At 39.4% G+C, this 72089-nt stretch overlaps 2 protein-coding genes across 2 annotated transcripts; one reads left to right on the top strand and one right to left on the bottom strand.

Moving 5' to 3' along the window:
* Nucleotides 1-20648: 20648 nt before the first annotated feature.
* Nucleotides 20649-23936, bottom strand: LOC127074735 (CSC1-like protein At4g35870). The gene has a single exon (XM_051016081.1). The coding sequence runs from the start codon at nucleotides 23646-23648 to the stop codon at nucleotides 21234-21236; it is 2415 nt and encodes an 804-aa protein (XP_050872038.1). The 5' UTR covers nucleotides 23649-23936; the 3' UTR covers nucleotides 20649-21233.
* Nucleotides 23937-26336: 2400 nt separating this feature from the next.
* On the top strand, nucleotides 26337-27663 carry LOC127135378 (protein MAIN-LIKE 2-like). Its single transcript, XM_051062106.1, has 2 exons — nucleotides 26337-26493; nucleotides 26595-27663. The coding sequence occupies exons 1-2, from the start codon at nucleotides 26434-26436 to the stop codon at nucleotides 27306-27308; spliced, it is 774 nt and encodes a 257-aa protein (XP_050918063.1). The 5' UTR covers nucleotides 26337-26433; the 3' UTR covers nucleotides 27309-27663.
* Nucleotides 27664-72089: the final 44426 nt, after the last annotated feature.

The raw sequence follows: 72089 nt of genomic DNA on the forward strand, positions 1-72089 counted from the left end.
TCAAGACAATATATGTGACAACTTGTGAACACTCCAAGTTTTACCAAAATTCTTGCCAACACAAGAACCAACAGTAATCATTGATATTTTATTGTGTTGCATGATTGTTTACGTTCAAAGTGGGATTGTATTCATTATTGTGTTGTTGTTAATGCATTGTTATATGTCATGCATCATATATTGTCGTTGTTGTGCAAGAGGCGAGTCACGAGTTCAGAAGTAGAACTAGTGACTTGTCCCATGCTCAGAGGAGCTTAGAACTCAGAGTGGGATCTCGGGGTTTAGAGAGGGAACCCAGTTTGTATGAAGAACCAAATGTTGAGTCAGTATCGTATGCATACAGAGTTGAATTCCGAGTCTGATTCAGAGTGGGGATCGTGACGAACGAGTTGAGTCGATGTTGCATTGCATTACATAATGGTTATGTAAATGAGTTGTTTGTGCATTGTTGAATATGATTATATGGATGTGTGTGATTTTGAATATGATGAATGACATTGTGATTGGTTATTGATCGTGATGTGGGTGAAGCCTGAATATGTGACATTGTAGTGCATGCTTTATACGTGCATGATTTGTGATGTGTGAATCTACTCTGATTAGTTTGTGCATCGATTATTATTTGAATGTATTCTTCCCCCCTTTTCTGTTATTATGCATGTGTTCCCCTGAAGTACAAACAATTAGGTACCTGAGTAGGAGCTTATTGTAGAGGATGGTGTTGTGTCTCTTTAGTTGTTTGTCGATCGATTCTTATAGCTGGAGTCACTCTGATATGAAACACAGGGGAAAACGGTAGTTCTTTTATTTATTTTATGTTGCATGTCTTTTCATTTATCTGATGGGAACCACTTTTCAAACTAATAATGTCGTTGAAGCTTTTTATGCCTAGTATTTTATAAATTTCGTTGCTTATCAAATGAATTAGTTTTTAGTTATGTGGTTCACATATGTTTTCTTGATGTTTGATTAGCATCCTACTTGAAGTATTTATGTATTATACAGGTTTTATTTAATTATTTGTGGAGCCGGGAGGTAGGGTCTTACATCAAACACCACCAAACAGAAGAAGGGAAATTATTTTCAAAAGCAAGAAGAAGGCGACGAGAAGCAGAGGCATAAACCAGAAGAAAGAAGATTACGCAAGGACATGCCTGAAGGTTTGAAGCCGCACTAGAGACCTCACTAGAGGCCTGAAAATCCATGTTTCGACGAGGCATTTTTCCCTTTGATTCCTTCATATTTTCATGCCATTTCCTTCTTTCCTTGTGTATTTGATATTTTCCGGTGTAATCCATTGTATATTTATGTAATATGTGAGGTAAATTTGAGAGGGGTCAGTGTTGTGAGGTTTTGGATTTGACGGGTTGGTGTTGGAATATGGGTTGAAGATGAACATGTTCTTCACGTGTTCATCTTTGTTCTTCAGTGTTCACCCCTTTTGATCCGTTTTCTTTATGAAGTTGTGTAAAGTCGTGTTTGTGAAGAAAAGGGAATAGGGAGAGAGAGAGAGAGAGAGAGAGAGAGAGAGAGAGAGAGAGAGAGAGAGAGAGAGAGAGAGAGAGAGTGAAAAAGAAAAAATGGATCATGTGCCCATTTCTTTTCTCTTTTAACCCCTTGTCTTTCATTTTCACTGGTAACACATGATGCGTTCTATTACCTTAGATTAACATACTAATTACATTGGCATGGGGTCCCATGTCGGTACCCTTCACCATAAGGTCATACGCCATCATTCATGAGCCCTCGGATCTACTGGGTGATAGATCCAACGCCCATATGAGAGTCCAAGCTCTGACTCTCTTAGCTAGTGGGTTGGGCTTGGAGCCTTAGGCCAAATTGCTCCCACGCCCCCTTTTATCCTTTCATCTTACAACTTTTTTTTTATTATTTGTTTTTTTGTTGGATTTGTTTTTTGGTTGGGCCTGACCCATTCTCGTTTTTCCTATGTGTCCTTATCCATATTGTTTGTACCCCATTTTCCTTTTTATAATGTTATCATGTTATTTTTATCAATCATAAGAAATAATTTTAATAAATAAAAAAAAATATTTTCAAAAAAAAAACTCTTGATTGATATCAATATTTTAAAAAGAAATTTCAAAAACCTTTTATCAAATTCAATCCTTTTTCGAAATAACACAAACCTAATTGCTTGATATTTTCAAGTCCTTTTCAAACTTTATCATTTCAAAAACTTTTTCAGAATAATCAGTCAGATGAAAAAGGACTTAGTTGGACGTATTTGTCCCTCTTAGTCTATGAGTATTTGGATGATGGTCGTATTTAGCCTACCGCTCGAGTATTCGACTTTCATTTCAAAATACATTAAATAACTGAATCTAGTTCATTCTTTCATGGAAGAAAAAGATTAGTTGGACTTAATTGTCCTCTTTAGTCTCGAGTATTTGTGTGATGGACGTACTTAGCCTCCTGCACAAATACTCGTCATCCGTTAAAGAAACGTGACTTAATTCTCATCACCAATTTTATAAATAACTTTGACGAAAAAGGATTAGTTGGACATACTTGTCCTTCTTTGTCCTCGAGTATTTGGATGATGGTCGTACTTAGCCTCTCGTTCAAGTACTCGTCATCCTCCCAAAAATAATCTCAATCAATCAAACTCCTTTTCCTCCCTAGCACGATGTCAAACCTTTACAAACGAAAGTTGCTTTGTCCATACCGAGACGATGCAAACAAAACTTTGTTCCTACCATGCACAAGAAGTAAGAACGCTTTCCGCTCAAATGTGATAAAAACATAACTCTATGAGATACCAAGTTATGTTGTCCATTCTGATGCAACGCCAATGTTCACTTCTCCATGTTTTGGATCATAAGTCATGTTTTCCGCTCGAATGCAACTAAATACCTTTCGCTAAAATCAACAAAAAAATAAACATTTACTACTCAGAACTACGTAGCCTTGAACTCCTCATCGCACCAGAGGATACGCAGGAGAGAGATTCAACATATCGTCAAGCACTATAATAAAAAGTCAAGAAATATCTTTTTCCTACCAGAACTACATAACTTTGAATTCCTCATCGTACCTGAGAATACGTAGGAGCAAGACTCGCAATCTTGCCAAGCACCCTAATAAAAAAACTTATTTTTAGTCATTTTCTTTTTCCTTTCAACACTTTTAATAACTAGAAGAAATCAAATAACGTTAAGCTAAAATTTTATTCGCAAATCTAACTAAATGGTTCACGTTGAGTACAATAGATGTGAGTGGTGCTAATACCTTACCCTCGCATAACTAACTCTTGAACCCAAATTTGGTTATGGCAACCATTTTCTTTTTCGTTAAGGGTTTTATCGGTATTTTCCCTTTCCTCTTGGAATAAATAAACTTTGGCGGCGACTCTGTTACCATTTCGAGCATACAAGCGGTCGTGGTATTTTTCGCGCCGCGACACCTAACTATCCAGTTATTGTTTTTTTTGTGATTCCTTTGCAATCCTTCTCTTGATATTTGGTATACTTTGACCTTCATATTTGGCAATCTTTTGCCTATCTTACTCCCACCTCAGCATAATATAAGCTTTGATTTCTTCAATCATTATGACAATTGGATTGGCTCTAGCTGTGACAAAAACTCAGTTGAATGCCTCTAACATACTGTTCACTAAAGTATCACACCTTGGAGTGGTGCTAAACCTAGATTTGCTCTAAAACATTGATGGAATCTTCATCAAGTGTTTGAATGCCTCCTCGTTTACTTCCTTTATTTCAAGCATGGAATTTTCCCATGTATTTACATAACTAGCAATAGTAGTCTTCCACATCAGCTCTTTTAGCTTAATACATTCTTCATGAAGTTGTTGTACAATTGCCTAGAAAATGCACATAGCCAATAGTTAAAGGACTAAAGTAAAACATATTAAATAACCTAGGGGACTAAATCAGTGTTAAACCATAAGGCAATTTTTGGGCACAGAAGTGCAGTTACCTAGCACAAAAAATTTGGTCCACTTCAAGGAGCAATTCACCAAGTGACGATAACAGTCCATGCATTTAACATGAATTACAATTAACTCAAATAATTAAAGTAACTTAAAATTAAGTCAGACAATCAAATTAACTTGAAATAATACAACAAGTGTCATCTTTTGTTTTGATGAATGTGTAAGTCTTGCATAATATTGCACCTTCTAAGTCAATTATCAGTAATTCGAGAAAACAACTTCATGAATCCTTGGTTTTTTATTCTACAACATCAAATGCAATTGGCATCATTTGATCATTTGGGTCCTTTCCAATTGTTTCAAGTATTTGAGCTCCATAATAATCTTTCACAAAGCAGTCATCCAATCCTATAATGGGCCCACACTTGAAAAAAACTATCTCTGCAAGCTTTAAAATATTACACCCTTTGAAAGTGTGGGCTCAATGATCTTTCAGGATGTTCAATGTTGTCCTCCCCACCTTGAAATGCTTGACTTATCACTTTAACAGTTGACCCTGGATTTGACCTTAGCAACTCATGGGCATAATCATGAATTCTTCTATATTTCTCCCTAAAATAACCATCCACAATATCAATAGCCATTGTCTTTTCTCTATATGCAAGTGTTTTTTTGATCCCTACATTCGTTTCTTTTGCTATGTCTTCTCCATTATATCTGTCAATTTTAAATTTGGATTCTCCTTCACATTAGTTTGTATCTTACTACTCAACCACTTGGATGTGAGGAACCTAACCTTGTAATCCCTACTACATGTATGATTATCAATATTTTTTCTTAGCTACCAAGTCTCTTCATTTGGTATTTTTGCATAATAAACCTCCCATGGACAACCTTTCTTGTAAATCATTCTCATCCTCATATTGTCATATTGTCATTTTTAATGAATTTCAGATTACTACCATAATGTATAACATAAGTTCTCATACCATCTTTAAAATTTTGTTTTGTAGCAAACCATGTCCTCACTTCCCACTTGTAATCCTCCATTGTTTTAGGAATCTTGAATGTTTGAAAATCTTCCTTAGCACTACCTTCATCCTCATTGTCATATTCTTAAAGTAAATCATCATTGTTATACTCTTCAATGTCACTTAAATCCTTCATGTTTACATTTGTTTCATCTTCTTCATTCAAACCCTCATGCAAAATACTTCATTCACCACCACATTCACCCAACCTTGATTTTTCAGTTGGTCTTCCAGCTTTCCCTTTCCCTTTCCCTTTTTTCTTACCCATACCCTTTCCTTTCCCTTTCCCATTTTTTCTTACCTCTGTCGTTGCTTTAATCTTCATAGCATCCTCTTCAAAAACCTTATCTTCAACAATAGGTAAGTCTTCAGTCATACCCGCATCATCCTCAGAATCTTCAAAATTAATATTCATTTCACTGTCTTCACTACCCTAATATGGTCCTTCATATTCCTCATTGTTACAGTTCAGTCTCACATTTTCTCCCTGGATATAGTATAGTCCCTCATGAAAATTCTCTTATTCAACTTCACCAACACCTTCCAAATCAGTGGTCTCCTTATCCATCATTATGGACCCCTCATCCAAATTATCATTTTCACCCACAACATCTTCCACCATAGTGGTCCCCTCATTCTCATTAACTACTTCATATTCCTAATTATTACAATTAAATCCCTAATTTTCTACCTAGGTACAGTCTAGTCTCTCATTTAGATTCTCTTGCCCAGCTTCACCAACATCTTCCAAATCAGTGGTCCCCTCATCCAAATTGTCTTTTTCACCCACAACATCTTCCACCATAATGGTCCCATCATTCTAATTGACTTCATCATCCATAACATCTTCCAATATAATGGTGGGGCTCCCATTCAGATTGACTTATTCATTCTCAACCTCTTGACAAGCACGAAATACTCGTCTTGGAGAACTCATGAACCCTAGTTCATAATCTCTGTCTTAAAATATTCTGAGTTTGTGGCCACGGTGACAAGGGAAGGACTATCTTAATTGTTAAGTTTTTTCATAAGCATTGGGGAAGGGACCTAAGAAGGCATGAATAATACCTTCTACTCTACTACATTCAAACTTAGTATATTTGTCAAGTTTTAATCTATTATATTCAAGCCAAGATCATATATCTCTTACATTTGGTAAGTTTCTTATTTTCGTACTTTTTAAATTTCTTTAAAGTTATTGTTAAGAGGTGCAACAGAGTCAAGATGAAAGGGTTTCGGTGTGCTAAAGTTTTGTTTGGGAGATGGAATAGTAACAGAGCGGCACACATGTTGGCTAGGGTTACAAAAATCGTGCATAACCATGCTTGGATCGAAAAAGATTCGAGTCCCATAAAGGCCCATGTTGTAGTTGGTTTTTTGTTTTTCTTAATAAAAAAAACTAGATAATGGGAAAAGGAGTTTGAAATACAAAAAGTTAGTAAGAGAAGTAAAATAAAATAAAATATGAATTTAAGGGGGAGAAAAGGGAGGAACAAAAGAGGGAGAGAAATAGTAAAAAGAGATAAGTAAAAAGAGAAACATGTATTTCTCTTAGAAAAATAAAACCCTAGTCACTCTCTTATTCTCCAAAGAAGCCATTCTTTTTCAAAAATCTAAGAGAAAAACTCAAATTCACCAAGGTGATTACATTAGAGATTATGAAAGGAAGATTTGTCGCCATTGTTGAGAGTTTCATGGAGGAATTTATGCATAACATGGTAGGAGGGGAGACTAGTATATAACATTGGTAGTTTAGAGTTTAGGGTAATGATGTTTTCCTTGAACCCCGAATTCATCCTAATTCATATGAGAATTTCCCTACAAAATTATTATTAATTAACTCTAGGTTATGAATATCTCTCATCATCATTTCATTTCCTCTTCAATTCAGGTTTTAACCTAAGGTGTTAGGCTTCAATTGGGATTAGAACCTAGGATTATTGCATGAGGAGGGTTAAATTTTTGAAACTTGAATGTTTGATTCTATGAATTTCATTCTTGCCATGAATGTACGTGAAATTATACTTGCATGTTCTATTTAAAATTTCTTCAGCTCTATTTTATGTTAGGACATGATTCCATGGGGTTAGGGTTGGAAAAATGATGGGAGTTTGAGTGATTTTTGGTTAAAAAAACAGGGGTGTAACCGGTTACACTCAATTTGTAACTTGTTACCACCTTTTAAACTGGTCAAAATTTGAGGCAAAACTGGTGTGTAATTGATTATGTGTTTTTCGTAAGCGGTTACGCACCCAGAAACCACCATAAAATGAGTTTCATAACTCCTATTGAGACACAGTCAGATGCATTGGAAAATTGGCTTAAAGCTCTACCCAATTCTACCCAATGGTGAATTAAAATGATGCTTGCATGCCATATTTTTGTTACAATATCTGAAAATTCCACAAATATTTAGTGTATGTGATAACACTTATTGAATAATGAATCTTGATTGACTATGTGATACTTGGTAAAATCATTGTGAAGCCCTAATGTGGAAATCGAGTTGAAGCTTTGATAAAACTATTATGAAGCCATAATGTGGTACTCAAACTGAATTTATGGTAAGACCTTGTGAAGACCCTAATGTGGTAATAAAGGCAAATGTGTTTTCAAAAGGGGAAGGAGGTTCATGAGGAATTCATGTATTTTTGATTCATAATGCATCATATTAGAGTAGGAGTAGGTTGTATCTAAATAGAGTGTTATAGCACAAATGTAGCTCACATGTACTCCTAGAGAGTTGAGAGTCTACGAACGTCTAGAGAGAGTGTTGTAGTATAGATGTAACTCACATGTCTTCCTATATTATAGTTTAGCGAGAGTGTTATAGTGGACATAACTCATGTAACACCCTTCTAAAATACCCCAATAATTTAATTAAATATCAAAATATAACATCAGAGTAATTATGCCATTTAAGGGTGTCACACATAATATTCACACCATTCAACAATATAACGGTCATGCTCTTTTATTAATTTAAAACTTAAATAATTGCATAAAACACAGCGGATATAATTTCATCAATCATGTAAAACATTACATGTAAAATGGTTCTCAACCAACAATAAAACATTCAAAACAAGTTAAGACAACCCATCCCGATGTTACATCTATCAGAGCACGACCCACTAGGGAGACTACACTAGACTCCAAGCATTAACTTCTACTCAACTCACTGCTCGTTACCTGAAAAACAGTTGTAAGGGTGAGTTCCTCAATCAATATGATGAGTATTATAAAATATCATGTTATGTTAAGTGACTCAACACACTTCATCACCCTAATCAAAACACACATTCAGGAACAACATATTAATTCAACATCATACTCAATAACAACACAACAATACCAACACAAATACACGTGTAATATTGGAATACATCCATTCATATTACACGCCATACATATATTATGCAATGAGACTCCATGCATGCGGTACCGACTATTTTGTGAACATATAGTTCAACCTCACCGTCCAATCCCGGCACGGCTACCAAGCTCACTAGTCCCACTCATTTGAGACATAGTGACTCACTCACTAATTCCTCACCATGGGAATTAGCTACCACCCCAAATGGGCCATGCTATGCACGCTAATCACCTAGCATGCAAACATCAACAATAATCAAAATGATTTACTCACTAATTCCTCACCATGGGAATTAGCTACCACCCCAAATGGGCCACCATATGCATGCTAATCACCTAGCAATGCAACAACAACAACAACACAAGAATAGACGTATGCTCACACTCTAAGCCATAAAACAGTCTATTCGCAAATGCATACATTCACATCATCATGTATACCATCGCATATCATCAACAAAAGCATATCATATCATGCCACATAATTAATCATAGTATTAGCACACTCTACTAATACCTATACTATTCAAAACAACGGGAATTGATCCCTACTACGTCATACATCAGCTAAGTTACATCACTCAGCCTAAACCACCAAAAACTGCACAACCACAGTGCAGAAAACCACAAGTCTGCCCATACGCGTATCGCCTATGCCCATACGCGTATGGCGCATTTCCTCGCCCATCCCATACGCGTATCGCCCACGCCCATACGCGTATGCTACGCGTACCACATCCTCGTACGCATACCAACAGAGACGCTTTCACGTTCAAAACCTCATCCTTTCCACTCATACGCGTATAGCATACACCATACGCGTACCACTCCAGGGATACGCGTATCACACGCGTATGGCGCGTACCAGCGCCAAAACCCCCATTTTCAAGCCATCCCATACGCGTATTGCCTAGTGCCATACGCGTATGACCAGAATCCAGTTTTCCAGATCTGCTATGGGTTTTCTCTGCTACGAGATCCTTCAGATCCAACCTCTCATAGTCCAATTTTTCATACACGTTCGTTCGTTTTATCAATTACAACTCAGATACATTCAACTTCTCAAATCGCTAACCTTACTACATCTAATTCCTACGAATTTCATCAATTATCATCCAATTTCGTTCATCAATATTTCACAAATTCATCACATATCATTTCAATCAGAGTCAAATTCAGAGGTTCATCACTACCCATTACATGCTATCCCATAAGACCCATCAAACGATGATAAACCCCCCTTACCTGAGTAAATCCGGCAGTCTCTGAGCTCCAAGCTTTCCCTTCCTTCAACCTTCGTTCTTTTGCTTTTTGCCCTTTCTGCCTCTTTTCCCTTTTCACGTGAAAAATAACTTTTTACCAAAAATGGGATTTTTCTAACTTCCAACTTATATATTTTTCCAATAATTATTATCCCAATAATAATAATAAATCCAAAAAAAATAATAATAAAAAAATTTCCAATTATTTAATTAAATTAATAAATAAATTATTAACTCAATTTAAATAATTATTTTATTATTATCGGGGTGTTACAACTCTCCCCCACTAAAAGAGTTTTCGTCCTCGAAAACATACCTCAATCGAATAACTCCGGATAAGACTCCTTCATCTGACTCTCAAGTTCCCAAGTCACATTGCCACCTGCTGGTCCTCCCCAAGCTACCTTCACCAAGGCAATCTCTTTACCCCGCAACTGCTTCAACTCTCGATCCTCGATCCTCATAGGTGATGTTTCAACAGTCAGGTTATCTCTCACCTGTACATCATCTACTTGGACTACATGCGACGGATCATGAATGTACCTCCTCAACTGAGACACATGAAAAACTTCATGCAAATTCGCAAGCGACGGCGGTAAAGCGATACGATAGGCTACCTCTCCTATCCTCTCCAAAATCTGATAAGGACCAATAAATCGAGGTGTCAACTTCTTCGACTTCAAGGCTCGACCAACACCAGTTATCGGAATAACACGAAGAAACACATGATCTCCCTCTTGGAACTCAAGTGACTTCCTCCTCTTATCATGATAACTCTTCTGACGACTCTGAGCAATTCTCATCTTCTCCTGAATCATCTTAATCTTTTCTGTAGTCTGTTGAACAATCTCCGGTCCAACCACAGCACTCTCACCGGACTCATACCAACATAACGGTGTCTGACATCTCCTACCATACAAAGCTTCAAACGGTGCCATACCAATGCTCGAATGAAAACTATTGTTGTAGGTAAACTCAATCAAAGGTAAATAACAATCCCAAGCACCTCCCTTCTCCAAAACACAAGCTCTCAGAAGATCCTCTAATGACTGGATCGTCCTCTCAGTCTGACCATCAGTCTGCGGATGATATGCAGAACTCAATCTCAGCTTAGTTCCCAAAGCCCTCTACAAACCTTCCCAAAACTTCGATGTAAATCTAGGATCTCTGTCCGAAACAATACTAGACGGAATACCATGTAAACTTACAATCTTCTCGATATACAACTCGGCCAATCTTTCTAACGGATAATCCATTCTGATCGGAATGAAATGAGCCGACTTCGTCAATCTATCCACAATCACCCAAATAGCTTCAAAATTTCTACTTGTCCTTGGTAAACCCGAAACAAAATCCATACTGATACTATCCCAATTCCACTCTGGAATAGCCAACGGTTGCATTAGCCCAGACGGCTTCTGATGCTCAATCTTCGACTTCTGACAAGTCAAACAGGAATAAACAAAACTCGCAATTTCTCTTTTCATTCCCGGCCACCAAAATAGCTTTTTCAAATCATGATACATCTTCGTAGCTCCAGGATGAATACTCAAGCCACTACGATGTCCTTCCTCAAGGATACTCTTCTTAAGTTCGGTAACGTCCGGAATACACACCCGATTACCAAATTTCAAAACACCATTCTCATCAACTCTGAATTCGCCACCTTGACCTTGATTCACTAAAGTCAACTTATCAACCAAAAGCATATCGGATTTCTGACCCTCTCTGATCTCATCCAAAATATTACTCGTCAACTTCAACATTCCCAATTTAACACTATTGTGAGTACTCTCACATACCAAACTCAAATCTCTAAACTGCTCAATTAAATCCAACTCTTTAACCATTAACATAGACATATGCAATGATTTCCGACTCAATGCATCAGCTACTACGTTTGCTTTACCCGGATGGTAATTCAACCCAAAATCATAATCCTTCAGAAATTCTAACCATCTCCTCTGTCTCATATTTAGCTCTTTCTGGTCAAACAAATACTTTAAACTTTTATGGTCACTGAAAACCTCAAATCTCGACCCATACAAGTAATGCCTCCATAATTTCAGAACAAATACCACAGCTGCCAACTCTAAATCATGTGTCGGATAGTTCCTTTCATGAACCCTCAGTTGTCTCGAAGCATAAGCTATAACCTGCTTATTCTGCATCAACACACCACCCAAACCCAACAATGAAGCATCACAATAAACCTCAAATAGTTCCGACGGACTCGGTAATATCAGAATAGGAGCAGTAGTTAACCTTCTCTTTAACTCTTGGAAACCTTCTTCACATTTCGAGTCCCAAACAAACGCTTGCCCCTTTCTAGTCAACATCGTCAACGGTAACGCCAACTTAGAAAATCCCTCAATGAACTTCCTATAATAACCAGCCAAACCAAGGAAACTTCGAATCTCAGCAATAGACTTCGGAGCTTCCCACTTAGATACCGCTTCTATCTTAGAAGGATCAACAGCAACACCACCTCCTGAAATCACATGACCAAGAAAACTAACCTCTTCTAACCAAAATTCACACTTAGACAGTTTAGCAAATAACTTCTTTTCTCGGAGAACTTCTAAAACCACTCTCAAATGCTCAGCATGCTCTTCTTCAGATTTCGAATACACTAAAATGTCATCAATAAACACCACAACAAACTGATCTAGATACGGATGGAAAATCCTATTCATATACTCCATAAATACACCAGGCGCATTAGTCACACCAAAAGGCATCACAGAATACTCATAATGTCCATACCTTGTTCTGAAAGCAGTCTTCTGAACATCCTCAGTTTTCACACGTATCTGATGATACCCAGATCTCAAATCTATCTTGCTGAACACACTCGCACCAACCAATTGATCCATCAAATCATCAATCCTCGGCAAAGGATACCGATTCTTGATCGTCACTTTATTCAGTTGCCTGTAGTCCACACACAACCTCATAGTACCTTCTTTCTTCTTAACCAACAACACTGGTGCACCCCACGGTGACACACTCGGACGAATAAATTTCTTATCCAACAGATCTTCCAGCTGACTCTTCAATTCAGCTAACTCAACAGCAGACATACGATATGGAGTCATCGATATCGGTCTAGTACCAGGTACCAAATCAATCGAGAACTCAACTTCACGCTCTGGCGGCAATTCATTCACTTCTTCCGGAAACACATCAGGAAAATCACACACCACAGCTAGATCACCAATCACCAGTTTATCTTTAGCCTCCAGAGTCGCTAACAGCATAAACAACTCTGCCCCATCTGCTACTTCCTCATTCACCTGTCTTACAGATAGAAACAAACTCTTTCCTTCCTCAATCTCAGGAAAAATCACAGTCTTATCAAAACAGTTAATAGAAACTCGGTTAAACACCAACCAGTTCATACCCAGGATAACATCAACCTGTACTAGTGGAAGACACACAAGATCCATTCCAAAGTCTCTACCAAAAATACTCAAAGGACAATTCAAACAAACCGAAGTAGTAGTCACTGAACCCTTTGCAGGAGTATCAATTACCATACTTCCATGCATCTCAGATATCTCTAACTTAAGTTTCACAGCACAATCCAAAGATATAAAAGAATGAGTAGCACCTGTGTCAATAATAGCTACAAGAGGAAAGCCATTAATATAACACGTACCTCGGATCAAACGATCATCTGCAGAAGTCTCAGAACCTGATAAAGCAAAGACCTTGCCTCCTGACTGATTCTCTTTCTTCGGCTTAGGACACTGTGGACTGATATGACCCAACTCTCCACAGTTGAAACAAGTCACAGTCTTCAACCGGCAGTCTGCAGCCAAGTGACCACCTTTTCCACACTTGAAACACTTCTTCTCAGCACTGGTACACTCATGGATACGATGTCCAGCCTGACCACATCTGTAACACTTAGCAGGAGCACTAGAGTCTCCCCCACTAGGTCTCTTCATCCCACTCTGTCTCTGAAAACCTTTGCCAGCTGCATACGGTTTTCCACGATCATTCTGACTCTTACCTTTCCTATCAACCCTTTGCTGATAGCTCTCTGCTCTGGCTTTGGAATCCTGTTCAAAAATCCTGCAACAGTCAACCAAGTCAGAAAACACTCTGATCCGCTGATATCCAATAGCCTGTTTGATCTCGGGACGCAGCCCGTTCTCAAACTTCACACACTTCGAAAATTCTCCAGCAGCCTCACTATAGGGAGTATAATACTTTGACAGCTCTGTGAACTTAGCAGCATACTCAGTAACAGACTTGTTACCCTGCTTCAATTCCAAGAATTCTATCTCTTTCTTTCCTCGGACATCCTCTGGAAAGTACTTCCTCAGGAATCTCTCTCTGAACACAGCCCAAGTGATCTCAGCATTCCCAGCAGATTCCAACTCAGTGCGGGTAGCAACCCACCAATCATCTGCTTCTTCTGACAGCATATGCGTACCGAACCGGACCTTCTGGTTATCGGCACACTCAGTCACTCGGAAGATCCTCTCAATCTCCTTCAACCACTTCTGAGCACCATCTGGATCGTATGCTCCCTTGAACATTGGGGGATTGTTCTTCTGGAACTCACTCAGTTGACGAGCAGCTCCCATTCCCACAACATTCGGATTCCCTCCAAGTACTCCAGCTAGCATACCCAGGGCCTCAGCAATCGCAGCATCATCTCTACCTCTTCCAGCCATCTCTATTCTGAAACCCAAACAACTAAAACAATAAGTACTGATAGGGTTATACAACACCCATCCCGTACAGGGGGACAGAATAATTACGACTCGACTCGACCGACTATGCTCTGATACCACTAATGTAACACCCTTCTAAAATACCCCAATAATTTAATTAAATATCAAAATATAACATCAGAGTAATTATGCCATTTAAGGGTGTCACACATAATATTCACACCATTCAACAATATAACGGTCATGCTCTTTTATTAATTTAAAACTTAAATAATTGCATAAAACACAACGGATATAATTTCATCAATCATGTAAAACATTACATGTAAAATGGTTCTCAACCAACAATAAAACATTCAAAACAAGTTAAGACAACCCATCCCGATGTTACATCTATCAGAGCACGACCCACTAGGGAGACTACACTAGACTCCAAGCATTAACTTCTACTCAACTCACTGCTCGTTACCTGAAAAACAGTTGTAAGGGTGAGTTCCTCAATCAATATGATGAGTATTATAAAATATCATGTTATGTTAAGTGACTCAACACACTTCATCACCCTAATCAAAACACACATTCAGGAACAACATATTAATTCAACATCATACTCAATAACAACACAACAATACCAACACAAATACACGTGTAATATTGGAATACATCCATTCATATTACACGCCATACATATATTATGCAATGAGACTCCATGCATGCGGTACCGACTATTTTGTGAACATATAGTTCAACCTCACCGTCCAATCCCGGCACGGCTACCAAGCTCACTAGTCCCACTCATTTGAGACATAGTGACTCACTCACTAATTCCTCACCATGGGAATTAGCTACCACCCCAAATGGGCCATGCTATGCACGCTAATCACCTAGCATGCAAACATCAACAATAATCAAAATGATTTACTCACTAATTCCTCACCATGGGAATTAGCTACCACCCCAAATGGGCCACCATATGCATGCTAATCACCTAGCAATGCAACAACAACAACAACACAAGAATAGACGTATGCTCACACTCTAAGCCATAAAACAGTCTATTCGCAAATGCATACATTCACATCATCATGTATACCATCGCATATCATCAACAAAAGCATATCATATCATGCCACATAATTAATCATAGTATTAGCACACTCTACTAATACCTATACTATTCAAAACAACGGGAATTGATCCCTACTACGTCATACATCAGCTAAGTTACATCACTCAGCCTAAACCACCAAAAACTGCACAACCACAGTGCAGAAAACCACAAGTCTGCCCATACGCGTATCGCCTATGCCCATACGCGTATGGCGCATTTCCTCGCCCATCCCATACGCGTATCGCCCACGCCCATACGCGTATGCTACGCGTACCACATCCTCGTACGCGTACCAACAGAGACGCTTTCACGTTCAAAACCTCATCCTTTCCACTCATACGCGTATAGCATACACCATACGCGTACCACTCCAGGGATACGCGTATCACACGCGTATGGCGCGTACCAGCGCCAAAACCCCCATTTTCAAGCCATCCCATACGCGTATTGCCTAGTGCCATACGCGTATGACCAGAATCCAGTTTTCCAGATCTGCTATAGGTTTTCTCTGCTACGAGATCCTTCAGATCCAACCTCTCATAGTCCAATTTTTCATACACGTTCGTTCGTTTTATCAATTACAACTCAGATACATTCAACTTCTCAAATCGCTAACCTTACTACATCTAATTCCTACGAATTTCATCAATTATCATCCAATTTCGTTCATCAATATTTCACAAATTCATCACATATCATTTCAATCAGAGTCAAATTCAGAGGTTCATCACTACCCATTACATGCTATCCCATAAGACCCATCAAACGATGATAAACCCCCCTTACCTGAGTAAATCCGGCAGTCTCTGAGCTCCAAGCTTTCCCTTCCTTCAACCTTCGTTCTTTTGCTTTTTGCCCTTTCTGCCTCTTTTCCCTTTTCACGTGAAAAATAACTTTTTACCAAAAATGGGATTTTTCTAACTTCCAACTTATATATTTTTCCAATAATTATTATCCCAATAATAATAATAAATCCAAAAAAAATAATAATAAAAAAATTTCCAATTATTTAATTAAATTAATAAATAAATTATTAACTCAATTTAAATAATTATTTTATTATTATCGGGGTGTTACAACTCACATATACTCCTAGACTATGAGAGTCTATGGACATCTAGAGAGAATGTTGTAATACGTAATGTAGCTCACATGTCCTCCTAAACTATAGAACTCAGGAAGAGTGTTGTGGTACTTAAGGTAACATGTATGTCCTTCCAAAATAAGTCACGAGTTCAATGATTGATACCACATGGGTGTGGAGTAAAGGGTATATGCATTGCATAAGCATTCATTATATATCTCATAATGTCGGGTAACCATGTGCAGTATCATATGATTGTGTCATGTTGTATGATTGTGTCATGTTGTATTACTGAGTAATATTGTATGTTATGATTTATGTTATCCTTTGTTGTTATTATACCGTATAATTGTAGAATGTATTCTCACCCCTTTGTTTATATGATTCAATGATATGAATCATGTGTAGTATATCCCCAGGTTGAGATTGAGGAATAGTCATAATGCAATACTTTTATTGAGGAGGGTGTAGAAGACCATATCATTGGTTTTCTTTCGTGTTTATGTGTGTTGAAGTGTTAAGGCAACTAGTACATTTGGGTTTCGAATAAGGCTCTGATATTGTGGTATCGGGGTCGGGATTTCACTTTTAATTTTTCCTATTTGATTCAATGTTTGAACAAGTAATCATATATGAAATCTGTGATGTTACTTTAGTTGATCTGATGCATTGTTTTATTTTAATAAATAAATATTCCGCAAATCATGCTATAAAAAAATTTGGGTTTTAGGGTGTCACACACAAGTCATCCATCCAAAGTACTAGGATATCACCTCAAAGGTCCTTGTGCAATGGTGGTCACCGTACAACATGAAATATATGTCATCCAGCATGATACAGTCAAGTGCAGTTTGAAACAGTTTGATTGCATGGTTCCCTTTGAGTGGGAAAATGGAGCAAGAATGTGGCAATTCCTCATAGTAGTCTAACATATTCCCAACCGAAGTGACGTGAAAAATGTTGGTGGATTCATGTTTGAAAATGGTTAAGATAAAATATCACTAACGGTGTAGCACATGTATCATGAAATAAATATTAGTAAGGATGAAAAAAATAGAGAATTTTTTCATATCAACTGTTCAGGCTTCCCCATACCTTCAACTAACTTGAAGTAGAGGTACACAAAATAAGACGCCCTCTAGTTGTACTTCTGTCAATGAAGTATTTAATGTAGACAACGTCGACACAGGTCACAATTTGGTCATAAAAATGGTTGTGCCAACCAAAACCATGAAGTATGACCTCAATGCACATATTATATGATATGTAACATGTGCATCATCACCCTCAGCATCCATAGCTACATTTAGGTGCTTAACATGATTTTTCATGAGAAAATAAAATATGGTATGACATCCTCTAGTGTCATATATCTCCTTTTGGGCATCACCCAGATTAGCTCCTATATATGTAACCATCAAATACAGTTCCTCAGGTCTACTGATTCTAGAATGATATAATAATATTTTTGTGACCGAAAGACGTAAGTGGCATGATACATCATCAAGTGTAATGGTCATCTCACCAATCGAAGAATGAAATGATGATTTCTTTGTGTGTCTTCTCTCAATAAACGCGACAGTAAACCATGGTTAATTCAACCATATCCGTTCCGGCATAAATCCTTCAGCCCAGATACTTGCAAGACATCCTAAAATATGGTTCATTAGGTTACGACAACTTTTCTATCTTTCTTCCATAGTTGATACATTTCAACATTTCACGCTACTACAAAAATAAATACATTATCGTCAAACAATTCAATTATTAAAACACAGATGTTTAACATAAACATGTCAATTATTTATGTTACCTTCTTTGTCCCAAACGTGCTTAGCAGCATGGTGTGCATATAGAGAAAGTAGTGAAAGGTTTGAGGGGTCACCTAGAAAACTATCAGGCATGACAACATCAGGTACAAAAGTATGTACTCAAGCGGTGGGGGCTTCATGATGAGTCGCAAATACATGATCGCAGAAAGATGATCCCTATCAGTAAACGACGATTCTCCATATTGCAGGTCGTGAGGGTCTAGCTTTCTCCTTGCATACTGAAGCATGTTTGGCCATTATATCATATCTCAATATTTGTTAGTTGTCTGTCATTCTCCCTACGATCAAATAAGAAAATTTATATCATATTCAAAGAAGCAAAAATAATATATTAACAAACCAAATTTCAAAACAGAACGTAAAACCGAGAAATTTGGGTTTTGTCATCCAAACTAAGAGTATGGATTTTCTACACTAACCCATAACAGAATCAGAAACAAAGCATGCATTGCGAATCCTAAGCTCAAAAGTTTAAAATTTCAAACCAAATCTAATTAGGAAATGCAACATAACTATAACTTGTTTAGGAAATGCATGCATCGCAAATTAGAAAAGTAAGAAAATAAGAAACTTTCCAAATGTAAGAGTTGGATGATCTTTGTTAGAATGTAGTAGATTAGAATTTGACAAATGTGCTAAGTTTGAATGTAGATGAGTATAAGTTACGAGAAAAATTGAAAAATGTTGGTGCACGAGTGGGCAATGGTGAGCTTTGTTTTTGTGTTCAAATTTGATGAAATGAAAGAGAAGGAAGAGATAAATGTCTGAGCGTGAATACTTAAATGAAAGTGTCTGGATTTCAATCTCCATACATTTAATTTGGAGATTTTGAAATACAGACTAATCCTTTAAAGATTTTTGTAGTCTCGAGTTTAGATTTTGGTGTGATATGCTAAGACGCGTCCGAATTTCAATATTCGTAAGTTTTTAATCCGGATTTCAATACACGAACCTATTTTTAACTTAGATTTAAAGTGTCTCGGATAGAATTTATTGTGCATTTGATAAGTCAAAAAATTGAAATCTAAATTCTTTAGATAATTTTTAAATTTTGTCATAAATAAGCTAAAGAGATGTAATGAGTAATGGCTTTTTTATTCAAAGAAAAGTCATAGCAATAAAACCAAATGGACCTGCAAATGGTATTGCCGAAGGAGGCAATCAAGTTCACGTTCATGCTCCTCTTATAGATTATAAAATAAATAAGTGTGAGTAAATATTTAGTAATGCTATTCCTACGCTAAATTAATGATATTCCTAACACTAAATCATACACCAAAATCTTACGTAAAACACTGTTCAAAAATAATATTTATAAAAAATATTTTTATTTTTATAACGCAAATATAAAATTTGTCATTAACTAATTTTATTATTGTATTAACCACAAAATATAGGTTATTAACCTAATATTTTACTTATAATTTATTAACCAAATTTATTATTTTATTAACCAATAAAATACATAGTATTAATCAAATTCTATCATTAAAATATGAAATACAAAATTTGATTAAAAATTATATTATATTTTATATTTTAATGTTAGAATTTGGTTAATACTGTATATTTTATTGATTAATAAAATAATAGATTTGGTTAATAAATTATAAATAAAATATATGATTAATAACCTATATTTTTGTGGTTAATACAATAATAAAATTGATTTATAACAAACTTTATATTTATGTTATAAAAATAATTTAAAAAATAAAAATATTTTTTTATAAATATTTTTTTTATTTATTAAACAAATAAGAATACGGTGAGCCGTATTTGATGTAAAATTTAGGTGTAAACTTGGTGTAGGAATAACAATCCTTAAATATTTATTAAGCAAATTAATTAGAGAATTAGAGATATATACTTGGTAAATTGAGTGGATTTTAAAAGCTGATATAAAATAACTAAAAGCTATTCAATATTTATTTCACAAATAAATTGAAGAATTTGAAATAGAGAACTAAAAAATTTAGTGGATTTTAGAAGCTGGCTGACAAAACTTGTATTCATGATATTTGGGTCTAGTGTAAAAAAAGTGTCCCTAGCACTATTTTTGTATTAAAAACAAGTGTCTAAAAAAGAATGTCACTTTTAATTTATAATGTCACTTTAATTGTTGTTTTTTCCAAAATTATCTTCTAATAACCCTTAAGTTATTATTCTCCATTTACTAATTACAATGAGAATGAAATTGCATCAATAATTAATAGAAGTATATTAGTAAAAACCCCATTCTCTATTTTTACTTATCATACTTTTTACTAAGGGTGAAATAAATCTGTGTAAAATAGTGGTCATTACTCGTTATGGGACAAAAGGAGTATATAGTTTAAGTTTTAACACAGATAAAAAATAAGCATGTTGATAAACGTGTCATCAGACTGACAATAAATATTTGTATACATTTTTTCCCAAATCTATATCGTCTAATAATCATGGTTCTCTAACTAGAAAGCTAAGCTTTTTGATAGTAAAAAAATAGATTGGCATGCACATCAAATTCTTAGCAAGTAGACTGGGAATGATCCAGCTTGTACTCTGAAGCTTGTCTGAAGTAGAAGGAACATGCTCTCACTGTTATTTCTAAGTCCATCTTTCCCCAGAATTTCCCCATAGGGGTGAGCATATATGTATAAAAAGTGGAAACAGTACAATCGCCCCAAATTTGCACAAAGCTGGGAACTTCCAGAAATATCACATGGTACTTTCATTAGCATTGTGGCCAATCTTTGGAATTGGGTGAGAAGTGGAACAGATGGTAGAAATGAAGTGTGTATATCAGATTATGGATATCAGTTAGAAGAACCCTTTTTCTTGGCCCTTGAGTGATCCCTCAAACCCATCCCCCATCACTACTTTTCTGAGTTACATGCTTCTGTATGGGAACAGGTACAACTCTAATTGACAGCAAGAATAATATCAAAGCTTGAATCACCTTTGGGAGGTATCCCAATCAAACCTGGGTTGTGAAAATATCTCGTAATCAATGGGACTATTTACAACGTTATCAACAGTTTGAATGCCCTCCAAAAGTGTTGATTGTAAACTATCACTACGGGAAGGAAGTAATTTATACAAGACTAATAGTCCAAGAGTGAAAATTGCTTGCAGCTTCATAGAGTCCCCTTGCACTGAGAAGAATAGGAGCATGGCGAGTAAGAATAGATCAACACAAAAACGCATGATGCATATTACAGTGTCCATTAACCTCCCATCATTGCCTGCAGGAAATCCCCGAACTCGATAGACAAACAGAAAATTATACTTGTCCACTACATATCTATACCCAAAATAAACAGCACCAACAGGAACAACAAGTGGACTAAATGAACAGTATACCAGAGTCAGTGCAAATATTGTCAAATTAAAGGCATAGTACTGTGCAAAGTCGAATGTTTGTTTTGGATTAGGTGAGCTTCCAGTGATTGGATAGACAGAAAGATCTTGTCCCTCTTCACTATCCCCATTGGAAGTTTCATAAGCATTTGCACTGCCGCGAATTAGTGGTCTCTGAAGTCTATCTCCATCTTGATGTTCTAACGGGTATTCTTCACTTTGTTCTGGAACTAACTGAAGCATGTCATTCTTCCGAAACTTCTGAATGTTTCTTTTGATCCAAGGAATGGGTGCCAAGAGATCATAAGATATCCCCAAGAAAGTGCTTGTGATCAGAAATGCAAGAGACGAAAGGCATGACTTTGACAGGAATGATGCACTCATATATTGCTCAATCCTCTTGCAATCCTCTCCATCCAAATAGCACCGTCCCATTTTCAGGATGGCACTCTCTAATGACGATTCGACCAGACCCCGCAACAGAATGAGATTTACAAGGAAGAAGCAAACCAATTTCATGAGTGCAGCTCTTTGTTCACCAGAAACCGTCAGATGGCGTTCAAATTTTGACAGATAAGAAAGAGCGGATGGAATTATTATATACATGCTGACAAAGATGATAACATTAGGTAGAAATTGAAAAATAAGGCTTCCAAGCCAGCTAGAGCTTTGTACCCAAGCCAGCCACATCTGTGCACTATCCATAGCTTCGGCATTGAAGATCCTTCCAGCACTTTGAACAGCACTGATCAAAGCAAGTGGAGAACTAAAGAACAAGAGCATCAACAACAAACAAGTATTCACAAACACTCTCCGCAATTTCAGCGACAGCTTTGGCGTCCCCAAATTTTTCCAGTAAATGTCACTCGCCAAAGGTGCTCGCTCAACTTTCCATTGGTTTCTCCTCAAACGCAACTCCATGATTGAAAAGAACTTCCCAACCCGCCTCTTCTTTTCATTCTGAAAATCCTGAACAGCCTTATTAGCAGTGTACACATCCTTGAACATAACAAAGGCAACGCCAGCACCCGGCGCACGCCCTTCTTTGTAAGCAGCCAACTCAGTCTCCAGTTCGGCCCTCAGTTCCTGCAATTTCCTCAACCTCTCTTCATCAGTGTAACCAAATCTAGCCAAAATGTCAGCAAAAAAACCTTTCAATAGCTTCCGACAAGAAACCACCCAACTCCACAAACCCAGAGGCACACTACCATCAACACCACCATCCTCTTCGCAATCATCCGGCAACAAGCGAGAATCAATCCTAGCTACCAACCATGAAATCTCATCCCTCACACACAGCAACTCGGTGGCCAAACCATCCAAAGCACACAAATCCATTGGCACAATAACCTTATAAACCTTACCGGGATACCTATATTGAAAATACTCCTGCAACGCAGCCCTATCAGCTCCTATAATTTTAGGTAACCCCTGAACCATTATAGTGAATATAGCACTAGAATTCACAGTGGGATCACTCAAATTACCATAACCATCTCTAAACCTAGTGATTCTCAATCGCTCTTCCGTGGCGGAAATGCCGAAATGAACCAATAAAACTACAACAACAGCGAAAATGAAATGAATCCAAAGCAGAGGCGAACCTTTAGGAATATGGTTGATAGTTGTCTTGGAGAATTGATCGTCCAACACCGAAGTCCCAGCGTGGAGGTTAACCGGAAGCAAAACAACAAGGGCGAGAGATGCAACGGACAAGAGAACGGCACAGCTTCCACCTTCGATGAGAAGAAACTGAGCAGCATCGGCGCCGCAGTGGCGGGCGATTTCACGTCCAGTGGCGTGCCATACGGCAAGAAGCTTGCTACCAATGGCGGCGGGGCCAGGCATACGGCGGTGGTCGCTCCGTAGCTTCACCAAGAGGAAAATCAAGAGACAGAACAAAGCGCCGATCGCCGATATATTAAGAAGGTAGTCGATGTTGCCATACCAAGAGCCGTAAGGATCACCGTCGTCGCCGGAAGACGGCGGTGGAGAAAGCGGATCTCGCATGAAGAAAACTATAAGGTGCGGTGTCGCCGGCGGGGTTGAAAAGTAGGGTTTTATAGAACCGGAATTTAGCGGTTTTTGTTTCTGAGAATTGATACGAATCGATTCAAATTGGGATTGTATTTTCTCGATTGAAGAAATTGAATGAGAATTTGAAAGAGTGTGTTAGGGTTAGCAAGATTTTGGAGGAAAATTGATTCGAAGAGAAGAGAAAGAAACAGAGAAAAAAACCGATCGGGACATGGATGGAATTATTTATTTATTTTTTCTATTCCTTTTTATTATCTTCTGTTTTTATCGTTAACTCCACGGCCAACTTGTGTAAAATAATACGCCAATAAGCTAAAAACAATACCAATATGGTTAAAACTTAATTCTTGCTCTTGATTAAATGTTAAACATGATGATTACTATCGTAGATCTAAAGAAAATCATTTTTTTCCTTAACGGAGGCACATTAAAAAATTAATATGAATTATATGATTAAAATTAAAAAGAAATACTATGCATCAAAAATGAGCAAATTTACCGAGATAACCCACATTTTCGAAGAAATTCCCAAAATAACCCAGTTTTCAAAAAAATTCCCAATATACCCCACTTTTAAAGGGAGGCGCCAATTGGTTTGGCGCCCCCTCTTAAAAATTGCAAGGAGGCGCCAATTGGATTGGCTAGGGCACCTGCCCTAGCCAATCCGATTGGCGCCTATGTGTAATTTTTAAGAGGGGGCGCCAATCCAATTGGCGCCTCCCTTAAAAAAGCCTCAAATGAAAAAACTTCCAACATGAAAGTTGTAGATCTTTTCAAGACAATGAATTTGGATATAAATTTTGTAACATTTGGATTTTTTTTGAGAAAGTTATGGGCAGTTGAAGTTGGACTTCTGAGTTTTTCAACTATTATCAGACCGATAATGTTTTTTATTATTGCATGTGTTTCTTTTAGGAATATGAATTTTTGTCCAACATAACATTTGAACTAGACATCTTAAATATTCCAATGCACTTGGTCCCACCTCAAAATAATTAAAAATGAGTGAGTTAGATCCCTGCGAACTTGACCCAAAATTAGGGTTTCTGTCAAAATGACCTATAATATTTTGAAATTAATGATGAGCTTCCAAGTTTCAAATGGATTTTTGATGAACATGAAAGTTGTTCATATGGCGACTGTTGTTAAAACTTGAATGGAGGCGCCAATTGGATTGGCTAGGGCAGGTGCCCTAGCCTAGGGTAGGTGCCCTAGCCAATCCAATTGGCGCCTATGTGTATGTTTTAAAAGGAGGCGCCAACTCAATTGCCGAGTCCCTCATAAAATGCCTTTTTTGTCTTATAAATAGATGCGTAGTGTGACCTATTGTTCCACAATTCACATAATCATTTGGCTATCATGTTTGGTGTTCGTCGCCGATACGGTAAGGTGATTTATGCGAGAGACAAACCTCAATTGCTTATGCTGTTTTGGAACATCACCACGTTAGATCAACTGAAGAGGGAGCTGGTTCGATGGTTAGACAGGAAAATACCAGAAGGGGAAAAAATCAGAAGTATTGAGAGACTTGACAGTATCTTTGGTTGGGTGCGAATGAAGACTGATAAGGATGCTAGGGAAATGATGTTCGGTCGAGACGATATTAATTTGATTGTTGTAATCAGTTAGAATTATTTATGTTTTCAGATGTTTTGTACTGATGTTGGTTATGAAACTTGTTGTAACAAGAACTTAATGATATATAATGATTGATTGTTACAGAAATACAATGTTACAAAAAGCATAAGATCTAGATACAATGTTACAAATAGCTTAAGATCTAGATATCATGTTACAATAAGCTTAAGATCTAGATGATGCTCCTTGATTGGGACAGTTGTTTTTGTTGTGTCCTGGTTGACGACAGATACTACATAATCTTATCATTTTATCTGTGGAATCCATCTCTGTTCTTATACGTGTGCTGTTTGGCCTTCCTTTCTTCTTTCTACGCATCTCTTCATTGTGCCAAACAATATCTCCTTCATATGGAGGCCAGTAATCCTCCATTGGTAGTACTGAAAAGCTTTTACTATATACATTCATGATGGTGTTGGCCTTGTACACATCAGATAAATGGGTGTAAGCGTCTTGTACACAGTGTGAGTTGATGTGTCAACCAGGCAAGGTATCAAGAAGCTAGTCATCAGCATGCAGGAGACAAGACAGTCACGTGTCGGACACCTAAGATGGTCAGAGATGATGTGTCAATCATGCAAGCCATCAAGAAGCTAGTCATCAGCATGCAGGAGACAAGACAGACACGTGTCGGACACCTAAGATGGTCAGAGATGATGTGTCAATCATGCAAGCCATCCATAAGTGATTTGTTCAGCATGCAGGAGACAACAATGCCACTTGTCAGACATGCAGAAGGTGGCGCCAATTGGTTTGGCGCCTACCTTTAAGGCTTGTACATGGTCGCCAATTTGAATGGTGCCCCCATGGAGTCAGTCCTCGAAACCAAGCATTCAGAACTAGCCTTGCATGCATGTGCCCTATGGTGTCGCCAATTTGAATGGCGCCCCCACTTTAATATTGCACATGGTCGCCAAATGAGGTGGAGACACCATACAAACACAATTTTTCATGCACTCCTCCATTTGCCTATAAATTGATCCACTTCTTCAACAATTCTTCCACACCAACATTCTCACTACTTCATCTACATTTCTCACTACTTCATCTACATTACTTCTTTTACAATTTCATCTTCAACAAAATCTTCCATTTTCATCTACACCAACTCCCCAACAATATGTCTTTACTCACAATGGGCGAAGCACACAGAGGAACAGTTGCAAACATCGCGACATACGTAAGTTTTTTCTTATACTTCTTTTTTATGTTTCATCTCCACCAACCCCATTTTATTTTTAAATACCGACTTAGTCAAGTGTTACATTATTTCTATTATAGGAGGTCTCAAGGTTTCGAACTCGAGTCCACGAATTTGTCCCAATGGACCCGATGATTCAACCTTATGTTGAACTCGCCGGTTTTGGTCACCTTAGCAAAATTATGTCTTGGTCTATAGATAACAAGTTCATTCTAGCCTTATGCGAAAGATGGAGGCCAGAGACACACACATTTTGGTTTCCAACCGGTGAGTGTACCGTGACGTTAGAAGACGTCTACATGCTTTTAGGACTACGAATTGAAGGCAAAGCTGTTAATGGTAAGACCAACTATGCAAATTCAATTTGCATGGAGCTTTTAAACACTGATTTGTTAGATGATAATGCTAGGGGACAAGGTATACTACTTTCACGCCTAAAGTCATATTATAATAGTTTTTATTTAGATGAGCATTCTACCGAAGATGCTCGAATCATCAAAACTAGGTGTTACATTATGTTGTTACTAGGATCCTTTTTATTTCCCGAAGGTAGTGGTTCTAGCATGCATATTATGTACTTACCTTTACTTAGACATATAGATAGAATAGGTAGTTATAGTTGGGGATCCGCATGTCTAGCCTATCTCTATAGTTCTTTGTGCAAAAACTCCCACAAAGATACTTCTACATTTTCTGGATGTGCTGTTTTGCTACAAGCATGGGGATGGTCAAGACTACCGTCTCTAGCACCGGTCAATAGCAACCCCTTCACTTTTCCATATGCAAAAAAGTAAGTTGTTTAAATTGCTATATCTTTACTTCCTTCCTTACAGTTTATTACCCATAACTAATTTATTTTAACTTTTTGGTGTAGATGGTCGGCACGCGGTATGAATTACAGCAGATGTCCGAGACACTGTATTACTCAATATCGCAACCTGTTGGATCACCTTCGACCGGCAGACGTAAGCAAAATAATTTCATTATTTCTTCATATTATGTTGACTTTTTCTACATTCATTTAAATCCTATCGTCTTTAACATTTCAGTTCATTTGGCGTCCATACCTTAATATGGATCATGAGCATCAGATCAACCCTGAAGACGCAGCCGTATGGACAACATGCACACCGATAATACGATTCACAACAGTGGAGCTGCACAACACCGACCGTGTGAAGCTGCAGTTTGGTATGGTCCAGAATATCCCAGATCCCCCAGCTAGCCTAGGAGAATGGCATATGCGTAAAGTGAACGACCAATGGAACTACAACCCTTGGCAAACCTTCGCAAGATCAGAGTGTCGCAAGTGGAAGCACCGTCATGACCATGTCTTAACTGACGCAGTCATGCCAAATGAGGTAAAACCAAGTCGTACTTATATGGCTTGGTATAGATCAGTTGGATTTCAATTCATCGCCGATGATATGTACCTCTACGACCCACGCCAGACAAGTTACACACAAGAAGGATCAACATCTAACCCCCAACAACATTCTCAGCCCGGTTACTCACAACCACCTATCCGACAAACTTTTCGTTCCACAAACACACAAACATACAACCAAAACATGCCATTCACCCAACCCCAAAACCAAGAACATCCCCCATACCACCACCAACAAATGGACCATCAACCTTCGACCGAACATCGCTTCGCACCCACACCATCACCCTACCAAAGTCGCCTTACCCAAAACACTAACCGCCCCATCACCTACCGTAGCCAAGAACCCCAAACATCACAATACCAAAACATCCCACAACCATATCTCTTCCAAACACCCCAACAACCTTTCCAACCTTTCCTAGACCCATCATTGTCACCCATGTCCCCCTTCAACCGTCCCGGTCGCCCATCCATGAGTCAACCACACCCCAACTTCTCTGGCATGGGTCATGAGCTCAGCTACGCCGGTACACCATCATTGAATACTGAAGACTATGCTGAGTTGGCTGAATACCTCAACGGATCTTCTCCTGTAGGAGGTAATGACGCTCCTGGACCATCAGATGAACAAACACCGGTGCAGAATCGTCAACGTGGGTTAGGGCCAAGGGTTAGGGTAGCTAGGGGATGTGGGACCGGAGGTCGGTTAGGTGATCCCGGTCATCATCATTAGGATTCTTTGTGTAAAATCCAAATTTTATTAATATCAATTCGTATTATGTCAAATTTATCTTTGTGTAAACTCCGCATACCTTGCTCCCATGTCATTGCAGCATGCGCTTATACTCGTCAAGACGCTTACACCCATTTATCTGATGTGTACAAGGCCAACACCATCATGAATGTATATAGTAAAAGCTTTTCAGTACTACCAATGGAGGATTACTGGCCTCCATATGAAGGAGATATTGTTTGGCACAATGAAGAGATGCGTAGAAAGAAGAAAGGAAGGCCAAACAGCACACGTATAAGAACAGAGATGGATTCCACAGATAAAATGATAAGATTATGTAGTATCTGTCGTCAACCAGGACACAACAAAAACAACTGTCCCAATCAAGGAGCATCATCTAGATCTTAAGCTTATTGTAACATGATATCTAGATCTTAAGCTATTTGTAACATTGTATCTAGATCTTATGCTTTTTGTAACATTGTATTTCTGTAACAATCAATCATTATATATCATTAAGTTCTTGTTACAATGAGTTTCATAACCAACATCAGTACAAAACATCTGAAAACATAAATAATTCTAACTGATTACAACAATCAAATTAATATCGTCTCGACCGAACATCATTTCCCTAGCATCCTTATCAGTCTTCACTCGCACCCAACCAAAGATACTGTCAAGTCTCTCAATACTTCTGATTTTTTCCCCTTCTGGTATTTTCCTGTCTAACCATCGAACCAGCTCCCTCTTCAGTTGATCTAACGTGGTGATGTTCTAAAACAGCATCAGCAATTGAGGTTTGTCTCTCGCATAAATCACCTTACCGTATCGGCGACGAACACCAAACATGATAGCCAAATGATTATATGAATTGTGGAACAATAGGTCACACTACGCATCTATTTATAAGACAAAAAAGGCATTTTATGAGGGACTCGGCAATTGAGTTGGCGCCTCCTTTTAAAACATACACATAGGCGCCAATTGGATTGGCTAGGGCACCTACCCTAGGCTAGGGCACCTGCCCTAGCCAATCCAATTGGCGCCTCCATTCAAGTTTTAACAACAGTCGCCATATGAACAACTTTCATGTTCATCAAAAATCCATTTGAAACTTGGAAGTTCATCATTAATTTCAAAACATTATAGGTCATTTTGACAGAAACCCTAATTTTGGGTCAAGTTCGCAGGGATCTAACTCACTCATTTTTAATTATTTTGAGGTGGGACCAAGTGCATTGGAATATTTAATATGTCTAGTTCAAATGTTATGTTGGATAAAAATTCATATTCCTAAAAGAAACACATGCAATAATACAAAACATTATCGGTCTGATAACAGTTGAAAAACTCAGAAGTCCAACTTCAACTGCCCATAACTTTCTCAAAACAATTCCAAATGTTGCAAAATTTATATCCAAATTCATTGTCTTGAAAAGATCTACAACTTTCATGTTGGAAGTTTTTTCATTTGAGGCTTTTTTAAGGGAGGCGCCAATTGGATTGGCGCCCCCTCTTAAAAATTACACATAGGCGCCAATTGGATTGGCTAGGGCAGGTGCCCTAGCCAATCCAATTGGCGCCTCCTTGCAATTTTTAAGAGGGGGCGCCAATCCAATTGGCGCCTCCCTTAAAAAGTGGGGTATATTGGGAATTTTTTTGAAAACTGGGTTATTTTGGGAATTTCTTCGAAAATGTGGGTTAATTAGGTAAAAAATCCCCAAAAATGAATTTTAAAAAATCAAATTCTAAGAAAAACTAAGTAATTTTTTATTTTTTAAAGATAGGAGTATTTGATTGGTGCAAAAGAAAATTTTAGAAGTGAAGTTTTTATTTCTCTAGATGAATAAAAATGACGTGTTTAATTTGTTTAAAAAAAATCTAGATATTGATAATTATTTGAGGTTGTATTAATAAAAGTATATATTTGTAATTAGTATAATTTTCGAGCGTCGAGTGTTTATCTAAAATGTTCGTTATTTTCTTTTTCTATGTTCTCTCCTTTTTTATAGCTTTTACGTGGAATTTATTTTTTTGATATTAATCAATGTCATTATGCTTTCATTTTATTATAATCTTTGTAAGAGTTTTGATGACTATTTATTGGTATCACCCGTCCATATTGTTCATCAAGGTTATTTAACTCATTAAATCTTCGTATATTTATTGTAACTATAGATGATGATTATGGATAAGCTATTGATATTGGGCTTGTACCCTGCCATGTTCTCGTATTGATCATGAGACCGGTCAAGTTCTCCATCCACCAGCTTCCTGGATATCTCGTTCTTTTATGTGCAATCCCTTTTAGACCTTTGTGTATGTATCTTTGAGTTTGATCATCACAAATGGATTAATGAAAGTCGATATAAACATATCGCTACACAGTCCCCCAAACACAAAGATTAAGAGTGAAGTGATTTAGTTCATAAGGAAATCGAACATATTAAAGTCGATATAAACATACGGGTACACAATCTCCTAAGCACAAGGTATGTAGTGGCAAAGTGTTTTCGTTATGTCCCTCCTACTGATTTCACTCCTTATTGAATTATTTTGAGTGGTATGCAAACGATTTGTATTCCATTTACACTGATGCAAGTATTGCAACTCTTGGAAACATGCACCTCTAAACACTAGGGTTACCGACCATATTGACCGACGTTCTTAATGAAACATATGACTTGTCAACCACTTATTTTCCTTATTTATAAAGTTTCATCCTTCCTTTATCTCTTACATTATCTTTCACTTTGTCTTCTCCAAAATTTTAGCGAATAACTCTCTTTGTGTTTTTAGACCAAGTGACTTAAAACACTATTAGAAAATTCACTTTAGTAACCGAATGAATGACTAAAAAATATCGGTCATTATAGTCATCAAATTAACCACGGAAGTTTGATACACTGTTAGTAAAATTTTAGATGTCGCTAAATCGATTCAAAATAAAAATATCCACTGAATTAGCGATTATAATTTTATGACCGCGTATTTAATCACACACACACACACACTTATGGTGTCCATCCTTGTCGAACCCAAAACCACCATAAACATGCTCAAATCATGAAAGCTCCAACATCAAACACAAACAAAATTAAACTCTAAGCCAAAATCCCATGTTAAATTCAAGCAAAACGTAATCAATTAGTATATTCAAGCATGAACCTTGGAGAATTCAACATGAAATTAAATAGCAATGAAACAAAATTGGAGTTTGGGACCATGGGGGTTTCACTCCTCAGGTCCCTACGCACATTATGGTGAAGTCAGAATGAGCAAAGGGTAGAAAGAAGTTACCTACGACAGAGCTCCGCCTTCTTCTCCGGTGAGTTGTGTCCAACTTCTGGCGAAGGTAAGTCTTATGTTCTCTTTCTCCTTCTCTCTTTTATATTCTTATACTTTTTCTCTTATATGAGTGATCTTTGGTGAGCTTAAGCCATATGTAAATGAACTTCCAATGAGGGGTTGAGTTTTGATCGACTCAAGTTCTAGTGATGAACTTGAGTGATCTCTTGGAGAGCTTTGAGTGTGAGAGGGCGAATTAAGGTAAAAAAATTGTATTGTGTGTCATCAGAGTACATTAAGAGGAGTATTATATATGGTGAGTTGTGAGTGAATGAAGGTAAAAATGAGAGAGTTGTGAATGGAATTGGAGTGAAATTAAAATCAGTGATCCTTGTGATATTTGAGATACGAGGTTAAGATTGAATTTGATGCAAAAAGTTTATTGCAATTTTGTGTTTGTTTGAGTGATGATTTGTGTTAGTTTATGTATGTGGGATGATTTTACGAGGGATGGAGTATGCTGAATGGATGAATGATGATGTGAATATGAATGACAATTCATGTATATTACCTTGAATTGTTTGCAATTTGATGTTGTCAACTTGTTTTTTATTTTCATCTTAATTAAATTATATGGGATGTGTATGTATGTTTGAATGATGAATTGTTATGATGCCATGGATGACCATTGATGGTGTCATAATGCTTGTTGCACATACTTGTTTACTTTTATTAATTAATTTCTTTGTTTTGGATTCGGCTATAAAAGATATCAATGCATTTAAAGATATGTGTGTATGATCTTATGTTGTTAATGTTGTTAAATTAATGTTGGTGATGCTTGATGTCATCATTCTTGTTGCACATACTTGGCCTTGTAATTTTATTTATTTATTTATTTGTACTTCATGTCATGATATGTGGTATGAGATGTAAGCTACGTGGCTTGTGTGTATGGTTATGTTAGTGTTCATGATGCAGAGCAAAGATACCTATAAGGAGGAAAGAAATTCAAAAAGGGTGATGCCATGAGTTGATACTATTGTGCATGAGATGGATGATGGAAAAATGTGGAGGCCTCCCACAATTTTGGAGACTCTTGCTTTTGGATGTTTTTGTCTTATTTAAAAAATGTAGAAACTCCAAGTAATGTAATAAACTTGTTATTTTTTGTATTTGTTTATTATTATTATTATTTTAAAAGCATGATTCAAAGATGGTGTAAAATTATACATCGTGTTATTTTTGTATTTTGATTTAAAAGATTTGATGCATGCTATAAAAATGTGATATTCTACTTAGTTCTTTTTTTTTATATTTTACTTTATCACTTAAGATAATGCAAGTGTAGGAAAACTAATGGTTTTATACTCAAACTAAAAATGGAAATTATTCAAATAAAAAACTTTGTTTTAATTCTTTGAATTTGCATGAAATGACTCTAATATGTAATGTTCCCAAAGACTTCTACTTGTAAATTCAAGATTAAATTCATGATGAAGTCATATGACCAAAACCTTAAAAATGCATGAAGCCTCTAAGACATGCCTATTTGTTAGCAAAATGTAGGATGACACGTAGAATGCAAATACACTAGGTGAAAATGACATGAAACCTTATACTAAAGTCTTTTCTATTTAATTTTCTCACTCATTTTAATTTATTTTGATACATTTTTTTCACACAAAATCTTTAAAAGTATTGTGCATCACATATATTTTTCTCTTAATTTTTTAAAACCGTTTCTGCATTTATTGTTATTTTTATTTCATTTCTTCTTTTATTTCATTTTCCAATTTTTTTTTGATCATTTCAAATATTTTTGCATCCAACCTTTGAGATCTATTGATGCATAATATTTGAGACTTTGTGTAATTTCTGCAACCATTTTTTAATCATTTTGATCATAGTTTGAGATTTTCTCTTTAATTTCCCTTTTTAATCAATTTTAAATTCATTTTTGGTTGACTTTTGATACACTTGATGCGTTTGACTTGAGTTGTTGACTTAGTTGATCAATGCTTCTTCATTTCAAGTCATCCATAGATGGACTTGAGGTTCCTTGATACTTTGAATTAATGATAGGTTATCCCTCATTGAGCCATATGTTTGGATCCTTTAACTTGCTTGATAGTTGTAGCACCTCAAATTTGCACCTATCATTGTACATACCATATCATATTAGGTCATATCATATCATGGTCCATTGCATAGCATTTGCATTGTCCCCAGTTGCCTCAAGAGCAAGCAAGCAAAGAATTAGGTCAAACTGATCAGGAGATCAGTCAACCAATCAAGCAAGGGTGTTTCTCAAGGAGTAAAGGCCCTAGGTTTTGTCCAACAAGTCCACATGACTTGGAGGTCCATTTGAAGTATTCAAGTCAAGGGTTGGATGTTCAGAAGCCATCAGTTCATGCACAGTCTGGCAAAAACCCTAGAAAGTCAAAGGCAGTCAACAGTCAGTCAAAGCAGTGGATGGTGGCCATTCTTGTGGAATTTGGGCACCATGATCAATAATAAAGAGTCCATACAACTTGGGACATCATTTGAAGTCAAGGTCTCAAGGAATTAGGGTTTGGAATTCATCAGAAGTGCTTCAGTCATCCAAAACCCTAGAAAAGTCAAAGTTGGTCAACTATGGTTGATTTTGTGGTTTTGATGGATGGAAATGGTTTGAGAGAGTTTATTCATGTCCCAATAGGCCTCATATATCATGCTAAACCTCATCATGGAAGAAAATCAAGTCAAACAGAAAATTTCCAGAAATAGAAACTGGACCTGTAATTTTAACTGCCAAAAATGGAAACTTCTTGATCCTCAACTTACATCATGATACAAGCTTCAAATGAATTTTTGCCCAACATGAAAGTTGAAGACCTTGTTCTCCCATTTTCAAAAAGTCCAAGAACACTCAAATCCCATGTGTGGTTGTCAAGATATGATCAATTCAATTTCAAAAATTTGTGAACTTCAAAGAGCCATAACTCATGAACCATAAGGCCAAATTTGGTGGGGTTTTTTCCTACAAACCACATTTTTCCTCCTCTTTCCAAAAATATAAATTTCATCCTCCAAAACCTTGCCAATCAAAATGGCATTTTTTGACCTATTTCATTTAAAAATCAAGTTTGACCAATAGTTGACTTTTTGATTCTTTGATTTTTTTCTCACTTTGGCCAATTGGGATTTGTTTCATATGGTATTTGCAACATGCTCCAAGTCCAAATCCATGCTCATACTACTATCCCACTACCATTTTGGCATAAGGTGCATAACTTGAAATTTTGCAAATGGCTTCATTAAAACAAGGCAATGTTAGCAATCCATCAGCAAACAACAAACAGCAAATTGGAAGGTCTGTTTACAGCCTGTATCAAGCCCAAACCGTGCAAGCATACACCCTCCATTTCCATATGTGTAAATTAGCAAGTTTTGCATTTAGCTCCATTTGAACTAACCAAGATTAGCATGCCTTAAACCAATGTTAAACAGACTACATAAGCTCATTTTGCTGCTCATTCAGAACCCTAGCTGCAGCCATACACGACCAAAAATTCTCTTTTCTCTCTGAATTTGCATTTTGCCAAAAGTGAATTTTCTGCTCAAACATTCAAAAACCCTCGAACAACCTTCATTGTTTCTTCATTTGGACCTCATTTGGGAGGGTTTTCGAGCACCTAATCTCAACTGTAGTGCATCCTCTCGTTCTGTTTTCTTCAAGCCACAATAATGGTGAATCGAATTTTGGAAGCTTCCAAGCATCACTGAGCTCATTTCCCTCAAGTATCCATCATTCCATAGCCTTGTCTTCATCTGTTTCAGCACAACAACATCAATCCATCACTATTTCCAGTTTTTCTTCAAAAATAAGTAAGTGCTCGACCCTCTCTTTTCATCAAACCATGCTATGTGTTTGATAGTCCTTGCCTTGCTGGTTGTTATGAACTTGGAATCATGTTAAATGGTTGTTTGGTTTAGGAGAAATCTGGCTTTGAAATTCTATGTGCAAACCTGTTTCCATCGATTTCTCTTGTATGAGCTTGTTTTAATGATTTTGCTTGCTGGTATGTGATGCTTATTGTTGGTAGATTCGATAGCCATGTTTGATTTTAGCTTCTGGGGATTTTGTTCTTGGTCGATTTTTGGATGATGATGATGAATGCCCTGCTGTTTTGCAACCTTAACCCTGCCCAGAAAATCCACATGAATTGTGTTTGTTGTGTTTGGTTATGGCTGTTTGATGTTGCATGATGTATTTCAATGCCATGCTGTTGTGATTGTTTGGTCGAATCTTGGTGAAAATGTTGATTACACGATTGCCTTGCTGCATAAACCCTAGGGTTCTTAAACCCAGAATTTTGAATGCTCATTGGTCTGTTTACTGTTCCATTGGCCATCAGCCAATGAGAACATTTCGTTCTCCATGCCCAAAACGCACAGCTTTGATAAGTGAGGCGGGTATTTACCAAATTGCCATGCGCTGACCATGTTTGACCATTATGCCATGCTATGTATTCATGTTTGATACAAATTGTTACACAACTTCAAAAATCCATTTCTCCTTCATTATTCATCCAAAAATCATGCCAATTTTTGCATCATGTCCATGAAGATGTCTAGTATTTAATCATGATTTTTAATTAATTTTTGGTTGGCTGGATTTTAAATGGTATGAGTTTTCTTGACATGTATGCCTATGTGATACCCTGTGCCAAACCTTTTGTGAAATGATGAGAATGTATCCATTGCCCCTGAAACTTTTTGTGGAGAAACTAGACTCATTCACTTTTGTTTTGATATAAAGTTTGTGCATTTATCATATGTGGTGTGTGAGCTTTGATTTTTTGAAGTAGGGTGTGACAATTTGTATCACACCAATGATGTGCATTTTCCCAATTTTGGTTGACATGCTTCCTTACCTCCAAATGACCCCAAATTTTGCATGATCCCTCCCTTACATGTCTAATTCATGTGTGAATTTTCTTGGAATTGATTGGGCTGTTTTCCATTTATTTGAGAATTTTCTTCCCTGCCTAGTCAATGGTTGACTTTTTGTGCTACATGTTGCCAAATCCTTTGGGAAATTCTCATATCTTATTGTATGATCATGAAATTTCATATGTGATAACTAGACATCTTGAGCTTTGCATTGGTGTTAATCTCATTCATTTCTCTTCTGTTTTCAATTTGATATGATTTTTTGAAGTTGACCCATGTTTATTGACTTTCATTGTGCATGCTTAAATTTGGTTTGACTTCTTGATTTTAATTGATTGCCTTCCTCTCATCCAATTGCCATGAAATTTGACATGCTTGCCATGCTAGATGTTAGGATTGGATGTGATTTATTTGATAATTTTTGGGATTGTTTGGGTTGACTTTTGAATGAAGTCTTGTTGTTGACCTATTTGTGCTTTCCTTTGCCATGCTTTGCATTCTTTTGTTCATGAAATGATAATAATGCATGATTTGAATGTGGGCCCAATTGTGATTGCTTCCTAAATGTTTGACCTTGACTTTGGTTGACTTTTCTTTGCTGTTTTGACTTTTTCTTTCATCCTTGACCCTAGGCTAGTCCTAGTGGTCTTTTGAGCTTACAATTGAGTTCCTGTTTCAGGTTAAGCACCAATGCCTCAAAGATCATTCAAACTTGTTTGAACTTGATTGTTTATCATATGCTAACCTTTGTTTTGTAGGTTTGACTCATGTGTTTGAGTCTTGTGCCTTGCACAGTTGACCATCTGTGTTGACTGTTTACCAATTCCTTTTTGATTTAAACTTTGGAACTGTTTGCTGATTGTTTTGACTTTTTCAGGTACTTTAGTTGCTTAAGTTCTCTGAACTTGATTTGCTTTGCTTTTTAGCAACTTGCTTGAGGTATAATCTCTTTTACTTCATGTAGTCTGGAGACCCGGCCTGTTACTTGGCCGGGCAAACTGTCTGAAGTCCTCCTTAAGAGGCCATGCTTGTGTGTGTTTAAAATTGTCCCAAGCAGGAAAAGTCCTTCAAGTAAGGCAATTGGTGGAAGGTAGGGATATGCAATCTATCCCCCACTACTCTTATTGTGTCATCCCTCTGCTCACACTGCTGTGTGTTGATGCATTGGGGTACAAACCCAAGATCTTGTACAAAGTGTACAGTGTCAGAGTCTTCGAGTATAGAAGGGTTCCCCCTTTCTGGACCCATGCTCATTTGTCTATTAGCTCTCCCTGGCCAGGGATAAGAGCTGTGAGGTCTCATCCTCACTTCATCCTTTCATCTGCTTCACCTTAGCCTCTCAATGGCAAGGTTAAGAGCACACTTCACCCCATTCCAGAGGTTTGTTTGTTAAGGTTGATATGACCCCTCAACTAAAACCTAACCCTTGTGTGAGCCTCTTGTGTGCATATAGTGTGTGCTACCTGTGTTTTTGTTTGTTCGCCTTGTTTTCTTTCGCCCTCGTTGCGATCCTTTCTCTCGCCCTCGTTGCGATCGAGCCTTTTCCTTTCTCTCGCCCTCGTTGCGATCGAGCCTTTTCCTTTCTCTCGCCCTCGTTGCGATCGAGCCTTTTCCTTTCTCTCGCCCTCGTTGCGATCGAGCCTTTTCCTTTCTCTCGCCCTCGTTGCGATCGAGACTTTCCCTTTCTCTTGCCCTAGTTGCAATCGAGTCCTTTCTCCCTCCGTAGCCGAACTACGGCAACTCTGATTCTCATGTTCAGGTGAGATACGTAGGCACGAGACGCGATGTCTTGCCGAGTTTGACTAACAACTAACAACTAATCCGTGCTTGTTTTCGCCCTCGTTGCGATCCTTTCTCTCGCCCTCGTTGCGATCGAGACTTTCCCTTTCTCTTGCCCTAGTTGCAATTGAGACCTTTGTCCCTCCGTAGCCGAACTACGGCAACTCTGATTCTCATGTCCAGATGAGATACGTAGGCACGAGATGCGATGTCTTGCCGAGTTTGACTAACCACTAACACTAATTCTTTTCTCTCACCCCTGTTGTGATTGAGATATCCCCTTTCTCTTGCCCTCGTTGCAATCGAGACCCTTGCTTCCTGTGCAAGCCGTGTTTAGGATAGGTTGGCCCTCGTGCCATCTAGCTAGAAACCTTAACTTAGGGTTGATTTTGCATGACAACATCTAGGCTCGAGTCGTAGTCTCCCTAGAGTTGTGTCTCCCTCTGTTATCTGGTTTAGGCTAGTCCTTTGTCCCTGCGTAGGGGAACTACATCGCCCTGATCTTCATACCAGATGAAGTATGTAGGCAGGAGATTGAGCTGATCTCTCCGGGCACCCTTTTTCTTTTCCAACCCTTTGTGTCTTAACCACCCTTGTGTGTGTTCTGGTTGGAGTCCGACATAAGTCCAGCGATTGGCAGTTGGTTTCCTGTGTGTGTTTAGGTTCGGATGCTGATATAAGTCCAGTGATTGGCATTCGGGCTCCACATTTGCCTTTGTTTGTGTTTGCTTGTGTGTGTGTCAGCCGAGCTACGAATGCTCTGATTCTTCTCTCGTCCGAGAAGATACGTATGCATAGGATACGATATCCTAGCGAGCATGTGTCGTTTCCCCAGTCCGAACTACTTCGACTCTGATGTCTATGCCTGATAGACTAAGTAGGCCCAGGATACGATGTCCTGCCGAGTCAGTTTCAGTCAGTTTCTTTTGTCTCTTTCAGCCAGTGTGTGTGAGTTTGAGCAGTGTTTAGCAACCAATTTTCCTTCCTTTTGTGCGTGGATCCCGTAGAGTACTACGGATGCGTAGGGGTGCTAATACCTTCCCTTCGCATAACCGACTCCCGAACCCATCCTCTTTGGTCGCGAGACCATGTTCTTTCCCAGGTTTACTCTGAGCGTTTCCTTTCCCTCTTTTGGGATAAATAACGCACGGTGGCGGCTCTGTTGTTTCTTTCTTTTCCCGCCGGTTTTTCGCGTGATGCGACAATAGTAAATCCTAAGTCAAACACTATAAGACCCCAATTTTGACCCTAATATCCCTCATGATATCCCATCATATGTATTGGCTTTAGAATCACACCTTGACATCCTCCTTACCCCTCATTCATTGGGTTTGCATTGGGAGAGATCACCAAGCACATTGATTGTATCATACTTTGTTTTTCACTATTTAGTAACCAAAATGGAAAAAATATGTCTATGTATAGCTTTGTTTCTTTTGTAGGTAGTGAATGTGTCCACCAATGCCTCATCAAGCTCATATATAGGGTTTGAGACCCTTAGTGCAAGAATATTAATCAAGAGATGGTTCACATTGACTCTAGACATAATATATGTATCCCCATGATCTTCACATATCATTTTGATCAAGAAATCATAAAGAGTTTGAAACTTGTTTGTCTTGGAAGCCCTAATTCATCTGGGTATCTTGTGTGACTTCCTCAGCAAGTTTCTTCATCAGTTGATCAAATATTTCAAGGGATACTTCATATTACATCATCTTATACATATATGATCCTCCATGAGTCCAATAGATCAAGATAATTTCAAGTTTGCAAGATGGTTCATGGTGGTTGACCAGAGAAAGTCAATTAGTCAAAGCTGAGGTTCCCTAGACCCTATCTCCTACATTTTTTGTCATATGAAAATGATTACAAGAGAACAGTTACTCTTTATGACATTCCAAACAACTTTCATGATGAGGTCAAGATCTAGTTTTGCTTGGAAAGTCATTTTTTATGATGAAAGATTATAGGTCATTTTATCTGAACCCTAGTTAGGAGGTCAACTTCCAAGGATCATAACTTGTTCAATTTTTATGACACCCGTGAGTGGGGGGGAATGATCATTTTTACAGGTACAGTTGGTGACTCCCAGTACTGATGGTGACTATGAATTCTGGATCGTTATTCCTGGACGCCGGAGGTTTGACCCTGGTATTGATCGGAGGGTTCCGTTTATTTCGGATCCCTGGGCTGAATTTGAGGGTACTCGCTCAGATGGTGACTCAGTTCTCCAGATTTGGGTTCAGATGCCAGCTCCTCAGATGACTTTGGGGTTTCAGATGGTTCCTCAGATGCCAGTTCCTGCCAGTCTTGGCTCCATCATTTGCATCATAGCATGTTTATTTTCAAAAAAATAATAGTGCATGAAAAAAAGAAAAAAAGTTAACTCGCATACGCATATCCTTTATCAGGATCATTCATGATAAAATAGCATCCGCATCATACGCATATCAGGTACATATCATCCTTGCATTACAGACATGTTTTGGGGACAAGACTTCTCACTTCGGTTCTTGACTGAGACAGGATTGTTGATCACCGTCCGCACCGCGACCAGACTCAATCAACAGAGGAGTATGGATCAGGTTCAAGCAGAGTTAGCTGAGATGAGGGCGAACATGGCCCAGTTCATGACGATGATGCAAGGAGTTGTTCAGGGGCAAGAGGAGCTGCGTGCCTTAGCCCAGAGACTGGAAGCTGTGATTCCACCAGTCCACCGTGCTCCACCAGTGGATGTACCCGTTCATGAGAATGCTGCTGTCGCTATTCTCGTTGATGATTGTGCCGTGAATGACGAATTGGAGGGTATCAGAATCAGTGAACAGCCTCTTGCTGCAAAGACTGTTAATGTCAGAACAACCCTCGCTCCGATTCGCCATCCTGGCTCTTCAAGTTCTTCCGGTTCTAAGAAGCCATCCTCTGGGGCACCCAAAAGGGGAGAAAGTGAAACAAATGCTGTGCACCATCGGAGGAGTGCAAACAGAGGACAGTATCGTCAGGCTGCTGCTGTGACTATTCCAGCAACTCAACCCCAACAGCAGAGAAGACCTGCTCAGCAGCATCAGCGTCAACAACATCATTCTCAGCAGCAGGTTTCCCATCAAGCCGGTACGAGTAATGAAAGGAAGAAGATCATTTTTGATCCAATCCCCACGTCCTACGCCGAACTGTATCCCTCTCTGTTAGAGCGGAACTTGATTACTCCCAGAGAGCCGCCGCCCATACCCGTCAACCCTCGGTGGTGGTATAGGCCTGAACACATTGTGTGTATCACTCGGATGCTCCTGGTCATGATGTGGATAGCTGCTTTCAGCTGAAGATGAAGGTTCAAGACCTTGTGAGGTCAGGGATTCTGAGCTTTGAAGACTTAGGTCCCCGTGTTAATCAAGCTTGAAGATAACAAGTCCTGGGCTGGCGCCGACTTTTATTCAAAAGGGCTGTTCAAAAGCAGAAGCTGCTGATGCAAGAGATATTGACAGTTGTCATCCCTGGTGGGATCTATCACAATTGGGTCACTGTGGGCGTTCCTACAGTTGTTCATAAGTCAGAGTAACAATCACTTTGTTTAAAAACCCTTCTCCCATGCCAAAAGGAGAAGTGATGACATTGTTGGCAACATTTTGTGCAATGATATTTTCATTCAAATAAATTCATGTAAAACATTTGTTTTTCCATTTGTTTTCCCTTTTTGCTTTTTTGCATGAAATTGGTGATCACAAAAAACCCTAAAAAACAAGAATAAAAGCAATCTTTTCATCTGCATAACGATTGTCTTGTTTGATTTTCAAAGTGCTTTTCATATCAAAATCATTATGCAGGCTGTTTCTCAAACCCATTGAACATAATGATCGGACGTCATCTCCCAATTTTGAATTCCCTGTATTCGAAGCGGAAGAAGATGATGTCGAAGGGATTCCTGACGAGATTTCCCGACTTCTTGAGCGAGAAAAGAAGATCACACTCAGCTGCATCTCGAGAATCAGCAGAACAGCCAACTGGGGCATTATCAAAAGGAAAAAAAAAGAAAAAAAGGAAAAAAGAAAGAGGAGGGTGCAAAATCAAAAGAAATCAAAAGAAAGCAAAATCAAAAGCAAAATCAAAAGCAAAATCAAAAGAAAAAAAAAACAAAAGAAAGATAGCACCCTCAAAGTCCCAAGTTGACTAATGCTGAATTCGACGGAAAGAACGAAAAGATCAACTGCCATGTGTCACGGTCAAGTTATATCAGCAAAGAGTGAAGAAAGCATTCGATAAGAAGATCAAGCCTCGTGTGTTCCGAGGGACCTTGTGCTCAAGAAAGTCTTGTCTTTCGTGCCCGATTCCAGGAGCAAGTGAACTCCAAGCTATGAAAGTCCATGTGTTGACAAAAGAGCTTCTTCAGGCAATGTCTCGACACTTACAACAATGGATGGAGAAGTTCACTCGTCCTGTGAATTCCAGATGCAGTCAAGAAATACTTCGCCTAAAACAAAAACAGAAAAACAAAAGCTCGCTAAGTCGAACACCCCAAAGGGCGACTTAGGCAAAAAGGAGCGTCTCGGTGGATTGAAAACCCGAAAGGGCGATCCAGGCAAAAGTTAGAGACATTGAAAAAAGAATTTGCATCCCGCTAGATTGAATACCTCACACTGGGGCAATCTAGGCAAAAATTAGGGATTTGGCAAGTAACTGCATCTTGACAAGACTGTGCTGTACATCTGTCATCCGTCAGAAATTCTCGATTCGTCGTCGACTAAAGCTTTGAATACATCGAAAGTTCAGAATGGTAGAGGAAAGGTCATTATGTTCAATGTAGCCCTCTCCAATATATATCACCGGTTTCAAACTTGTACAAATCTATGGAGTCTCGCCCTTTGCAGACTACCATTCCATTACATCTATTTGAGCTTTTACCCAATTATTTGCACTCTTATTTGTTTTAACTCAACAAACGTTTTGCATGTTTTAATTGATAAAGTATCATTGTTTTTCAAAATAAACAAATTTTTCAAAAACTGTTCTTAAACAAAGTGAACGTTCACGATGATGGAAGGATACTTAGGAGATCCGCAGTGCTCTCCCGAGGGTGGTATGATTACCAACAGGTAAGACAATTGTTCGTATCTCGAGCATGACTGTATCTTTGTCCTGCAGAACCTCGTATGGTCTCTCCTCAGTGAAGTTGCCCGATGCAGTGTTGTTTGAAGTTGTTCATCTTCATGTTCCCGACAGTACAGATTCTTCCTCCAAATCTCTGTTGGCCCTATCGTGGGGCATCCCCAGCAAGCTTGCTGTTTCGGACATTATTGTGGGGCAGCTCCCCTAGCAGAGTGTTTACTGAAGACTTCAATTTTCGCCTCTCCAGCAGAGCAGTCTTCATCTCCCCCCAGCATGGGTGCTTTTCTTGGAAGATTCAGTATTGGGAGGATCGACATCCCCGTAATCCGGCATTCCCTCAGATAGATCCCCCAGTGGAGTTGTTCGCGTAAGGAGCTTTATCAATGCTTTTGTATTTCTCATCAGAGATCTGGTTGCTTCTCGGTATCTCAGATTTTCATCACGAGTTGTTGTGGCGCATACGCCTGTATGTTGAACTCTGTTCTCCGGTTGTGACTGACGATCCCTCCGGAAGCCTCCGGTGGCCTTCCTCCCCTGCAGGATAAGTGCTCCCTGATATCCTAGTCCCCAGTGGATTTTCTTTGCTCTCTGGTGGCTTTGGTTTTCTCTCCGGACGGTTGATTCCCGGACCCGCGTGTTGAACATGTCTGTTTGTCAGCATTCATCATACATTCATCATGTAAAATGCATACATGCATAATCATAACATTCAGGTACTCACGTTGCAGCTGTTGCCGGGTATCTGTTGATTGTTGCCTCTTGCTATTTGGTAATACAAATCTCTCCAGTAGATTCTCCTAGCAGAGTTGGGTGTGTCTGATCTCTCCATGTAGAGCCAACCCCTTAAGCAGAAAGTGTCTATCCTTTCCTGCCATTTCCCCACTGAGATACATCCTCGTGGATGACGGTTGTTTCCGTTCCCTCCCAACACACATTGGGATGGGTTTTCCCTATTGAGTTCTTTCCTCATTAGGATGAGTCTTGTTTCAGTCTGCCTTTTTGGATCGATCCTAAATTGGCTTTCTGTTGTCTCCTGTGCTTCCCTGGGGCATAAATGAATAGTCGCTCACTAACCGGCACTCATTCATCTTATCCTCAGCGGAATTTGTGGGCTTCTACCTACAAGCCGGTAGTTGTAAGTCCTATCTTTGTGGTTTTCTACCCACAAGCTGGTAGTTGTAAAATCCCACTTTCATCCCATGGCGGAGTTTGTTTGTTGGCTTCTACCTACAAACCGGTAGTTGTAAGTCCTATCTTTGTGGTTTTCTACCCACAAGCTGGTAGTTGTAAAATCCCACTTTCATCCCTCAGCGGAATTTGTTGGCCTCTACCTACAAACCGGTAGCTGTAAGTCCTATCTTTGTGGTTTTCTACCCACTAGCTGGTAGTCGTAAAATCCCACTTTCATCCCCTTGTTGGAATTAACCCTTTGTGCTCATCCCCAGCAAGGTTGTGGAGGTTTATCTCCAGTATGAAATGACGTGCTATCATCCTCAACAGAGTTGTTACTCTCACCACTATGGTTGTTCTCATCAGCAGAATGGTGTGGGTTTTCCTCAGCAAGTTCCCCGAGTGGAGCGAGTTTCAATGAAATACATCTCCAGCAGTGATTCTCCTACATATGGATTGGTTGGGTCGTCCCTAGTAGAGTAGAATTAATCACTCCGGCAGAGTTCATCCTACCAGTGGATTGGACGAGTTTCTACAGTAGACTGATATTTGCATCCCCGGCTGAGTTGATTCTACCTATAGTCGGCATGGGTCACCCCCAGCGGAATAACAGATATTCTCCAAGCAGAGTTTATCCTATCCGAGGATTGGTTGGGTCTTCTTCCCAGTGAAGTCGCTTTGCTATTCCCCCAAGCAGAGTTCCCCGCAGAGTTTCCTCAGTCAGAGTGTCCCCACAGAGTTGGAATGTCTGATCTTTTTGGCTCCCTAGCCAGGGTTCATTTGCATTTTGCATGTAGTGATCATTGCATCTTCAAAAATCGCGTAGCATTTCCATTCCTAAATGGAGCATTACGCTATAGAAAAATTCAAACATATGCATTCATGTGTTCGAAACCCCATCAAACCGTATCCCCTACAAAGACGGATTTTTGTTCAACCTGTACAAACGCATCTGCTACAGTTGCTCCAGTCAACATTTGGTGTTGATAATCCCCATAGAGGTTTATTCCCTCATCCGTCGGTGAAAGGAAAGCCTACTTCTCCCCAGTGAGACCCCCTGCAAGTGTTCAGCCTAGCCCTGTCATCTGGTGAATGTCAGTATACCCCGTCAGCACCCGCGTGTGTTTGTTTCTTTGGTGTCGATAAACACCATCTTTCGGTGATTTCCAGTCATGCGTAAGTGTCTGGTCTTCTTTGGTGTCGGTAAACACCATCCGTCGGTGATTTCCAGTCATGCGTAAGTGTCTGGTCTTCTTTGGTGTCGGTAAACACCATCTTTCGGTGATTTCCAGTCATGCGTAAGTGTCTGGTCTTCTTTGGTGTCGGTAAACACCATCTTTCGGTGATTTCCAGTCATGCGTAAGTGTCTGGTCCTCTTTGGTGTCGGTAAACACCATCTTTCGGTGATTTCCAGTCATGCGTAAGTGTCTGGTTTTCTTTTGATGTCTGTAAACATCATCTTTCGATGTTCGTAACGTCGTCCTCCCTTCCCTAGTGAAGATTACTCCTCTCCGTTGGTGTCGGTAAACGTCGAGTTTCTCCCATTCATCCGTTGATGTCTGGTCGAGCCTTCCCATTCATCTGTAAATGTCTGGTTGATCTTTTTGGTGTCTGTAAACATCATCTTCCGATGTCTGTAAACGTCGAGTTTTCTCCCATTCATCCGTTGATGTCTGGTCGAGCCTTCCCATTCATCTGTAAATGTCTGGTCGATCCTTTTGGTGTCTGTAAACATCATCTTCCGGTGTCTGTAAACGTCGAGTTTTCTCCCATTCATCCGTTGATGTCTGGTCGAGCCTTCCCATTCATCTGTAAATGTCTGGTCGATCCTTTTGGTGTCTGTAAACATCATCTTCCGATGTCTGTAAACGTCGAGTTTTCTCCCATTCATCCGTTGATGTCTGGTCGAGCCTTCCCATTCATCTGTAAATGTCTGGTCGATCCTTTTGGTGTCTGTAAACATCATCTTTCGATGTCTGTAAACGTCGAGTTTTTCCTGGTCGTCCCCAGTTGTTTACCTCTCCGTTGGTCTTGGTAAACGTTGAGTTTTTCCCATGTCGTCCGTTGACGTATGGTTGTATCCCTTCCAGTCATTCATTAATGTCTGGTTACCTCTCCGTTGGTTTCGATAAACGTCGAGTTTTTCCTGGTCGTCCCCAGTTGTTTACCTCTCCGTTGGTCTTGGTAAACGTTGAGTTGTTCCCATGTCGTCCGTTGACGTATGGTTGTATCCCTTCCAGTCATTCATTAATGTCTGGTTACCTCTCCGTTGGTTCCGATAAACGTTGAGTTTTTCCTAGTTGTCCGTCGGCAGCTAGTTGTGATTTTCTTTTCCCATTCATCGTCGTTGCGATGTCTGGATGTGGCCGTACTCTTTGAAAACAGAAACCCAAAAAAATATATACCCAGTAATAAACCCCAGTGGACGTTTCCATTGGTGGATCCTTGTATTGTGCAAATTCTACGGTTCTTTTGTATTCAATCCCTGTTTACCCTGAAAGTCTGACAGCAATCGCTATCATCCATTCGGGTCCCCAGCTGATTGAATAGGGGCAGCTGTAGCACCTCAAATTTGCACCTATCATTGTACATACCATATCATATTAGGTCATATCATATCATGGTCCATTGCATAGCATTTGCATTGTCCCCAGTTGCCTCAAGAGCAAGCAAGCAAAGAATTAGGTCAAACTGATCAGGAGATCAGTCAACCAATCAAGCAAGGGTGTTTCTCAAGGAGTAAAGGCCCTAGGTTTTGTCCAACAAGTCCACATGACTTGGAGGTCCATTTGAAGTATTCAAGTCAAGGGTTGGATGTTCAGAAGCCATCAGTTCATGCACAGTCTGGCAAAAACCCTAGAAAGTCAAAGGCAGTCAACAGTCAGTCAAAGCAGTGGATGGTGGCCATTCTTGTGGAATTTGGGCACCATGATCAATAATCAAGAGTCCATACAACTTGGGACATCATTTGAAGTCAAGGTCTCAAGGAATTAGGGTTTGGAATTCATCAGAAGTGCTTCAGTCATCCAAAACCCTAGAAAAGTCAAAGTTGGTCAACTATGGTTGATTTTGTGGTTTTGATGGATGGAAATGGTTTGAGAGAGTTTATTCATGTCCCAATAGGCCTCATATATCATGCTAAACCTCATCATGGAAGAAAATCAAGTCAAACAGAAAATTTCCAGAAATAGAAACTGGACCTGTAATTTTAACTGCCAAAAATGGAAACTTCTTGATCCTCAACTTACATCATGATACAAGCTTCAAATGAATTTTTGCCCAACATGAAAGTTGAAGACCTTGTTCTCCCATTTTCAAAAAGTCCAAGAACACTCAAATCCCATGTGTGGTTGTCAAGATATGATCAATTCAATTTCAAAAATTTGTGAACTTCAAAGAGCCATAACTCATGAACCATAAGGCCAAATTTGGTGGGGTTTTTTCCTACAAACTACATTTTTCCTCCTCTTTCCAAAAATATAAATTTCATCCTCCAAAACCTTGCCAATCAAAATGGCATTTTTTGACCTATTTCATTTAAAAATCAAGTTTGACCAATAGTTGACTTTTTGATTCTTTGATTTTTTTCTCACTTTGGCCAATTGGGATTTGTTTCATATGGTATTTGCAACATGCTCCAAGTCCAAATCCATGCTCATACTACTATCCCACTACCATTTTGGCATAAGGTGCATAACTTGAAATTTTGCAAATGGCTTCATTAAAACAAGGCAATGTTAGCAATCCATCAGCAAACAACAAACAGCAAATTGGAAGGTCTGTTTACAGCCTGTATCAAGCCCAAACCGTGCAAGCATACACCCTCCATTTCCATATGTGTAAATTAGCAAGTTTTGCATTTAGCTCCATTTGAACTAACCAAGATTAGCATGCCTTAAACCAATGTTAAACAGACTACATAAGCTCATTTTGCTGCTCATTCAGAACCCTAGCTGCAGCCATACACGACCAAAAATTCTCTTTTCTCTCTGAATTTGCATTTTGCCAAAAGTGAATTTTCTGCTCAAACATTCAAAAACCCTCGAACAACCTTCATTGTTTCTTCATTTGGACCTCATTTGGGAGGGTTTTCGAGCACCTAATCTCAACTGTAGTGCATCCTCTCGTTCTGTTTTCTTCAAGCCACAATAATGGTGAATCGAATTTTGGAAGCTTCCAAGCATCACTGAGCTCATTTCCCTCAAGTATCCATCATTCCATAGCCTTGTCTTCATCTGTTTCAGCACAACAACATCAATCCATCACTATTTCCAGTTTTTCTTCAAAAACAAGTAAGTGCTCGACCCTCTCTTTTCATCAAACCATGCTATGTGTTTGATAGTCCTTGCCTTGCTGGTTGTTATGAACTTGGAATCATGTTAAATGGTTGTTTGGTTTAGGAGAAATCTGGCTTTGAAATTCTATGTGCAAACCTGTTTCCATCGATTTCTCTTGTATGAGCTTGTTTTAATGATTTTGCTTGCTGGTATGTGATGCTTATTGTTGGTAGATTCGATAGCCATGTTTGATTTTAGCTTCTGGGGATTTTGTTCTTGGTCGATTTTTGGATGATGATGATGAATGCCCTACTGTTTTGCAACCTTAACCCTGCCCAGAAAATCCACATGAATTGTGTTTGTTGTGTTTGGTTATGGCTGTTTGATGTTGCATGATGTATTTCAATGCCATGCTGTTGTGATTGTTTGGTCGAATCTTGGTGAAAATGTTGATTACACGATTGCCTTGCTGCATAAACCCTAGGGTTCTTAAACCCAGAATTTTGAATGCTCATTGGTCTGTTTACTGTTCCATTGGCCATCAGTCAATGAGAACATTTCGTTCTCCATGCCCAAAACGCACAGCTTTGATAAGTGAGGCGGGTATTTACCAAATTGCCATGCGCTGACCATGTTTGACCATTATGCCATGCTATGTATTCATGTTTGATACAAATTGTTACACAACTTCAAAAATCCATTTCTCCTTCATTATTCATCCAAAAATCATGCCAATTTTTGCATCATGTCCATGAAGATGTCTAGTATTTAATCATGATTTTTAATTAATTTTTGGTTGGCTGGATTTTAAATGGTATGAGTTTTCTTGACATGTATGCCTATGTGATACCCTGTGCCAAAACTTTTGTGAAATGATGAGAATGTATCCATTGCCCCTGAAACTTTTTGTGGAGAAACTAGACTCATTCACTTTTGTTTTGATATAAAGTTTGTGCATTTATCATATGTGGTGTGTGAGCTTTGATTTTTTGAAGTAGGGTGTGACAATTTGTGTCACACCAATGATGTGCATTTTCCCAATTTTGGTTGACATGCTTCCTTACCTCCAAATGACCCCAAATTTTGCATGATCCCTCCCTTACATGTCTAATTCATGTGTGAATTTTCTTGGAATTGATTGGGCTGTTTTCCATTTATTTGAGAATTTTCTTCCCTGCCTAGTCAATGGTTGACTTTTTGTGCTACATGTTGCCAAATCCTTTGGGAAATTCTCATATCTTATTGTATGATCATGAAATTTCATATGTGATAACTAGACATCTTGAGCTTTGCATTGGTGTTAATCTCATTCATTTCTCTTCTGTTTTCAATTTGATATGATTTTTTGAAGTTGACCCATGTTTATTGACTTTCATTGTGCATGCTTAAATTTGGTTTGACTTCTTGATTTTAATTGATTGCCTTCCTCTCATCCAATTGCCATGAAATTTGACATGCTTGCCATGCTAGATGTTAGGATTGGATGTGATTTATTTGATAATTTTTGGGATTGTTTGGGTTGACTTTTGAATGAAGTCTTGCTGTTGACCTATTTGTGCTTTCCTTTGCCATGCTTTGCATTCTTTTGTTCATGAAATGATAATAATGCATGATTTGAATGTGGGCCCAATTGTGATTGCTTCCTAAATGTTTGACCTTGACTTTGGTTGACTTTTCTTTGCTGTTTTGACTTTTTCTTTCATCCTTGACCCTAGGCTAGTCCTAGTGGTCTTTTGAGCTTACAATTGAGTTCCTGTTTCAGGTTAAGCACCAATGCCTCAAAGATCATTCAAACTTGTTTGAACTTGATTGTTTATCATATGCTAACCTTTGTTTTGTAGGTTTGACTCATGTGTTTGAGTCTTGTGCCTTGCACAGTTGACCATCTGTGTTGACTGTTTACCAATTCCTTTTTGATTTAAACTTTGGAACTGTTTGCTGATTGTTTTGACTTTTTCAGGTACTTTAGTTGCTTAAGTTCTCTGAACTTGATTTGCTTTGCTTTTTAGCAACTTGCTTGAGGTATAATCTCTTTTACTTCATGTAGTCTGGAGACCCGGCCTGTTACTTGGCCGGGCAAACTGTCTGAAGTCCTCCTTAAGAGGCCATGCTTGTGTGTGTTTAAAATTGTCCCAAGCAGGAAAAGTCCTTCAAGTAAGGCAATTGGTGGAAGGTAGGGATATGCAATCTATCCCCCACTACTCTTATTGTGTCATCCCTCTGCTCACACTGCTGTGTGTTGATGCATTGGGGTACAAACCCAAGATCTTGTACAAAGTGTACAGTGTCAGAGTCTTCGAGTATAGAAGGGTTCCCCCTTTCTGGACCCATGCTCATTTGTCTATTAGCTCTCCCTGGCCAGGGATAAGAGCTGTGAGGTCTCATCCTCACTTCATCCTTTCATCTGCTTCACCTTAGCCTCTCAATGGCAAGGTTAAGAGCACACTTCACCCCATTCCAGAGGTTTGTTTGTTAAGGTTGATATGACCCCTCAACTAAAACCTAACCCTTGTGTGAGCCTCTTGTGTGCATATAGTGTGTGCTACCTGTGTTTTTGTTTGTTCGCCTTGTTTTCTTTCGCCCTCGTTGCGATCCTTTCTCTCGCCCTCGTTGCGATCGAGCCTTTTCCTTTCTCTCGCCCTCGTTGCGATCGAGCCTTTTCCTTTCTCTCGCCCTCGTTGCGATCGAGCCTTTTCCTTTCTCTCGCCCTCGTTGCGATCGAGCCTTTTCCTTTCTCTCGCCCTCGTTGCGATCGAGACTTTCCCTTTCTCTTGCCCTAGTTGCAATCGAGTCCTTTCTCCCTCCGTAGCCGAACTACGGCAACTCTGATTCTCATGTTCAGGTGAGATACGTAGGCACGAGACGCGATGTCTTGCCGAGTTTGACTAACAACTAACAACTAATCCGTGCTTGTTTTCGCCCTCGTTGCGATCCTTTCTCTCGCCCTCGTTGCGATCGAGACTTTCCCTTTCTCTTGCCCTAGTTGCAATTGAGACCTTTGTCCCTCCGTAGCCGAACTACGGCAACTCTGATTCTCATGTCCAGATGAGATACGTAGGCACGAGATGCGATGTCTTGCCGAGTTTGACTAACCACTAACACTAATTCTTTTCTCTCACCCCTGTTGTGATTGAGATATCCCCTTTCTCTTGCCCTCGTTGCAATCGAGACCCTTGCTTCCTGTGCAAGCCGTGTTTAGGATAGGTTGGCCCTCGTGCCATCTAGCTAGAAACCTTAACTTAGGGTTGATTTTGCATGACAACATCTAGGCTCGAGTCGTAGTCTCCCTAGAGTTGTGTCTCCCTCTGTTATCTGGTTTAGGCTAGTCCTTTGTCCCTGCGTAGGGGAACTACATCGCCCTGATCTTCATACCAGATGAAGTATGTAGGCAGGAGATTGAGTTGATCTCTCCGGGCGCCCTTTTTCTTTTCCAACCCTTTGTGTCTTAACCACCCTTGTGTGTGTTCTGGTTGGAGTCCGACATAAGTCCAGCGATTGGCAGTTGGTTTCCTGTGTGTGTTTAGGTTCGGATGCTGATATAAGTCCAGTGATTGGCATTCGGGCTCCACATTTGCCTTTGTTTGTGTTTGCTTGTGTGTGTGTCAGCCGAGCTACGAATGCTCTGATTCTTCTCTCGTCCGAGAAGATACGTATGCATAGGATACGATATCCTAGCGAGCATGTGTCGTTTCCCCAGTCCGAACTACTTCGACTCTGATGTCTATGCCTGATAGACTAAGTAGGCCCAGGATACGATGTCCTGCCGAGTCAGTTTCAGTCAGTTTCTTTTGTCTCTTTCAGCCAGTGTGTGTGAGTTTGAGCAGTGTTTAGCAACCAATTTTCCTTCCTTTTGTGCGTGGATCCCGTAGAGTACTACGGATGCGTAGGGGTGCTAATACCTTCCCTTCGCATAACCGACTCCCGAACCCATCCTCTTTGGTCGCGAGACCATGTTCTTTCCCAGGTTTACTCTGAGCGTTTCCTTTCCCTCTTTTGGGATAAATAACGCACGGTGGCGGCTCTGTTGTTTCTTTCTTTTCCCGCCGGTTTTTCGCGTGATGCGACAATAGTAAATCCTAAGTCAAACACTATAAGACCCCAATTTTGACCCTAATATCCCTCATGATATCCCATCATATGTATTGGCTTTAGAATCACACCTTGACATCCTCCTTACCCCTCATTCATTGGGTTTGCATTGGGAGAGATCACCAAGCACATTGATTGTATCATACTTTGTTTTTCACTATTTAGTAACCAAAATGGAAAAAATATGTCTATGTATAGCTTTGTTTCTTTTGTAGGTAGTGAATGTGTCCACCAATGCCTCATCAAGCTCATATATAGGGTTTGAGACCCTTAGTGCAAGAATATTAATCAAGAGATGGTTCACATTGACTCTAGACATAATATATGTATCCCCATGATCTTCACATATCATTTTGATCAAGAAATCATAAAGAGTTTGAAACTTGTTTGTCTTGGAAGCCCTAATTCATCTGGGTATCTTGTGTGACTTCCTCAGCAAGTTTCTTCATCATTTGATCAAATATTTCAAGGGATACTTCATATTACATCATCTTATACATATATGATCCTCCATGAGTCCAATAGATCAAGATAATTTCAAGTTTGCAAGATGGTTCATGGTGGTTGACCAGAGAAAGTCAATTAGTCAAAGCTGAGGTTCCCTAGACCCTATCTCCTACATTTTTTGTCATATGAAAATGATTACAAGAGAACAGTTACTCTTTATGACATTCCAAACAACTTTCATGATGAGGTCAAGATCTAGTTTTGCTTGGAAAGTCATTTTTTATGATGAAAGATTATAGGTCATTTTATCTGAACCCTAGTTAGAAGGTCAACTTCCAAGGATCATAACTTGTTCAATTTTTATGATATGAAATCAATTCAAGTTTCATGATAAAATTCAAGATGTCCTCTCCAACTTTGATTTTTGTAAGAAATTAAAATTCAACTTGCAAATTCATGTGCCAAGAGGAAACATTATAGGTCATTTTGGGCCACTGCCATTGAACAAGTGGTTTTCCTCAACTTCTAAAATGCATAACTCCTTCATGGCAAATACAAATTAGATCAAATTTATGACCAAATTTAAGAGGTTTTAAATAGATACAACTTTGATTAAGGAACTTTTTCCATTTGAAGCCCATAGCAAAAGTTATTCAACATGGAAGAAGTGAACATTTGACTTGGTACTTAGAAAATTTTCAAATATATTTGATTTCTCAAACTTCCACATCAAAATTCATCATGATCCAATATTCAAATGGAAAAGTGTTCAACATGAAAGTTGTTCCTCTTGATTGCACCTTTCCAAAAAGTCTAAGATCATTTCTTTTGGCCAAGAATTGGAGGACTTGCTCATGGTTTCTTCACAAGGGTTCATTTGGATAAAATTCATGATCACATTCCAATTACCATTGCATGATCACATGACACACTTTCAGCATTGCACATGAGGAATTTTAGACATGATTGCATCATTTCGTGGGCCTATCACACACCCATGCAAGCATTCAAGAGAGATTTCTATTTTTGGCCAATTTTGGAAATGTGTAGAAAGTAATTGCCTTGCCTATAAATAAGACCCTCATTGCTCAGAATTAAGGACACCTGGCCCAAGCTTTGAACCTGCAATCCAAACCCTCACCATTAGAGGACAATCTTGAAGGTTTTCATTTGAAAACCGAGTTTCAAATCTCCTTCTGTTTTGAGATTGAAACTCCAAGAATCCAAGCCTTTCCTTGACCCAATTCACTTCCTGTAAGTTTCTGAAGTTAAGCCAATGCCAATTGGAAGCAAGATCAAGCAAGTTTCAAGCTCCCTCGAAGGTGATTTTCTAGAATCTTCATCTCTTCGATTCTCTCTCAATTCTTCACCATTCTTTATGATTTTTGGTTGGCCGAAGTCCTACCAATATAGGCAACAAGATTGAGTTGCTTTGAGGTCAAATCGAAGAAACTAAGTTCATGATCCTCAAAATTCAAATCCCTGTATCGTTTTATATACTTGGAATTGGAGAAAATTGAGGCTAGATTCGTGATGATGAGCATTTTCTCTTTGAATAAGTGTCCTTGTTTTTCATTTTCCATTGGAATGGAGTTGGACCAGTCCGGTGGAGGTTACCGGAGAAGATGACCGGAGCCCTAGCTCCAGTGGTGTGTTGTCACACTTCCTGGCCATCTGATCATTTTTGAATGTTCTAATCTAGACCCTTGGTTTGCATTACCACGCGTACAACACGTTGACTGATGATCACCATGGAATGCGCGTGTGGCCATCAGATATGCCACCTCAATTAATGAGGGAGATCTGATGGCCCTTGTTTTTTCTTATTTTATTTTAATTTCTGATTTTATGTTTAATCCTTTTATTTTGTTTAATTCATATTAATTTCATTTTTAATCCAAAAAATATGGGACTTTCACCAAAAGTCTTTAAATATTTTTCTTTTTCATATTCTGAATTAAAGTTATTTTTTGGATTAATTTTGATATTTTTTATGAATAAAATGTTTTTATGCATATTTTTAATTATTTAAAAATACTTCTGACTTATCAAAAATCATGAAATTTTTTGTCTAAGGTCCTTTTACATTGTTTGACCTAGGATAAATCTCTTGGCCATTTATTTGGTGTTTTGAAGATATTTTAGGTTTTGACCAAATTAAAATGCATTTTAATTCATTTTTAAATTGATTTTTAATTGATTAAATGTGTAAAAGTTATGTTGAGCCATTTTTATGGTCTTGTGATGTTTGACTTTCTGTTCGGGTCTTGGTCAAGGTTGATTTGAGTTTTGTTGGATCAAAACTATTGGATTTAGGGGATTGATGAAATGTACATTTCATCTCCCAAAATGAATGAATAATTTTGATTTGATGAAAATCCTCCCTTGGTCAATTTGTATTTCTATCTTCCCCTCCCTTTTCATCTCTATCCCTATTCTTTCTCATTCCCTCATTTGACCAATGAAATCTCTAATGTCTTAAGGCTAATTAGTTCATCAATGACCTTGTGTCAGATGAACCAATACAAGTATGACTGAGATAAGTCCATCCCCCTTGATCTTTTCTTTTTGTGTGTGGTATGTTTTAGGTGTTTGGTTCTTCATACCAAATCTCTTACATGCATTAACACCTAAATTTTTATTGCCCGACCTCAGATAGTTGTGACTTCTACATAAGTCCAATTACGATTGCTTAACATATAGCTAAATTTGACCCTAAGGGCATAACATTCTAGTAAGTGAATTGTAAGTCTCCCATTCTTTATGGTATTGTGCGGAAACTTGACCTTTTTTCCTTTCATGAGAGCTAGTGGCATACTTGTTGAATTATCCAAGTTGGAGCCCTTCTCATGGAAGATGTCTTGGTTTAAGGATTCATACTTGTGAAAGAATGGTTGAGTATTCTCCAAAGAATGACTTAATCAATTACAAAAAACACCACTAACACTTGACTAACATTTGACTAATTCTTGTTAATATTATTTTAATTTCAAGTCATTTATTTTATCCAATTTAAATTTCAATCATTTATCATTCATTGCCATTTACACTTCATTTAACTTGTTTATGTTCATGTCATTTTCACTTTGCTCGTTTGAGCCATATCTTGTGATTGTATATATATTGTTTGTGCATTTTGGTTTTTGTTTGTGGTCTTAGGACCTTAAAATACTTAATAACAACAAAAAACCCTAAAAAACATTTGATGGACTGTTGATCTTGATCTGAACTATTGGACTTAAGATTAAGCAACACTCTATGAGCAAAAAGGACTTGGCCAATGCCAACATTTTGAAACCAAGTTATTATGAACTAAGCATTCGTCTGATGCAAGCCTTGGACTTTGTTTGAATTCATCTGCTACTTTGTCTTGGTGCTAATTGTTATTTTGATCTTGTGTTTGATGCTTTATTCTGAGTTGATCAAGGAATATTTCATCTGATACATGAGAAGATAAAGAAGACTGCTAGCTATGGGAATTGCTTGCTTGGATGTGGCTATCTTTATTTGATGCCTTGATCTTCATGATGTCTGGATATTTCTAATTGCTTATGGTTAATTGCTTGATTCAAAGTCCAAAGGAAAAGTGGGTTTTCTATATGACATTCTTGTCTGTTGGATTGCATCCCATTGGTCAGATCTTTTCAACTCTTAACTTTTAATTTATGCTTAGGATAACCTCTTCATCTTCTCCCACTTCTTAAATTTCAAAATATCTCCCCCTTTTAAAAAAGTTTCTTTGCTTGTGATTTCAAACTTAGACCTTATTTTAAATAAAAACTTTGGCCTTATGCCAATGGATTTTCAAACTCTTTCTTAAATCAAATTTGTAAATAAACTTAATCATATTGACTTAAAATTTTAAAAGACAAAAAGAACTAACCACTTCATTCAAATTTTTGGCCCTTTGTACCTTTTTAAATAAACCTTTGTGAAAAGCAATTCACCAACTTTGAAATTTTTACCATGAACTACGAGGTTTTGATCCCTCATTTTGATGTTGGTACGTAGGCACAAGTCTGAAGGTCTTGTCAAACACAAAAATATAATTAATGAATTCTCTTCTCACCCCCACACTCTATTTTTCTCAAACATCTTTTATACTAAACACATATGCACACATAAAAAAGGTTTCCCTAGGAGTACCTAGGACACTTTGGATGTTAACACCTCCCCTTTGTGTAACCAACCCCCTAACATGTAATCTCTGGCATTTTATTAGTTTTGATTTGAAAACTTCTTACCTTTGGGTTTTGTTTGTGTTTTTCCATTTTTCTTTGGAAACAATAAAAGCGCGGTGGCGACTCTAGTTTTATTGATGTCAAGCTTATCCATAGCTTGATGGTCATGAATTTACCGCTACATAAATTAAGTGGCGACTCTGCTAGGGAGTAGTCCTAAGTGGATTTAGCCTACTTTTTTATATGTATATATTTGTATATTTGGTGTTTGTATATTTGATTGTATGATATAATATGTTTGTTGTGCTTGGTGATCTCTGAGTGGTGAGATAAGTTCTAACCCGAACTTGAGTGAAATTAAGATAAGGTGATGGTATAGTCATGTTCAACTTGTGTGGAGTAGTCCTTAACAAGTTAGCTTGAGACCCATCTACTAAGTGGAGACCCTTTTAGAGTTACTGATGTCACACAAGTTATTTGTGGTTAGGCATTACTTTCTCTGATTTGGGGTCCGAGAAGCTGAGGACCGTAGAACATTTAACCCAACTTGGCCTATTTAGGATGTACTGCGGAGGCTGTTCAGGTGTAGACCTGATAACAGTTGTTACGTGATACTACACTCAGACGAGTTTCTCTTGAGAATATTATGGGTTGATGAGTCAGTCATCCTAACCTATAATATCTGATAGATGTGATTAAGACTCTAGGAACTTTGATAGAACATGATATCCATGTTTTATCCTTAGTACAATCATTTGGGATGGTTCTTAACCTGACTCCATGCTCGTGACTCACAACAAACCCTTTGATTCTTGGTTGATCCGATCAAGTCTTATCAATATTAATGGAATTGGGGTGTTGATAAGGTGAAAACCATAATCCACCAAAATAGATGATTGATCTTGATGATGACTTGATCCATCCCTTGACCTCTGTTTGTGTTTGCCTTATGTGTGATCCCTTGTTTGTGATTGTTGCATCCATGCATACATGCGCATCATAACATTCATCACAGAAAAATAAATTTCAAGGAACTGAGGTCTTATTTGCAAATATTTTCAGCCCATGGATTATGGATGAAGGAACACTAAGAAGTACAGTTTCAGATGTCCTCATTTGGAAGAGCTAGGGAAGTTGTCATCTTTTATACTAGATCCCTTGGATTTCAAGCAACGTCATGGGAAGATTTTATCGGTATTATCTGCTGATATGGTTGAAGGACTTCTGAGTGTTTTGGTTCAGTTTTATGATTCTCTCTACTAGTGCTTCACGTTTCTTGATTATCAACTTGTGCCTACGTTAGAGGAGTACGTCCATCTCTTGGGAATACCAGCATCTGAGAAGGTACCTTTTAGTGGATTTGAGGAGATTCCCAGATCTCATATCATAGTTGAAGCTCTTCATCTGATGAAATATGAGATTGATGCTCATTTGGTAAAGAAAGGAGGTATTCTTGGGTTGACTTCTGAGTTCCTCATTGGTAAAGCTACTGTCTTTGCTCAAGTCGGTAGTATGGATGCTTTTGAAGCCATCTTTGTATTGCTCATATATGGTCTAGCTTTGTTCCCTAACATTTACAGTTTTGTTGATGTTAACGCCATTAGAGTCTTCTTGATTGGGAATCCTGTTCCTACTTTATTGGGTGACATGTATTTCTCTTTGCATTTGAGGAATTCTAAAGGTGGTGGGAGTGTTGTTTGTTGTGTTCCTCTTCTGTACAAGTGGTTTATTTCACACTTGCCTCAGGCGCCTGCTTTCCTGGAGAACAAGCAATGTCTACGGTGGTCCCAGAGACTTATGTCTCTCACTAATGATGATATTGCTTGGTATGATTTTACATTGAGTAGTGTGGATATTATTGATATTATGGTGAACTCTCTAATGTGTCTCTCATTGGTATACAAGGAGAAATTAGCTATAACCCTGCTTTGGCTCGTCATCAACTTGGGTTCCCCTTGAGAGATAAACCTAATAACACCCAGTTAGAAGGTCTTTTCTATCAAAAGGGTAAAGATCCCCAAAATTTGAAGTAGAGGATGGTGCATGCTTGGTATAATGTGCATAGGAAGGGAATATCCGAGCTTGGTCCGTGCAACTGTGTAGCTTTGGAAGCTTACACTATTTGGGTGAAGAAGAGAGCTTTGGAGCTGAAGATGCCGTATGCTTGTGAAAGACCTATATATTTGGTTGTGGCCGAGCCATCAACTCTCCCTAACCAAGATGCAGAGGAGTTGGAAGACGCACTCATCAAGATGAAGTAAGAAAGAGATATGTGGGAAGAGTGGTTCCATGTTTTGAGTCGAAAGCGTGAAGAATTGCAGCTTGAGTCGAAAGACAAAGATGCGCTTATTGAGATTCTTGAAGACCGAGCAGTGAAGAGACAGAGAGATCCAGAGGGTCTATCCTCCTCTAGCATGCCTCAGCCTTCCGGTGCTTGGAAGGAGATTGTTGATCAGCTTGTCCTCGAGAAGGCTCAGATGAAGACGTCCTTTGAGTCCGAGATTCAACGCATCTGAAGGAAGTATGCACCCACAACCAAATCATCTGATACTGTTGCTAAGGGATCCTTGGGATGATAGTTTCCTTTTCTCTTGTATTTGTACTTTGGTTTCTGAAATTATACTCAGTGTAATGCTTTCAAATTTTATGAATAAAAAGAGATTTTATGTGTCGCAACCTGAAAAATGGAATGCGAAAAAAAACAACCGGCGAAGAAAGACAGGAGAGTCGCCACCGTGCGTTATTTATCCCAAAGGAGGGAAAGGAAACGCTCGAAGTAAACCTGGAAAAAGGAAAGGACAAGACAGGGTCTCGCAACCAAATCTTGGGTTCGGGAGTCGATTATGCGAGGGGAAGGTATTAGCACCCCTACGCATCCGTAGTACTCTACGGGATCCACTTTTGTAGTTCTTGTCTAAAGGGTGTGGGTTTATCTAATGTGTTATTTACTAAAAAAAAGGGGTCAAAAGAAAATGACTCGCACGGATGTCGCATCCACTGCATACGTATCTCATCTGAATATGAGAATCAGAGTCTTCGTAGCTCGGCTACCTAGGGGTTAAGGGTAATTGTGCTCGCTAAGACATCGCGTCTTATGCCTACGTATCTCATCTGGAATGAGAATCAGAGCAAGCCGTAGTTCGGCTAACTACGGGGTTATGGATTGGGTTTTGGACGAACGACGTTACTACGCAATCTACCGGATGCTCGACCTTGGGAGACTTACTCGCCTGTAGTAGAAGGAGTTAACGTGTTCTTAGGAGAAGAAAAATCAATGAGTTGGTAGGGTTAGGGATGCTCATGCAAAAAGGAAGTCCTAGACGAAGGAACCTGCATAAAGTAAACACACAAAACATTGCCTCCTATCGAGGTCTTCCAGCTAAGAAAGCGGTAAAAATACGGGAAAATGTAAAAGTACCACACGAATGAAGATCCGAAGTAACAGTAATTAACGGAACAAGGAAACCATGAGATCCTCCCAAGCTAACACCATCAAAGAAAGTGAGTCAGTACAGGTAATTGGAATGAAACCTCCAGGCGGTATCCCACAAATAAAGTGTAACACCAGGCAAACCATCTCTGCAAGAGTCATATGAGCCCTCACAAAACAAAACTCAACAAACAGGTTAGAGAAACAAAATAGGGTAACCAAGAGTTGCCCCCAAATCAAAATGTAACCACATGAATCATGCCATTAAAATTCACAAAAAGCTCACAAAAAGCAACCAAGGGTAGGAGGCCTAAACCTCTTGTCAAACACATACATCAAAAGGGTATCAAATTCACCCATAATACCTCATACATTTAGAGCATTCAAATTAAAGGCATAAAGATGATGGATATAGGGCAAACATGATTGGAGAGATCGATTGAAATCAAATGGCACGGCTGGATTTGCAAACCAATGTTAGGGTTTGCTTGAGCTGAAAGTGTGTGAGTCAGAATGAACCTTTCAGAGTTTCCTGGAGGTTGCTGCAGATTAATTCTCACTCTCTCTGTCTAGGTTTCTCTTCAGGTTTTGTCCAGGGTTTTGTTCCAAGGAAACCTCAGAGTGTTTTGCTTCTCTTCCTTTTTCTGTCTGTTCTCCCTCTTTTATAACCTGATTTTCATGGCTTTGTGGGCTCAACTGAGAGAGGTCCAAGTCCAAGATTTTTCTATTATATTTTTTTATTTATTTAATTAATTAATTAATTTTTTTTCGTTTTTTTTTTCTGAAACGCGTGGGTTTCGCCTAGCGAGCATGGCAGTTCATGAACAAACCCTTGCTCATTCAAGATTAATGTTTTGACTGACGAATAGACCCCTATTGGAAGTAACTCAAGCTATTCCCTTGTGTTGACTGATCATCTAAATAGAACCCACAAAGTGTCCTGGATGATGTTCAAGCTTCTTGGAGCTAATCCCGATTGACATGATGAAATGCAATGTATCTAATGTTAAATGACCTAAAAATGAATGTGTGAATAAGGAGGGCAAATTTTGGGGTGTTACAGCTGCCCCTATTCGATCATCAGCTAACCCGAGAAGGATAAAAGTGAACAGCTTATCAGACAAACAAGGTGAGCTGTGATTGAATACCAAAGACAGACCGAAAATTTGCGCTCCAAGAACACCACAAAAATGCTTAAATACACCGCGCTGTTTATTTATCTTCCGATCCTCTGGCTGAATCTGAATCAGTCTTCTGACTTATCTGGAGTTTCGATCCTCTGGCTGAATCTATACTTAATTTAGTCCTCTGGTTGGATGTTAATTTTGATCCTCAGGCTGGATATGGTTTCAATCTTCTGGCTAGATCTTCTTCGATCTTCTGGCTAGATCTCCTTTGTTTCGATTCTCTGGCTGAATCTATTTGCTTTGATTCTCTGGCTGAATCTACTTCGATCTTCTGGCTAGATCTGAATTGTTTCGATTCTCTGGATGAATCTATTTCCGGTCTTCGGGCTAGACCTGACTTTGATCTTCTGACTAGATCTTCTTCGATCTTCTGGCTAGATCTCCTTTGTTTCAATTCTCTGGCTGAATCTATTTTCTTTGATTCTCTGGCTGAATCTACTTCGATCTTCTGGCTAGATCTGAATTGTTTCGATTCTCTGGCTGAATCTATTTCTGGTCTTCGGGCTAAACCTGACTTCGATCTTCTGGCTAGATCTTCTTCGATCTTCTGGCTAGATCTCCTTTGTTTCGATTCTCTGGCTGAATCTATTTCCGGTCTTCAGGCTAGACCTGACTTTGATCTTCTGGCTAGATCTGGATTGTTTTAATGATAAATTCCCATCATCAGGATCTCGCATCTGGGGCATGCGCTGGTTGACCCTCTTTCGAAATCGACAGTCTTCATGTTAGATATGCAGCTTCGAGAATATCCCACTTTTGGGCTTCGTACATATTCTTCAGGCTAGAACATGTTATAACGACTCTTCGATTAGACTTTGTTTTTTTTAATGTGATCCGCGAGCTGGATCCTCTTGTAGGTTGATTTTCTGTTGAGCTGTCAATCTATTCCTCCAGCTGGCTTGCTGGGGAAATAACGTTCGTAGTCGATTCTCTGGCTGAATCTTCGAAATGACCCTCAGGCTGGATCTCTGGAAAACGATTCTCAGGCTGAATCTTCGAAATGACCCTCAGGCTGGATCTCTGGAACAATGATTCTCAGGCTGAATCTTCAAAAATGACCCTCATGCTGGATCACTGGAAAACGATTCTCAGGCTGAATCTTCAAAAATGACCCTCAGGCTGGATCACTGGAAAACGATTCTCAGGCTGAATCTTCAAAAATGACCCTCAGGCTGGATCACTGGAAAATGATTCTCAGGCTGAATCTTCAAAATGACCCTCAGGCTGGATCACTCACACTTGATCCTCTGGCTGGATCTCATGACTCTGGTTGTAAAGCAATTCTTCAGTCTGCTTTGAAGGACCTGTTTATCAACTTATGTGTATGCTTGATATGATATGCATGTAAATGCAAATGTTATGCATGGTGTAAAAAGAAAAAAAGAAATCTGCTTGGGGAAGCAACTCTGGTAGGGAGCGAATCGCTGTATCAATCCTTGAATGCTCTGTGGGGAACGATCTGTCTGCCGGGACCGGGGAGCCACCGAAAATAAATCGGCCTTTTTTGAAAAGTTGACCTTACTGGGGAAGTATCAACTATGGAAACTTTGCTTGGCGAGGCTCTGCGAGGAGAGTCTGTGAGGAAAGCACTTCCTGGGGAAGTGTCGTAGGAATCGACCTTTGCTGTGGATATGAACTTGTTAATCGTCCTCAGGCTGGGGATTAAAACACATCTGTTAAAAAAAAATCTGCTGGGGACGAGATGAACACTGGGAACACCACCCTCTTGTCTGTTGGGTATGCGACTACTCCGCTGTTGCTGGGAAGATACAGTCTGGCACTGTCGACTCCGTTGGGGATATACAGTCTGGATACTGTCAACTCTACTGGGGATATACAGTCTGGATACTGTCAACTCTACTGGGGATATACAGTCTGGATACTGTCAACTCTACTGGGGAACCTGCTCTGCAGAGGAGAGGCTTTGTCAACCGCTTAGGGGTGAGGATTCATGACTTGGCATCCGGTTCCTGTGACCTGTAACCAAAAAATACACGTATGCCCCAGGGAATTACTCGGTTTGAATTCACCGTCCGGGATTAAGCACATTCAAAGCAATTTTGACTGTTTTCCTGCGCAAGTCATCTGCAAAAGCCACAATTACATTCAGATGCAATATGTTTCCTCAAGAATTCCGACATCTTTTGCAAACAAACTGATAAATGAAAATTAAAGAGGCATTTAAACTGAATTATTCGACTTTTGTTGGTTGAAAAATTTGTGCCAGGAATAGGCGAGTACATCAGGAAGCTGATCCCTGGAAAGAGGCGATCGCTATAAATTGAACAAGAGAAACTATCCTAATGGCAATGTGGAAACGGGGTCCCACCGAGTTTCGACTCTGCTATGGCTCGTATGTTCTCAAGACGCTTTGCTCATCTTGCTTTCTGAAGTGGATGATTAGTCGATCTTTTACCTTTGAAGATTGCCGGATTGAATGAAACGGTGATATAACACGAATGAACTCAGATCGCAGTTATTCGCTTATTCCCTAACTTTTGCGTGGACCGCCCTTTTGGGTTTTCAATCCACCGGGATACCTTTTTTTGCCTGAGCCGCCCTTTCGGGTTTTCGACTCACCGGGTGTACATTTTTTATTTATTTTTACATCCCTAATTTTTGCCTGAACCTCTTCATTCTTTTTTTTGGTTCGTCGGGATGCCCCTTTTTTTCCTGGACTATTCTTTTTACTGTCCAGCGGGTCTATTTTATGCGAAGTATTTTTTAACTGCGTCTGAGTTGACAGGGGACGGGAAGTCTTCGCCATCCATGGTTGTTAGCATCAGAGCTCCGTCAGAGAAAAACTCTTTTAACCACGTATGGACCCTCATAGTTCGGTGTCCATTTGCTCCTTTGATCTGTGTTGGGAGGAAGAATTCTTTTGAGTACCAATTCACCGACTCGATACTCCCAAGGGCGCACTTTCTGATCAAACGCTCTCTTCGTCCGTCTCTGATATAGCTGGCCATGGCATATAACTGCTAGTCTCTTTTCCTCAACTAGGCTTAGCTAGTTGTATCGAGAACGGACCCATTCTGCTTCGTCCGGTTTCATTGTTGTTGCAGGGAAGAGTTATTCTGGCACAAAATGGCATATGAACCCCCTCCGACGTGATCAACACTGCACCAACTCCGCGACCATTGATGTTGACCGCCCCATCAAACATCATAATCCATTTGGATTCAGGGTCAGGCCCCTCCTCCGGGAGTGGTTCCTCGCAATCTTTCGATTTGAGAAACATGATGTCCTCATCAGGAAAGTCGAACCTCATAGGTTGGTAATCATCAATCGTTTGCGCGGCAAGATAGTCTGACAAGACACTTCCTTTGATGGCTTTTTGTGAAGTGTATTGGATGTCATACTCTGTCAGCATCATTTGCCACCTAGCAACCCTGCTGGCTTTTCAAAAATATACTTGACTTGATCCATCTTTGATATCAATAGAGTCGTGTGAGTCAACATATATTGTCTTAGTCGGCGAGCAGCCCATGCCAAAGCGCGGCAAGTTTTCTCGAGCAGTGAGTATCTTTGTTCACAATCGGTAAACTTTTTGCTAAGGTAGTATATTGCATGCTCTTTTCGACCTGACTCGTCATGCTGACCGAGCACACAACCCATTGACCTTTCTAACACAGTCAAGTACATGATCAACGGTCTTTTCCTCTCGGCCTGTAGACTGGCCCCGATCTTGATCTCTTTCTTTTCGTCTTCGGTACCAATGTTGATGGTCTCAACTACCTCCTGATAAGGTGTGATAGCTCGGTCCTCCTGTTTCAACAACCTGGCTAACTCCTCAGGCAATTCACAATCTTTCTCAACCCCTTCTTCGGCTTGATAGATAGGATTGTCGAAGTCATACTTGGCCATAGCAGTGTCGTTAGCAGTGAGATCCGGGTGATCAGTTTTACGAGGTGTTTTTTGGAAAGAAAAACGAAAAAGAAACATGAAAAAGAAACATTGTCGTTTTTGTAAAAGTAAAAATAATTGAAAGAAAGAGAACACAAAATTGTTTGCAAAAGCTGTCCTTTATTGATAATGAAAATAATTGCGAAATGTAACTAAATGGATGGCCCTACAGATGAGTCATTACACCTTGGTCAAAGTGTAAGACTTTGTTATGCATGTGATAAAAGGAAAACAATAAAAATTACTCCTTCAGTAGAGTAAACCGGACGACTTTTTCAGACGACCAATTGTCGAGCTTTTCTCCTGGGACACACGGGTGAATCCAGCTATCTAAGTCACAGTCGCTGTCAGCCTTGTCTTCATCTGCAGCATTGACGGTGTGGGGAGAAACCAAACCCCCGCTGGAGAAAGTACCGGCTTCATTCTTCTGAGACCCCGGAGTATACCCCAATCCAAACTTGTCTTCTTTTATGATTGGCTCCACAAATTTGCCCCAGCCTTGGGCATTACCAGCCTTAACCACTTCAACAGCTTGCTTGTATGAAGAGATAGAAGTCCCGACCTTCTCAGACTCAGGTGAAAAGACAGTTTCGGGCGCGACCTCACTGATGTTTATGGCTTCGAAGCCCTGACACATCATCTCATGCATCTCTCCATCCATCTGCACATACTTAAATGTAGATAGGTGGCTAACAAAAATATCCTCTTCACCATAGACGGTGACGATCTGACCTTCTAGTCCATATTTGAGCTTCTGGTGGAGGGTAGAAGTAACAGCACCGACAACATGAATCCAGGGTCGACCTAGCAGACAACTATAGGCAGACTGGATATCCATCACATAAAAGGTACTCTTGAATACCTGCGGTTCAATCTTATCTGGCAACTCAACTTCGCCACAAACAGCTCGCTTAGAGCCATCAAAAGCCCTTACAACTAAATTACTCGGCCTCAGGGTGGCGTCATCGCAATCCAACTTCGTCAAGGCTTTCTTTGGGAGAACATTCAGAGAAGAACCTGTATCAACCAAAACATGGGAAAGCACCGTCCCTTTGCATTCCATTGTGATATGCAAGGCTTTATTGTGATTCCTACCCTCAGATGTTAGATCATAATCGGTGAAACCTAGCGCATGGCTAGTATGTACATTCGAAACTACCGACTCTAGCTGGTCAACAGTTATCTCTGGGGGAACATAAGCCATATTCAGTACTTTCGACAAGGCTGCTCTGTGTGCCTCAGAGCACATCAATAGTGAGAGAATGGAAATCTTTGAGGGTGTCTGATTTAGCTGGTCGACTACCTTGTAGTCACTTTTCTTGATAATCCTCATAAACTCATCCACTTCCTTCTCGAATGCGGTCTTAGGAGGAGCTTCCTCGGTAGTAACCTCTTAGGTGGATACCTATTTTCCTTTAGCCTTGGCAGCTGCCTCGGCTTCAGCATTCGTGCGCAATGTTGATGGTGCAAATAGGCGTCCACTACGAGTGAAGCCACCAATTCCTCCAACATTGTCTACAACGGAGCTACCAATGTCAATGTCTTCTTCGTTAACTTTCTGCCCCTGGCAGTAGATATCATCCCCATAGTGCCACGGGATAACACTGTCTTTCTCATACGGAACAGGTCCTGGTACCGTGATGGTGACCGGACCAATCAAAGTTGGTTGAGGGTTGTCAGAGTAAATTGGTGTTGGACTTTCTGGGAAATATATTGTTGTCGGAGCGGGTCTCTCGGGAACATATATTTCTTCAGGAGTGAAATAAAACGTTACTGTCGACACATCATTCTTCATTGGACGAGTCTGATCGAACTGAAGACAACCTTCATCTATCAGTTGTTGAATACCCTTTCTCAAACTGTCACATCCGTTCTTGGCAGCTTGACAATTTCTGCACTCTTCCCCACAGCCCGGGAAAATCTGTCCTTTCAAAAGTCGGTCTTTAACTACCGATAGCAAAGTCTTCACTTTAGCCACATCAGAAACCAAATTCAAAGTTTCCCAACTATCAACAGCATTAATCCTCTGCCCGCCGTGAGCTGGCATCGGGTTTTGGATAACATTAGGCACCGGAGAAAAATTGATGGCCTGGGCATCTCTCAAATCTTGTACCTTTAGCTGGAGAGCCTTGCAATTATCTGTAGTATGGCCAGGTGCGTTGGAGTGAAAAGCACATCTGGCGTTGACATCATAACCTCTAGGCAGATTGTTGGGATCGACCGGTGGGGCCAGAGTTCTCAACGTAACCAGTTTCATGTCAATCAACTTGGGAAGTAATATAGAATAAGGCATTGGGATTGGCTCAATGACCCAATCCGCCTGCCTTGGACGTTGTTGATAGTGTCTCTGCTAACTCAGATTACCTCCTTGTTGTTGATTGTTGTACTTGGGTTGCTGTTGCGGATGATACTGCGGTTGAGGAACAAGTGTTGGAATAGTGACTGTGGCCACTTGATCTTGATAATAATTAGGGCGTCCTCTGCCCCTGCCTCTGCCGGCATATACAACGCTCGTCTCACCTTCTCTTCTTCGCTGACCGTTACCAGCAAATAGTTTCTTGGGAACTGATGAGTTGGAAGCACTGTTGTCTTGAATTCGGCCCATCTTCAACAGACTCTCGATCCTTTCTCCAGCAATCACTATCTCTGCAAAGCTGATTGACGGGCAAGCAGTCAATCTCTCGATATAATTGCCTTGAAGAGTGTTCATGAACATGTCTGCCATCTCCCTTTCAGACATAGGGGGTTGGACGGATGCAACAATCTGTCTCCAACGCTAAGCATATTCTCTAAAGGTTTACTTGGCAGTCTGAGACATTCCTTGCAAGAAGGTCCGATTTGGAGCCATGTCCAAGTTGTATTGATATTGCTTGACAAAAGCCTTTGCCAAGTCTTTCCAGCTCTTGATGGTAGTACGAGACAAATGAGAATACCATTCACGAGAAGCTCCAGTTAAACTGTCTTCAAAATAGTACATCCACATCTTTTCATCTTCAGTGTGAGCTCCCAACCTTCCCAGATAAGATTGGAGATGAGTGCGTGGGCAAGAAGCCCCGTTGTATTTCTCAAAAGTAGGGGGTTTGAACTTGTGAGGGATCCTTACTCCCTGAACCAAACCGAGATTTGTGACATCAAAACCTAAGGAATTTTGAGACTCCAAAGATTTGAGCTTCTCAGCAAGCTCATCCATACGGCGAGTGGTCTCGAGAGCCTCGTCGTGCAAAGAAAATTGATCATACTGACAATCTTCAGTAACGGGGCGCCCGTTAATCATAATCCCTTGATTCACATTGTACCTTCCGCCAATACCATTCCCAACATTTCCCGTGTTGCCAACATTACCCGGGTTTCCATCAACATTTGCGTTACCCGCGTTTCCAGTGTTCACAGGGTTATTAGCGTTCCCAGGGTTACCAGGGTTACCAGGGTTCCCCTTAGCACTTGGTATTTCCACCTCTGGATCGGGCCTCGGTTGCTCAACCAATTCCCTCAGCTTCGCTTGGCCTTCTGCCATACCAGTCATTAATGTCATGAACTGATCCATCCTTTCACGCATATCAACCAGTTCTTTCTGTATCTGGTCCATATTGCTAGTCGTGGACGGTTTTCCTTTGTCGAGTACCTGTGAACTCGCTTGGGACCAATAACTGCCCGCAACAGGGAACAAACATTAGACACTGCAGTGACACCTGCAAAACAAACAAGGGTTAGTATGTATGGTATGCGATGCACTGCTTATTCGATTTTAAGGCCCCCCCTTAAAAAGGGAATACCCTGCAAATGAATAAGCATGAGATGTTGGATGCAAATATGCAGATGATGTTATGCAATGCAATGGCATGTCAATCAGAATTGTTGGATCCGCTTGAACATCTGTCAGGTTGCACTGCCTGGAGAGAAATTAAGAGGATCAAGCAAAGCACACCAAACAAAGGTCATGGGATGGATCATGTTATCCTTAATATCAACCATCCATTTTTGGTGGATTATGGTTTACACCTTATCAACACCCAAGTTTCATTGATATTAAGGATACCTGAACGGATCAACCATGAATCAAGGGTTTGTTGCAAGTCACGAGCATGGAGTTTAGGTTAAGAACCACCCAAAGGGAGTGTACTAAGGTTTAAACCTGTCAAACATGTTCTACAAAAGGTTCCCATAGTCATAATCCCATCTTTCGGATATTATCGGAGGAACGACTACTCGTATTCCAAAAATATTCTCAAGAGAGACTCTTATGAGTGTAGTATCGCGTAACAATCGTATCAAATCTTACACTTGAACGACTTTCGCACTACGTCCTACGAATAGGCCAAGATGGGTTTGGTAAACTAAGGTCCTTGGCTTCTAAGGTCTATATTGGAAAAAGTAATGTCTAACCACAACTTACTTGTGTGACATTATTGATCTCAACATGACCTCCACCAAGTGAATGGGCTTGCAAGTCAACTTGCTAAGGAATAACTCCACACAAGTCAACAAGACTATGCCATTCTCCTATCCTAAGTGCACTCGAGTTCGGGTATAGAACTCATCTCACAAACAGAGCCAGCAGATACGGCAGTCATATGTACACAATGCAATAAAGCAGGTAAATGCTGAAAGATAAATAACTGTACAAAAGAATAAACACCCAATAAACAAACAACCTACAAAATCTAGGAGGGACTTGCTTAGGGAAACCGGGTCCCCAGCAGAGTCGCCAGCTGTCGCAACCTGAAAAATGGAATGCGAAAAAAAACAACCGACGAAGAAAGACAGGAGAGTCGCCACCGTGCGTTATTTATCCCAAAGGAGGGAAAGGAAACGCTCGAAGTAAACCTGGAAAAAGGAAAGGACAAGACAGGGTCTCGCAACCAAATCTTGGGTTCGGGAGTCGATTATGCGAGGGGAAGGTATTAGCACCCCTACGCATCCGTAGTACTCTACGGGATCCACTTTTGTAGTTCTTGTCTAAAGGGTGTGGGTTTATCTAATGTGTTATTTACTTAAAAAAAGGGTCAAAAGAAAATGACTCGCACGGATGTCGCATCCACTGCATACGTATCTCATCTGAATATGAGAATCAGAGTCTTCCTAGCTCGGCTACCTAGGGGTTAAGGGTAATTGTGCTCGCTAAGACATCGTGTCTTATGCTTACGTATCTCATCTGGAATGAGAATCAGAGCAAGCCGTAGTTCGGCTAACTACGGGGTTATGGATTGGGTTTTGGACGAACGACGTTACTACGCAATCTACCGGATGCTCGACCTTGGGAGACTTACTCTCCTGTAGTAGAAGGAGTTAACGTGTTCTTAGGAGAAGAAAAATCAATGAGTTGGTAGGGTTAGGGATGCTCATGCAAAAAGGAAATCCTAGACGAAGGAACCTGCATAAAGTAAACACACAAAACATTGCCTCCTATCGAGGTCTTCCAGCTAAGAAAGCGGAAAAAATACGGGAAAATGTAAAAGTACCACACGAATGAAGATCCGAAGTAACAGTAATTAACGGAACAAGGAAACCCTGAGATCCTCCCAAGCTAACACCATCAAAGAAAGTGAGTCAGTACAGGTAATCGGAATGAAACCTCCAGGCGGTATCCCACAAATAAAGTGGAACACCAGGCAAACCATCTCTGCAAGAGTCATATGAGCCCTCACAAAACAAAACTC

The sequence above is a fragment of the Lathyrus oleraceus genome, chromosome 4, assembly GCF_024323335.1.
Source record: "Lathyrus oleraceus cultivar Zhongwan6 chromosome 4, CAAS_Psat_ZW6_1.0, whole genome shotgun sequence".
Taxonomy (NCBI): Eukaryota; Viridiplantae; Streptophyta; class Magnoliopsida; order Fabales; family Fabaceae; genus Lathyrus; species Lathyrus oleraceus.

Coding starts and splice junctions, on each gene's coding strand:
- LOC127074735 (XM_051016081.1), bottom strand. CDS start 23,648: ATGCGAGATCCGCTTTCTCCACCGCCGTCTTCCGGCGACGACGGTGAT.
- LOC127135378 (XM_051062106.1), top strand. CDS start 26,434: ATGTCTTTACTCACAATGGGCGAAGCACACAGAGGAACAGTTGCAAAC. Junction 26,494..26,594: donor TTGCAAACATCGCGACATAC/GTAAGTTTTTTC, acceptor TTTCTATTATAG/GAGGTCTCAAGGTTTCGAAC.